The sequence below is a fragment of the Strongylocentrotus purpuratus genome, unplaced genomic scaffold (assembly GCF_000002235.5).
Source record: "Strongylocentrotus purpuratus isolate Spur 01 unplaced genomic scaffold, Spur_5.0 spur5_scaffold_14, whole genome shotgun sequence".
Lineage (NCBI taxonomy): Eukaryota > Metazoa > Echinodermata > Echinoidea > Camarodonta > Strongylocentrotidae > Strongylocentrotus > Strongylocentrotus purpuratus.
The window spans coordinates 19,406,514-19,478,602 of record NW_022145599.1 but is presented as its reverse complement, the minus strand read 5'-3'; the positions used below and the strand labels follow the sequence as shown (position 1 = coordinate 19,478,602).

Here is a 72,089-nt window from a genome sequence, read left to right as displayed (position 1 = left end):
GATGGCTTTACATACTTCTGTTTTGGAGTTCTATTTACATACCTTTTCCGTATTGCTCCCTACGCACATAAGCAACGTAATCTAAATTAGTTTCTGTCCAAGAAGAAAGCTTTTGTTTTTTCTTTGACTTGGGGAGGGGGGGGGGGCCTAAGGCGTCGGAGTTCAGGAGAGATGCGACTAACATGTGTATGTGTATCAGGAGATATCAGTTTGCATTCTTCAGGCCGACGGTCTTTGCGCCACATACAAACCCAAATATCTGAACCGATGATGGTTGGAACATCGCTTCAACCGCTGGGATATTTGGCATATATTTCCGTACCTTGCCTCTCAAGGCCACCCTCAGCTTCTTAGGGTCGTCATCCCACACCACTGTTGGGTCAACCACATAGCAGGGCTCTCCAGCTCTCGCACTGAAAACGATATCTGGTAAGTAATTCTTCCCATCTGTACCCACTAATCTGGGCTCTTCTGTGACTCTAAACCCTTTGGCTGTTGCGGCCTTGATCTGGGCCTTGCAGATGCGATTATGTCTGATCATACGGAGATCCAGGACCGTTTGGCAGTACCCAGCGATGTGTCCCATTGTTTCGATTGTCGTCTGGCAGTGTGGCATTCTACTTGATCCCTCCCTGTGCCTCTCCCCATGGTTTCCCTAGTAGGGATGAGGTTGGTTCTTAAGTTGATGGCCCAGATGTAGTCGTTTTTAGTGAGGAAATTCGAGTTACCTTTCCACATGTTGGCCAGCCTGAGCCTGTGCCGGTAGCAACTTACTCCCTTCCCCTGGGTGGGCTGAGACTTCCATTTCTTCTTATAGCAGATGGAATTCCATCATTTTCAAAACTTTTTTTTTTATTGCACAAATACTTTCTTACTTTTTAAATTATCCAAAGTACAGGTTACTATTGGTGATAAATTAGTAGGAGTATGATTAAAAAAAAAGGTACCTATTACAGTTTTATCTGTTGCACAATAAAGACAGCTTAATTTACCCGTCTTATTCTTCAAGTCCCGGTACTTGCGTGCCTTTGCTGCCATCTCATTCCACGTGAGGCGTAAGTCCTTTACAGTCCTCCCACGTTGAAATCCCTGGGCCTCGACGAACAGATATATTTGCTAAACTCACCAATTCTGTATTTCCTTTCCTAGATTGTAATTTGGACTTGCTTGCAATTTTCTGCAGGACACTGCGAGTGAGTAGCACCTTTTCCTGTATGGTTTCCTGATCATATGAATGTCTTTACATTTTGATTTTTTAATAGTCCACAATATTTCTTCATTGGTCTTGAACCTAAGGAAAACTCTTCACGATACTGTTCTCTAAGGGAGGCCAGACAATTTTCTTGCTTTTCTTTCATGTACGTCATGTTTTATATTACCTATAGACCGGACAGAGCAGGTGAATGATTCTGTCATTTGCAAAATGAATGAGCAAGTGCAATCAGTAAATTAACATGCCCCTTTGCAAGTGAATTATACTGTGGAAGGAGATATAAATGGGCTTACGGCTGTCGAACTGTGTGGCGTGGTGCGATATTGACGAAGGTACTTGTAGAGTTCCTGCTTCCAGTTCTTACCTTCTAGATGTGCAGCACATACAGCTGTGACAATTGGCTTGTTGAATGCTTCCGCTTGTGCCTTTACCCGAGGCCAATGCGGAGTGATACGGAGGTGTTCGAATCCACAATGTGAAGCGTAATCTGCGAATGCGCTTGCGTTAAATGGACTTCCCTTGTCACTCTTGATGAGTTTGGGGAAACCAAACAAAGATAAGACCTTATCCAAAATTGGATACACAAGTTGAGCTCACAATTTCAACAATGGGGTATCTAGAATACTCATCGATCAGCACCATTAAATATTCTCCTGTGTGCAATAGGCCACAAAAATCTATGCTCAAATTTTGCCAAGGACCAGCCGGCATTGCGGACATCCGAAATGGTTCCATGGGCGTGTCATTTCGTGGATGGTTTGGCATATTGCATTTTGCTTCTGTACATCCAAGATTGTCTTATTTGTACCGCTAATTTCTTGTTGTGCTAGTTGTTGCACCCTACCACCATTTTCGGGTTCGAGTTTTACCACAGATTTCTCTTCTTTTTCATCACTTTTGCCTTGGAACTACTAGAAGGGATTGAAACTTTCCCTTTGACAGTCTTTGTCTTCTTCCTTATACCCCCAGTTTGAAAGAATGAAGTTGTCTTTGGTGTTCTTTGTTTGTTATTCTTTTTTCTTGAATCCCTGAAATACCAAGTCCCGTTATTGCAATTATTTATTCCACAAAAGAAGGTTATGCCCTTCCCACTCCGTAATGTTGGAGGTATATATCTACACATGTGAAGTAATACCCTACTCTGCAAAGGTCGCAAAGTATATATTTTTTACTTTTATCATGGGGAGTTTTACACCTACAGTATAATATTTACACCTACAATACAATATTTACACCTACAATACATAATTTACACCTACAATACAACATTTACACATACTGTCACTGATCTTATGGTCAGTTGATTGCTTGGTCAGTGATGTGGACTGTAATTGAAGGGGGAATATGAGAAAGACATATAACGTCCTATTTTGACCAATGTACTTTGTGCTTCGGATTTAATACAATACATTTACACCTACAATACATTTACACCTACAATACAACATTTACACTTACAATACAACATTTACACCCACAATACAAGATTTACACCTAAAATACAACATTTACACCTAAAATACAACATTTACACTTACAATACAACATTTACACATACAATACAACATTTACACTTACAATACAACATTTACACCTACAATACAACATTTACACTTACAATACAACATTTACACCTAAAATACAACATTTACACTTACAATACAACATTTACACCTACAATACAACATTTATACTTACAATACAACATTTACACCTAAAATACAACATTTACACTTACAATACAACATTTTCTTTCTAGAGGACCTATGTTTTTGCCTTAATTTGTTTTGAGATGTACATGATTTCTGATTTTCTGCTACAAGGCCTTGGATATTGCCTAAACTTTTTGTCCAACACATTCTAAGAGTAAGTGCGAATGATTTCACTTTCCTTGCTAACATTTCATTTTTGGGGGCTAAACTTACCTAAATGTTATAAGTGTTGAGAATTGCTTCATCAAATTCATTTATTATTTTACTAGTCACGTCTAACAACATTTACACCTAGAATACAACATTTACACCTAGAATACAACATTTACACCTAGAATACAACATTTACACCTACAATACAACATGTACACCTACAATACAACATGTACACCTACAATACAACATGTACACCTGCAATACAACATTTACACTTACAATACAACATTTACACCTACAATACAACATTTACACCTACAATACAACATTTACACTTACAATACAACATTTACACCTACAATACAACATTTACACCTAGAATACAACATGTACACCTACAATACAACATTTACACCTACAATACAACATTTACACCTCCAATACAACATTTACACCTACAATACAACATTTTCTTTCTAGAGGACCTATGTTTTTGCCTCAATTTGTTTTGAGATGTACATGATTTCTGATTTTCTGCTACAAGGCCTTGGATGTTGCCTAAACTTTTTGTCCAACACATTCTAAGAGTAAGTGCGAATGATTTCACTTTCCTCGCTAACATTTCATTTCGGGGGGGGGGGGGGGGGGGGGCTAAACTTACCTAAATGTTATAAGTGTTGAGAATTGCTTCATCAAATTCATTTATTATTTTACTAGTCACGTCTAACAACATTTACACCTAGAATACAACATTTACACCTAGAATACAACATTTACACCTAGAATACAACATGTACACCTACAATACAACATTTACACTTACAATACAACATTTACACCTACAATACAACATTTACACCTACAATACAACATTTACACCTACAATACAACATTTACACCTTCAATACAATATTTACACCTACAATACAACATTTACACTTACAATACAACATTTACATATAAAATACAACATTTACACCTACATGTACAATACAACATTTTCTTTCTAGAGGACCTATGTTTTTGCCTCAATTTGTTTTGAGATGTACATGTACATGATTTCTGATTTTCTGCTACAAGGCCTTAGATGTTGCCTAAACTTTTTGTCCAACACATTCTAATAGTAAGTGCGAATGATTTCACTTTCCTTCGCTAACATTTCATTTTGGGGGCTAAACTTACTTAAATGTTATAAGTGTTGAGAATTGCTTCATCAAATTCATTTATTATTTTACTAGTCACGTCATCATAATTTACATGTTTATATTTTTTGCTTTCATCAAAATGTTTCATTCCACCCAATAACATCACTTTTCCATGAACTTGCTTCTTGCACACACCGTCTTCAGACTGTACTGTTGTTCCCTCTCTGGACTTGCCATTCCCCTGCATGAATGAAAGAAATGCAAGACATCATTCCAGGTTAAAAACAATGGATCTCCCAGATATGGATGCCATCTCGTGTTTTTCTTGTGTTTCAATGCTTTTATTTGTTTATCCCATAGAAGCCTTTCAGGGGTGTCCTTAGTCCAAATCTTGCTCTAAATTATGTACACATCGAAGCATCACCTGTGGCTGACTGTCTGAAAGTTCTATTGCCTTAGTTAACATCATCTTCTCGATTTCCTTCTTCAGAGCAATATTAGTTCGCGTCAACTGTTGCCTCTCTCCCTGCAAAGATTTGCATCGCTCTATCAGTTGTTCACGAGACAAGGAAGACATCTTGGAATGTGAGCTTGGTCTTGTCTTTTTTGATATGTCACTTTTTTTCAGCGACACGAGGTCTGCCCTGTAGATCTTACATGGCCCACACACTTCCTCTGAGACAATGTTTAGTAACTTACATAAATTGTGTCTCAAAGTTTGAGTGTACTGATTGCCGTCATATGTAAAGCGCCCTACACTTTCTACAAGAGCCGAATGGAGAACTTTTCCAGCGACAGTCTCAACCGTATCAGGGATTCCTTTGCATACAGAGCATTCCGTCGCAAAAGAAAATAAGGTTTTTGCATTTTCGAGAGTCAATGTCTGGCTTATCTCTACATCTGCATGGTTCACAACATGTCCGAAAACAGACGGCTTATTATGAATGTTTATAGTACCGTACCCAAGTGAAAATAAGCTCTTAACCCTAATCTGTCTGAAAAATGAACAAACCTGACTTCATTCAACTGCTGCATACTGCGTCCAATATTATAAGTAAACTTTTTCTAGCGATGCCTTAAAAGAGTATGCAGAAATTGCAATGATCGAGTGCGTATTTGGCTTCAATATCTGGCAGGTTGGGTTGATGCAATTATAGTAGCATATGATGGGATGGACTGTAACCTGTTCTTGTGTCCAATGTGCTGCCTGGATTTCGCCTTGTGCTTTCGCTGTGTAGTTGTCAGCACAGTCCAAAAGCATCACACAACAACCGTCTGGCAGTTTTGATAGAAGTAATTGTATTACAACTTTCCTTTTAATTTAAGTTACATGTAAAGTTTTAAAAAACATATGTTGAGAATAACCTAATTCTTACAAAACATCAGGGGACATGTAGATCTTTCCATTATGGGCGATGATGAAGTTTAGTTGGTGTCGTCGTTGTTGGGAGGTTCCTTCGTCTTCTTTCTTTTGTGGTGTTGATTGTGCGTTAGGTTGTGATTCAATTATATCATCTGTAGTGTTCATTACCTCGTTTAGCTGTGATTTGTTCAAGCTAGACTTCATCTCTTTCAGTTGCTGTCGCAAGCTGAAACCCTCTTTGGCAAGTGCAGCATTTTTAATTGGCATTTTTTTGTTGGCCTCTTTCAAGCTGGAATTTTCAGTTTTCATCTCCATAGCTGACTTCTCTATTTGCCTCTGTTAGGTTGATTATTTGCTGCCATGCGTCCTTCGTGAGAGTCGGTGCCTTTACTTGTAGCCTCGTCATTGTCCCTAGGATTTGTAGACTTGCTGCTTTGATGTTTTCCATGTTGCCTGTTTTAATGAAATGAAAGTTACATACATGTATGAGATTCTAATTGAAATAATCGGTATGATTTTCATTGGGGGGAAGAAAAAAAAAGCATGCATCCTCAAAGTTAAGGGACGCAAAACACATTTTTTTTAAATAAAAATAATGACCTTAAATAATGGGATAGATTATTGTGAAAATTTTCTTTTCATTTTAAGTTGTGCTATTGTCCTTAATTCTTTTGTTAACAGCGGTTCTTAGAGTTAATGATTAGTTGTGTTGATATCGATTCTAAATTTAACTAAGTTAGTCATTTGTTTTTTTAGTTTGCTTTGGTGGTGGTTTGCTCGTTACGGTAAATAGTTCAAAAATAAATATAGGATTCGAGTGGATTCGTTTTAGATTTTTAAGTTTAATTGTCTTAGCCTAAGTGATATCAACTGACATAATTTGTCACTCACCTACTAATGATGATTATCGCAAAATATTTATTCAGAAATTTCTTTTAGAACAAATATTATCTCCATAAGGAGGTTCCTTCGTCTTCTTTCTTTTGTGGTGTTGATTGTGAGTTTGGTTGCGAGTCAATTATATCATCTGTAGTGTTCATTACCTCGTTAAGTTCTTCCAATGCATTGCTGCATTTTAGTTGCGACTCGTTCAGGCTAGATTTCATGTCTTTTAGTTGTTGTCGGAAGCTGAAACTGTCTTTGGCAAGTGCAGCATTTTTGTAATTTTCAGCGCAGTCCAAAACCATCACACAACAACCATCTGGCAGATTTGATGGATTCTCAATACTGTAGGCCTGCACTGGCAATGTTAGAATCAAGATTCCTGTGAACACTGACATGTGAACGCGAGAGGCAGTTTTGTGGTGTCAAGCCGCAACAAACAGCTTCTATGTCCCTCATCATTGGCCTGCAGTTGCAGGGTGCTACAAGAATTTTTTTCACCACTTGCCCTGTCGGGCAAGTGGGTTTTCAATTTACTTGCCCAAACAATATTTCCACTTGCCCAAAACTTTAAAGCGAAAAAGGACTCGAGGTTAAAGCATTTATAGTAAGCTGTAGAAAACAGCCTCTTCGTTTGTTCCCTTTCCTCTTCTTGGAGGTGATGCACGCAAGCCGGGAGATTTTGCTGCTGCCTGTCCTTTCCACGGGCAATCCTCCTCGCCTCCACGCACCGCACATGCCCTCTGCTCGACTCGTGCGCCTGAATGCACTGTTTCCTCAAATTAGCCGTCCCCACGTACATTGCTGCCTTTCTATCGGCGATCGCAGGAAAATCCACACATATACCACATTTCATGGTATTTTCATCACTATTGAATTGTAGCCATGGAAATTCCGTCTTCCATTTCGGAACGAACCCTCGTTGTCTGTTGTGTTCGTAGTTCGCTTTCTTGGCTGGCGGTGCCTCCATGTTTACTAGCACAATCGAGAAAAAACAGCTGATCAACGCACGTGTGTGTCTGTGCAAGCCGCTGTCATTTGGAAACGTAGGCTAATTTTCAGCTGTTAATAATTTGGGTCAACTCTTCCATCAAGAAACGTCATGTAAATAATGGGTAATCAACTATTTTAAATAAAGTACGGACATTTTTATTTCATCATTCACTGCTATAAATATCATGCCAAAATTTGTAAATTCTTACTAAATAATAATATTGAAGATATTTTACGATAAATCTCGGATAAGTATGCGAAAACTAGACTAAACAACGTCGCTAAAACCATGAAAACAAAACAACAACGGCTTATATTCTGGGGGTCTCGATACTATTATCAAAATGACTCGCTCGGTCGGATCTTGAGACCGCAGTAATAAATTGAAAACGAGACAAAAACATTCATCTGATTTATATGAGCAGCGAGTTTTAAATAATATGTTCACAATCATTAACAGTCATTATGAATAAATATCAAACATTTGACTTTTTGTACTTACTAGAAAATCCCTGTTGTTTATTCCATTCCGATTCGCACGTGTTCATTTCCCTAGAATAATGACGTCATATTTGGCGTGATTCAACCAATCGGCAATCAGAGAATAGCAAAGGCCTGTCGGTGCGGCCTGCAGAGCTAGAGAGAGAGAGCGCGAATAAGCTCGCAGCTGGTACGATCGCGCTAGCTGTCTCTAGCTAGCTCACGGCCGGCCGTGCGTGGAGGCGGAGCGGCATTCATGGCTTGAAGTGTCACTGTTGCATGCGCGCTGAGCTAGCTGAGCTGGCTAGCTGTCTGTGAAGTTTTTTCGAAATCGGAACGATCGCTTTTTTGCTTCTGGATTTTGACGACGGGTAAGAAGTTGACGGGTGAATGGTAGAGTTCTTGGACACTAGGAAATTACTGTAAAAGTATCACTTGCCCGAATCGGGCAAGTGATAATTTGATTTACTTGCCCGACGGCTCAATTTGGTTGCCCCGGGACGTCGGGCAAGCGGGTTTGTCGCGCCCTGTTGCCACAAACACACCATCCTGGCTCGGTGGAAGATTTCAGTGTTTCTTTTGGTGGACAGTTTAGCAGATCTAATAACAGTCCACTCTCCCTCTCCATCAAGCTCAGTAAGACATCTCTAAGACAGGAGGGCGTTCAGCACTGATGACAAGATGTGAATGGGCGCTGCCAGCCTTATCACCAAATCAATTTTTTTAGATTGTGGAGGTGTTTGTCCGTCAACGATGGCCTGATTGATACTTTCTGTGTAGCTTTCGTTGATTTTCTCCAATTCGGCTTCACAATTGTCCGCGAAGGTGTATGATACCCCTGCCTCGTGTAGACTTTGTACAACCTGAAGAACATGTGTTATGGAAGATCTGTCTCGTGTGGCGCCGGGGGAAGGACGCAAACAATCTGGTACATGAACGATCAGGCGTTCTATGAACCCGTTGCTGACGTCTAGAGTGGTGAGGAGGTGAGCGGCTGGCCCTGGTTGGGTCGCTCCCAAAATAGAAAAAGCTTGTCCTTCATCGATCTCGCGCTTATTCTGTGTGGCATAAGTCGTCGACACCTTCTCTCCGCTGAAAATGTGACATAACGTAGCTATGTCACCGCTTGCATTCTCACCGTCGTTTTTAGACATCTTTAACATAACGTCATGGATCTCACTGTTAATCAACATCCCGTTCCCCTGAAAGAGTCTTTGGAACAGGCCAGCAGACGTCGACTTAAAAATTATAAGAGAATTGGCGTGATCGCGAGCGAGCGAGATAGCGTGTAGAGGTTCAGTTGCTCCCACTTGAATGGCCTGAGATTTCCCAGTAGATGGTGGTCCAACGAACAGTAAGTACACATTCGCTTTTGTCGTCATCCCATTGAACCTCACGTCCGACGTTTCTGAGATGACATAGGCTGTCGTCGCCAGGACGCTGTCCACCAGATACCCCTCGCATGTACTAATAGAAAGCGCTATGTCCTTAAAATAAGTCTGTACCTGCTGTGGGAAGAGACGACCGTAATCAAACAGTGATGATTGAAGTCTAGCGTGCAGGTTTGAAAAGTACTCACCTGAACGCAAATGTCTTTGAGCAATACATCAGGATGTAATTATTGATGGATTCAAGAGAGCCTGTGTGCCTGTACACAAACAAATATAAATGCACTGGTGACTTATATGAGAATAATGAATTCAATATCTTACATTATTAAAAAAAAATGTATTTCCAGCTTAAAATTATAAAAAAAAACTTTCCCCATTCATCTATACATATACAAATCAATGAAGCAATACAGTGTCACATTGTCTTTTAGTATTTCAAAACACATAATGCACCCCAAGCAAGTGAAAATAAAAGCTATTTTTGATAGTTCCTGAAACTTTAAACCATGCTTTGTTTCCAACCTGAAATTGACATAATATGGTACTTTCTTCAGAAGAGTTCTGTCTAAGGCTACTTCTGCAAGCTGCGAGCCTGCGAGCTCTTCTCCAGATATGTCTTGCCATCCTCGGGTAGCTCCAGTCTACCTGGTTCTGAACAGTAGCCTCATTCTCGCCACTGTCCCAACAGATGGATATGTTATCCCCTTCTCTCTTGTATCCATGGTCTTCTAATGTGGGGTGTATGACCAAACTGACTGGAGCTTGGGCCCAGAGCTTATACACCCAAAGGCATCTCAGCCAGTGGCGATACAGGGCGTCGTCGGACGATGGAAGGATGCCCTCTTCCGAGTCAGCTCGCGGCCAGGTAGCCTCTCGTTCAATGCCCAGGAATTTCTCATGATGAAAATGGTCATCGGTGTACTGGTCGCTCGATACGCTCTTATATACCTCAAAAGGTGTCTTCATCGGTTTGAATGAAGCAAAATTCTTTTTGAAGTAAACGGCACCAACCACCCTGTAAAAGGTGAGCAGTGCCTTGGAAATCCCCCATGTTGCCACTTCACTATCCTGTAGAGTGTAGAGATATAAAAGAAGAAGAAGAAGGTTCATAGACTTCATGGGCGCATCAAGACGATGACCATGATCTTTCAAGTAAATATAAAAAGTAAAAACAAATCTTAATATAGTTTTCTACGATGTGAATCCAAGCCCTTCCATGATCATTAAAAATAATAGGTAACCATTAAAAATAGCAATGCAATGCATTGTATTAACTGGTATAGTCATTTTAGTCCCATATGTACAAATCTATTACCAGTACGAAGATAAATTCATCTTCTTTAACACAGCTGAATAAGGATAATTTCATTTTTGCCAGCACCAACCAACAATGATATATTCATCTTCATTTAACAGCTAAATAAGGATAAATTCATCTTCATTAAAGGTGAAATTCAAAGAATATCACAAATATGTCAACTAATGTATCACTAGAAACTGGTAAGCTAACAGACGGCCATCGTACAAGTTTGAGGTCAACTACATATCGGGTGATTTATAAAAATACAAATACAACCACCTCCATAGCAGCTTGGATATACGAGAGATTCGCCGGAAAAATGACGATGTTTTAATGACGTCACTATATGGACCAACACTGCCCAAGCAGACGACATCCCATAGAAAATGAACATAATTGCAAAGCTATTATTTCTCAAATTATAATGAGTTTAGTGTATATAAATCCAATGTCATGTCAAACCATTCAAAAGGGAATATGACCCGATATGATAACTAAAATCTTTTGCTTGTAAATACACAGGATAGGGGTTAATTAATAATCAAAGAAACCAGACTTTCAAATTAAGAACCCCCGGAATGATGTTAAGGACGGCATTTGTTCCCTCTTGAAACGCCGAACATACCCCGGTGTGTGCAGCTGAATATACAATGGCGTCTTATTTTGTTTACAGGCGACAGATTCCTTTATTTTTGTATCGCTGCATTTGTCATCAAAATAAAAACATGCGCGGGGATTAGAGTGAGGTAATAGATTATACATTTAGCCTGACGGTAGTGAAGTAAGAGAAAGAACTCGAGTGAAGATGAAAACACAGGCACTGAAAATGTGTGAGATGTTATGAGACATCGTCTGCTTGTGCAAATCATGTCCATACTGTGATCTCACACATCTCAGCTGCGTTCGGAGAGCTCTTCAGGTGCTATGTCGGAGCTTTATTTAATCGTTTTGAAATTTATAATAATCATTACTTCGAATGTTTCCAAGCATTGAATTTTGATATCCTTGTCGAATTAAAGTTTCAACTTTGCAATAATGAAAATAAAGTTGGTTTTTAAAATCAATGAATATCTACTTTAACATGTTCAGTTTAATAAAGATAAATTCCTCACAAGGCCTAATTGCATAAGCCTTGTAGTCTTGATACTGACTTGAGGGGATGGAACCCCTTTCCTTCTTAGACACACCTCCCTCAGTCTTCTCAATTCCAATTGGCCTGTTAAAAGTTCAACATGGAATTTTCCTGGTAAATCTGAAGGCAAATCTCTTGGAACAATACATCAGGATGTGGTTGTTGATTGATTCCAGCTCTCCTGTCCAAGATAGGGCTTACATACAACTCTTGTACTTTCTTTTTCAAAACAATCAATCCAAAACAAATCAAGTGAGTATAAATATAAAACCATCTGGTGTGATACATGTCCGTTTCCGAGGTGTTCTCCTTCTTCTGGGCCACCATTTCTTCTTCCTCTCTCTCCTCTTATTGATGGAACAATCAATTTCTCTTTGTTCTTTCTTTTTAGGCTTTTCTGGCTTCAGTGTCCAAAGTATTTTTAGTTCTTTTGGTATCCAAGATCAAGGCGCACATGCAACTCTTGTACTTTCTTTTTCGAAACAATCAATCAAAAACAGATCCATAGAGAAAGAAAAAACAGCTTCCACAACCAAGTCTAGCACATAACTGTTCAAGTTGGATATTAAAATTAAGTGACTTGTCACAAAGTTCATCACTCAAAATACTAGCAGCACTCACACCTCACCATCAGCCCAATCGCTGGCCATTCCTTCAAACTCCTTTAAATTAATTTTATTGACGCAACCTGACAAACATGTATGCATGAAAACAACACATACACAGCACTAGTATCACCACTAGGCACATATACATAACAAAATATCCACTCCCGGGGAAAAAGACACCGAACAACTGGGCATTACTTTGTAGTTGAGATTGGGAAATCAACACAAATTTACGAGACAAAAATCTCATTAAAGCATTATAGTTTGTTCTAATTTTTTGAAGAAACTGCCCCAATTAGGGGGAACAGGAGTGTTATCAATATTTTCAAACGTCTCATTTTCTTGATCAGTTTAATCCCTACGTTTCCTTTCAATCCTCTTTGGAGATACCACTTGTGTTCCTGCTTGGTCAAACAAAATTCTAACTTCTTTGATCCCTTTTCTGAAGTATGGAGTTATACATCTAGACCCAAGTAAATAGGCATATTCAATGAAAACTTTTTGTCTTTGTGTCAACATGTAAATAATGTTCATAACCTCAATAATTACACATGTATCGGAAACAGATGAAGAAAATGTGTTGGTTATTATCTGAAATTGACTTGTGTATCTCTTTTGAAATAAATCATAAACAACTGCCTTTGAACCCCTTTGTGTGAGCCCATCGGGAGAGCAAATAGCTCTGGGCACAGGAACAAATTGTAGTAAACTGGATATTGGTTGTTTATGCTCTTCTGACATAGCTATTGTTCTTTTGTAACACAAAGTAATTAACTTCTTTTCGAGATCACTTACTCGTTGCTAACATACTTGTTCTTTGGCTCTTGTACAACTTCCCTTCGCTCTTCACCGACATGTATTATGGTAATTGCACTCCTGACAAGATGTCCATATCATTAGTGATACACGGGTAATTTAGATGGTGTTTAATCGTGCAGCTAGCCTACGGCAGTGCATATCGATTGCTGTTGTAGCATTTTCCCTGTTCCCCCTCTGCCACTCCATACATTCGATATGTTGTGGACACCACATATCTGAGGATGTCAGGAGGAATCATCCTCACCTCTAACCTGCCAGAGTGCTTGACTGCGCGCCCGCTGCAATTCGCTTTGGAAAGCTCCTGTGGCGTCATTTTTTGTTATTATGTATTTTGCAAAATTAGCCCGTGAACAAGATTTTGCCTTGCAAATGAACAATTCCTCCTCTAAACAGGGCTCATGGGAAGGGCAGGAGATACAGAAGGAATACTTGTTGTTGGACAAATCTGATTATTTCTCTTTCTGCTGGCTGTAGTTCATCCAACATTAGAGATTTCTGTCTAACATCATATTTGACTTGTCCCTTCATCTTAGTTTGTAGGTAGTTCTTATACCTCAGAAGCCGTGCTACTCCTCTCTTTAGTTTATTCCATGAGAAATACTGTCCCATTAAGTTGTCCAAGCCTGTATCTGACTTCAAAGAAGATAGTTTGATAAGGCTCATACTTTTATCTACACAACTAGTGGCTATCTCTACCAATTTGGTAGTGATATTTACTTATACCTCAGAAGCTGTGCTACTCTTCTCTTCCAGTAAGTTGTCCAAGCCTATATACGACTTCAGAGAAGATAGGTTGACTCGTGCAGTCTTCTTCAACTCTGGATCTTCGTAGGACACCTACTTTATGATATACATGTACTTCGATATGCTTACATAGATAATTAAGCTAAGACAACTAAAAACAACAAAACTGCACTCAGCTCAAAAAGAAGAAAATCATCAGCGTAATGCCACGCGAGACGCCAGGTTTTACTGGTGATTGGTGCACTTGAAAGGCACATTTGATGCCGTTTGTTTTGATCCTATTTTGATGTTCAGGTAGCAGGCATGTGCCCAGTAGTTGCAGGTTGGGCTATCACAGCCTAGCCAAGATGCCTGCTTCCCCTTTTTGTCTTTGAGACTCTTATCTCTCTTGCTCTCGTAGATGATTTTGCAAAACTGGCACTTATTTAGTGCAGTCCTCTCCAGTGCCTTTTTGCTCATGGTTTTTTTCTTTTTGCCCAGGAGCCCCTGAACATTAGAAAAACTGGACGGGATATGTGATGGGCCAGCCGTGTCCCCTGCTTTCCTCTTCCCAGAGTTTTTATGTATGTATACCAATCTGGACACATGCATGATTTTACGTTTAATTTGCTCTTTTGCTGTTTCTTGCCTCTCTTTCTCCTCTGCCCTGGTCAAGGATGTTATGTGATTAACTGAAACACATTCACTTACAGTTTTGTCATCATGATTTACATATCTAACTTTATATTTGAAGTTCTGGCGATTCACCCCTTACAAAAATATCGTGTGGTATTCCTGTGGTATACCACACAGTTGTACCACAGGAAATACCATAGAAAATACCACAGGAAAATACCACAGGAAAATACCACAGGAAAAATACCACAGGAAAATACCACAAAATAATCCTGTGGTTTTTTTGCCCATTACCACAGGACAATACCACACAGAAATTACCACACAGGAGTACCACACAGCAAAACCACACATCAATCAGTACCACACAAAATTACCACAGCAATACCACACATCAGTACCACACAGCAATACCACACATCATTACCACACAACAGTACCACATAGCAGCAATACCACACAGCATTACCACACAGCAATACCACAGCAATACCACACAGCAATACCACACAGCAATACCACAGCAATACCACACAGCAGTACCACAGCAATACCACACAGCAGTACCACAGCAGTACCACACAGCAATACCACAGCAATACCACACAGCAGTACCACAGCAATACCACACAGCAGTACCACAGCAATACCACACAGCAGTGGAGAATGGCATTGATGCCACGAAGCCGGCGTCTGACCCTCTGAAATGCCTTCTCGCTGTCTTGTTGTTTGGCCTCCTCTTCTGCATCAGCTTCTGGTGCATCCGCCTAAAGAAAAACACACACAAAACAGAGGGTTAAAGATGAAACCTAATCGTAACCTAACTAAATTTGGGGCAAAATTAAAAAAAACAACATACTAACCACATGCTCATTTTCAGACACGAGGGCCCGGATGCCCCGCAGCCTCACCAACCGGCCGCGCGGGACTCGGAGTTCGGCGGGTGGGTTGTCTTCCTCCTCGTTGTCCACATCGTCCTCCTCAGCCTCAGCCTCATCTGCTGGTGGAGGCACCTGGGCCTCATCTTCTTCTTGGGGATTGTGGCGTCTGAGCCAGTCTTGCACGCGGGCAGGGAAGTCATCCACTTGCCACAGGCCGAAGAAGGGGTAGGGGTTTGGGGGATCCAGGTTCGGTCGCGCTTCAATGACCCCTTCCCTCTGGAGGATGGTGAGGTAGTCGTGGATGGGGATGTCTCAAGGAAAAAAGAGGAAAACTTTGTAAAGAAATATGTCATCTTAAAATTTAACCCTAAAGACGAAATCTAAATACATTTCACTCACTGAGGGTATCTCGAAAGAACGTCCACTTGACCCACGGGTGCCAGTACTGGTTCAGGTTCCTCCTCCTTCTCTCTTCAGGTGCGGTCAGGCACAGCGTGACTAGGACGTCGAGATCGGCGAGGTTGGGTGTCATTTCGTGCTCCTCCACTATCCTCTCGGTCATTTTGAAGGCGGCGACGGCATCTTGGTTTTCGCTCGTGATCCGAATGAGGCTTGGCATGCTCCTGACGGACACAAATGTCCCCTTAATCTCAGCAGATTATATTCATTATTTCCACAGCAATAGCAAAATGACGGTAATTCTCACAGCAGAATCCTTTTTGCTGCGAAAAATATATCTAAATTATCTAAATTACTTGCACAGATGTTGTCCTTGTAGAAAATGTCGCAAAAATCGGCAGATTTAAATGCTCCGGGAAGCAAAGGCTTTGTAATAAAATCCTTCGGCCCAGCTAACTGCGCATCAAGACTGCAGAAGGATTTTATTGCTTTGATTTTAGATCCGCCGATATTTTACATTTTCTACAAGGACAATATCTGTGCAAGTAATTTAGATATATTTTCCATAGCAAAAAGGGTTCTGCTGAGAGAATTACTGTCATGAAATAATGGATATAATCTAAGATTTAGAGGACATTATTTTGTTCATGCAATGAAGGCATACAAATCACATCAGTCACACACACACAATGTTATGTGATGGTCCATGTCACTCAAATTCTCATACATGTTTTGCCATATTTGTCCGAGCCTCAGTTTTCTCTTAAATTTTAATTTCCAATTACTACTCCGTTACTGGGAAAACTAAATTGTATCATTACACATGTCTGGACTACTGTGATTGATAAAGGTTACCCCACTTGATTTTTTTTTTTTTTTTTAATATCGGTATCGGTTCCACTTTTAAACCTATATCGGCCGATACCGATATGATAAAAAAGTACCCGATATGCCGATATGATATTGAAACAACACTAAAATTTGTTCATCTTCTTTTGGGGAATATGCACTCTATAAATGAGGGATAAATAAGTAGCAAGTTTGTGCCGGCAAGTTCAGAGAATTAAGGCAAAGTTAACTGGCAAGATTTTCATTTTTCAAGTGTACGAGTCATTAACGCTTGAAGTTGATGGTATTCAGTGCTTTTAGTATATTACTTAAGGCATGAGATATTTATTATTGCTGTCGTTCCGATGCAGGATCCTGCAATACGCGCTGCAGAACGATCGACGCGATGATTAGTGACAGGAGTACAAATATTATACAACACTGCGCCAGAACGCGTCGGCGTGATAATCTTCCGACTGCAGTAGGATGAATTGATTTAATATATATACGCGCAGCGCTGGCAAGCGTTTAAGCCGGTACACTGTACATGCGCACGACACAAAATTATATATCGAGTGTCCCAACATTGACATTTCTATATTATAAACAAGTCGGAGTTAAAATAACTTCTACCACAGCTGTGCGTGTGTTTATAAACATGACATTTACAAATAATTTCTACGTACAATCGTGCGTTTGTTTATAAACATGACGGAGTTAAAATAATTTCTACTACAACTGTTTGGTTGTTTTAAAACATGACGGAGTTAAAATAATTTCTACTACAACTGTTTGGTTGTTTTTAAACATGACGGAGTCAGTTAAAATAATTTCTTCTAAGACCGTGTGTTTGTTTATATTACATGGCGGAGTTTAAATAACTTCTACTACAAATTATGTGCGTTTGTTTATGAGCATCACGGAGTTAATATAATTTCTACCACAATTGCATGTGAGTAATTTGTTTATAAACATGACATTTAATCATAATTTCTACTACAATCATGCGTTTGTTTATAAACATGATGGAGTTAAAATAATTTCTATTACAACTACCGGTATTTGGTCGTTAAACATGACGGAGTTTATAATTATTTCTTCTAAGACCGTGTGTTTGTTTATAAAAATGACAGAGTAAAATAATTTCCACTACAACTGTGCGTTGGTTACAAAATAATTTCTACTAAATCTACATCCGAACACACATGACGGAGTTATGATAGAATTTCTAGGTCATCACAACTGAACCCAACGCTATATCCACACACACACAAAAACAACCACGTGTTCAGCTCATGTCCAACACACTGGTTGGGCGTACCATGGGATCCCTGGGCTTACGTTGGTGGGCGGTGTTAATTGCAAGCCTGTGCCAATCGATAATCAGCTTTGAGACTAATTTCTTTAAAAGTTTATCCATTCAGAATGTTAAAGGAGTGCTACTGTATATCCAAATCATAATGAAACTGTCTTCGACTCGAAAAGGGTCTTCTCATTGGCTAAATAATAATTTGCAAGTTTATTTTTTGAAAGCAAATATTTGTTTCAGTTGTCATTTATTCTCCTGAGGTATTCCAAGTAGTATGAAGTCTGAATTGGCAGACTATACAAGCCCTTTCAGTTTCAGCTGGCTGGGGCGTGTCATATATCTTAGATAAGAACTGTCAAAACATGTCTGGGAAATGTAAAAAAAACTGTAACGTAACCCCTCTTACTTTTATGACAATGAGATTGCCTACAAGTATTAGGCTATGCTTGCTCTGTGCATGGAGTGGTATGCGACAAATTTCTTCCAGCAAAGAGCCATCCAGGGAAGGGGGGGGGGGGGGAGGCTGTATTTTGATGTGAAATATTTTCAATCAAAAGTCGCCACCACGTTCTACCTCATTTTCTTTTTCTTTCGCAATTTTTGGAATCCTTGCATATGAATATATATTTTAAGTAATGACCTTTTTATATAGGTATGCGAATTTTATATTTTTGACGTAACCTCAAAGGGCGAGTTAAAAGCACACAGCTATGATTACAATTTGGCAAATTGAAATTAATAATTACTATCATTTCGTCTACAACTAGTTCATCTAATAAACAAGGAATTACACCCCAAGAGTCTGTTGGCCATTCCGATAGGCCATGATTTCTTGTCGAATATAGAGACTTTTTTGCGATCGGGCGTGGGGGTGGGGGTTGGGGGGGGGGGAGGACTGGGGAACTGAATTCAGACAAGGATTAATAGTCGAGAACGGTACAACGAATCGTCTTCTTTCTCTTATAATTTATTGAAATGTCAAAGCTTCCGTGCGGGAGGGGGGGGGGGGTACTGAATTCAGACAAGGATTAAGAGTCTAAAATGTTACAACGAATCGTCGTCTTTCTCTAATAATTTAATGAAATGTCAAAGCTTCCGCGCGGGAGGGGGGGGGGGGCTGAATTCAGACAAGGATTAATAATCGAGAACGGTATACAACGAATCGTCTTCTTTCTCTAGTAATTTAATGAAATGTCAAAGCTTCCACGCTTCGCGCTGGAGGGGAGGGGGGACTGAATTTAGATAAGCATTATTAGTCGAGAACTGTACAACGAATTGTCTTCTTTCTCTAGTAATTTAATGAAATGTCAAAGCTTCCACGCTTTGCGTTTGAGGGGGGGGGGGCTGAATTTAGATAAGCATTAATAGTCGAGAACGGTATACAACGAATCGTCTTCTTTCTCTAGTAATTTAATGAAATGTCAAAGCTTCCGCACGGGACGGGGGGGGGGGGGACTAAATTCAGACAAGGATTAAGAGTCAAGAACGGTACTACGAATAGTCTTCTTTCTCTAATAATTTAATGAAATGTCAAAGCCTCCGCAAGGGACGGGGGGGGGGGGATTAAATTCAGACAAGGATTAAGAGTCAAGAACGGTACAACGAATAGACTTCTTTCTCTAATAATTTAATGAAAATGTCAAAGCTTCCACGCTTTGCCCTGGAGGGGGGGGGGGGGACTGAATTCAGACAAGGATTAATAATCGAGAACGGTACAACGAATAGACTTCTTTCTCTAATAATTTAATGAAAATGTCAAAGCTTCCACGCTTTGCCCTGGAGGGGGGGGGGGACTGAATTCAGACAAGGATTAATAATCGAGAACGGTACAACGAATCGTCTTCTTTCTCTAGTAATTTAATGAAATGTCAAAGCTTCCACGCTTCGCGCTGGAGGGGAGGGGGGGACTGAAATTAGATAAGCATTAATAGTCGAGAAATCGTCTTCTTTCTCTAATAATTGAAGGAAATGTCATATCTTCCGCGCGGGACGGGGGGGGGGGGGGGTGGACTGAATTCAGACAAGGATTAAGAGTCAAGATCGTCTTCTTTCTCTAATAATTTCATGAAATGTTAGAGCTTCCGCACGGGACTGGGGGGGGGGCTGAATTCAGACAAGGATTAATAATCGAGAACGGTACAACGAATCGAGTTCTTTCCCTAATAATTTAATGACATGTCAAAGCTTCCACGCTTCGCACTGGAGGGGGGGGGGGGGGACTGAAATCAGACAAGGATTAATAATCGAGAACAGTACAACGAATCGTCTTCTTTCTCTAGTAATTTAATGAAATGTCAAAGCTTCCACGCTGCGGCTGGAGGGGAGGGGGGGGGGACTGAATTTAGATAAGCATTAATAGTCGAGAAATCGTCTTCTTTCTCTAATAATTGAAGGAAATGTCATATCTTCCGCGAGGGACGGGGGGGGGGGGTGGACTGAATTCAGACAAGGATTAAGAGTCAAGATCGTCTTCTTTCTCTAATAATTTCATGAAAATGTCAAAGCTTCCGCACGGGACGGGGGGGGGGCTGAATTCAGACAAGGATTAATAATCGAGAACGGTACAACGAATCGAGTTCTTTCTCTGATAATTTAATGACATGTCAAAGCTTCCACGCTTCGCACTGGAGGGGGGGGGGAACTGAAATCAGACAATAATAGTCGAGAACGGCCCACGAATCGTCTTCTTTCTCTAGTAATTTAATGAAACGTCAAAGCTTCCGCACGGAACGGGGGGGGGGGGGGCTGAATTCAGACAAGGATTAATAATCGAGAACGGTACAACGAATCGAGTTCTTTCTCTAATAATTTAATGACATGTCAAAGCTTCCACGCTTCGCACTGGAGGGGGGGGGGGAACTGAAATCAGACAAGGATTAATAGTCGAGAACGGTACAACGAATCGTCTTCTTTCTCTAGTAATTTAATGAAACGTCAAAGCTTCCGCACGGAACGGGGGGGGGCTGAATTCAGACAAGGATTAAGAGTCAAGAACGGTACAACGAATCGTCTTCTTTCTCTAAAAATGTAATGAAATGTCAAAGCTTCCGCACGGGACGGGGGGGGGGGGGGACTAAATTCAGACAAGGATTAAGAGTCAAGAACGGTACAACGAATCGAGTTCTTTCTCTAATAATTTAATGACATGTCAAAGCTTCCACGCTTCGCACTGGAGGGGGGGGGGGAATTGAAATCAGACAATGATTAATAATCGAGAACGGTACAACGAATCGTCTTCTTTCTCTAGTAATTTAATGAAATGTCAAAGCTTCCACGCTGCGGCTGGAGGGGAGGGGGGGGGGGGGGACTGAATTCAGATAAGCATTAATAGTCGAGAACGGTACAACGAATCGTTTTCTTTGTCTAGTAATTTAATGAAATGTCAAAGCTTCCGCACGGGACGAGAGGGGGGGGGGGGGTGCTGAATTCAGATAAGCATTAATAGTCGAGAACGGTACAACGAATCGTTTTCTTTGTCTAGTAATTTATTGAAATGTCAAAGCTTCCGCACGGGACGAGAGGGGGGGGGGGCTGAATTCAGACAAGGATTAATAATCGAGAACGGTACAACGAATCGAGTTCTTTCTCTAATAATTGAATGACATGTCAAAGCTTCCACGCTTCGCACTGGAGGGGGGGGGGGAACTGAAATCAGCCAATAATATTCGAGAACGGCCCACGAATCGTCTTCTTTCTCTAGTAATTTAATGAAACGTCAAAGCTTCCGCACGGAACGGGGGGGGGGCTGAATTCAGACAAGGATTAATAATCGAGAACGGTACAACGAATCGAGTTCTTTCTCTAATAATTTAATGACATGTCAAAGCTTCCACGCTTCGCACTGGAGGGGGAGGGGGAACTGAAATCAGACAAGGATTAATAGTCGAGAACGGTACAACGAATCGTCTTCTTTCTCTAGTAATTTAATGAAACGTCAAAGCTTCCGCACGGAACGGGGGGGGGGGGCTGAATTCAGACAAGGATTAAGAGTCAAGAACGGTACAACGAATCGTCTTCTTTCTCTAAAAATGTAATGAAATGTCAAAGCTTCAGCACGGGACGGGGGGGGGGGGGGGACTAAATTCAGACAAGGATTAAGAGTCAAGAACGGTACAACGAATCGAGTTCTTTCTCTAATAATTTAATGACATGTCAAAGCTTCCACGCTTCGCACTGGAGGGAGGGGGGGGGGAAATTGAAATCAGACAAGGATTAATAATCGAGAACGGTACAACGAATCGTCTTCTTTCTCTAGTAATTTAATGAAATGTCAAAGCTTCCACGCTGCGGCTGGAGGGGAGGGGGGGGGGACTGAATTCAGATAAGCATTAATAGTCGAGAACGGTACAACGAATCGTTTTCTTTGTCTAATAATTTAATGAATATTTATTGTCACTAAACAGAGATCCATATTAATTTTGACTATTCATTAAAATACTGCAGAAAAGGGATTTAATTCTAAAATCACCACCGAGATATTATTCGCTATCATGAGTCATGACTGGTATCGTGATCTTAGCATTGCGAACTTAAGACTCCTCAATCATATCGATCATAACAATTTTTAATAAAATTGCTGAATTTTATAATCAAAATTTTGTATTGCTTCAATTTTCGAACAAAATAACCGACATGACATGACAAGTAGGGCCTAATTCAAACAGGCACATCACAACCACACAAACAAGCAACAAAATAGGCCTACACCGCGAATAGATCGAGGAGCTCGAAATGACTGTCTATATAATAGGAACACTAGACAAGATTTCGCATTATTACGATTAGACTTTTATAAAAAGAATCATGGGTATTAAATAAATAACTTGATACTTTATCGTCTTTATTAACAATTGATTTTCACATCTATCCCAATTTTGACTCTCGTAGACTTAATTTCCCCATCAATCTATTCTCTCGCTCTCTCCCTCCCTCCATCTTAGTGTACCCCTTCATCTCCCTCGCTCTTGTCTCCATCTTTCCTCATATTTGTTTATCAACACCCTAGGAATTGCGCGCAGGGCCTTTGTTCAAACAAAGTTCAAGGGTTCAAATGGGCGGCATTTTGTCTCCTCGCATTCAAATCTCAAAATAGAACTCCAGTTCAGAATTGCGCAATATACCTCTCAGCCAAACATAAACAAAAGGTTTAGATTTTAATGGGTCAAGATTTACGTGCCGATACGTCTTTTATACACGAGGTCGTGGACAGAATTCAGGTTAGATTTATCATGGAATGTGTTGATAAAACCCAAGCAATCTATATTTTCCATACTTAGATCTATAGCTTGAAATTAAATTGTGAGCAAATAAACTTCACTATTGTAAAACCCATCGATCTATAGCTTGTAATTAAAACTAATCAGGAATAATCTCAATCACACTAGCTCGCTCACTCCATTTGGCTTGCGCCTATACCATGCGCGGAGAGATAGCCAACGTGGCTAGCTAGGCTGCGAGTACGTAGCGGCCGCGCTGTGTCTTCAGCTAGCGCATCCTTTTATGATTGCTGTGCATGTGCGCACTGAAATTCGTCCTCCTGCGTCGCGATGATTTCAAACTAATAATTAAATTTGGAGACTGCAGTCAGGCAAAGTGCGCGTACCAAATTCGTCCTCTTGCGTCGCGACGATTTGAATTTGATAATTAATTTTGGAGACTGCAGTCAGGCAAAGTGCGCGTACCAAATCGGCGCCGATCGTTCCATGCAGGATCCTGCATCGGAACGACAGCAATAATAAATATCTCATGCCTAAGGAGGAAAACTATCTTCAGAAGAGTATGCAATAATAATTTTTTTTTTAAAGCTGCACCAGAACCCATGCGTACAACCTGGAGGGAGGGGGGGGGGATGTATTTCTCATGCATGGTATCAATATTCCCTGGAAATCTTTTCTTTCTCTTTTTGTATTTTATTGTTTTGTGAATTTCTTGTTTATTTCTGTTCATGAAATGCCAAAAAAGTGTGACATTTTCTCCAAGAAAATTCACTTTTTTTCCCTTTAGAAATTGACTTTCAGGATAAATTAAAAGTAAAACAAAAATTGTTTTAAGACAAAAGAAAAAAATGCATGTAAAAACTCCAAATGTGAGATACTTTTTAAAGTGCCTAGTTGGTTTAAGAGACATCCTAATTTGCAAACTGAAAGCCCTGATGTCGTTTTCTAAAAAAAATGCAATACAAATCTAACAAAGATATGTGGAAATATTGTGGGAAAGGGGGGGGGGGAGCCTCCCTCCCCAGGCTTGTGATGGGCATATTTACTTTGTAAGGGACTGCTTCTTGAGCAGCTTCCTCTCATTTGAAAGCTTGTTCCTTGCAGCTTCTTTCAAAGTCTTCATGTCTGTGTCTGGGTATTGTGCAGCCACGTTTTCTGTAGAACAAGAGAAGGGTGAAAACATGGACATATACACTTTGAAGGAAATGAAAGTTAGTCATGTTCAACAATTTTACAAGAACTGAAAGCACAATAGAAACCTTTGATAACGTCATTAAACCCATGTTTGTATACCTCTGTGGAAAGAACCATGAAATAACCCATTTATGAATTTACTGTACACAACATATGAGAGGAGCAGCTCACAATATCGTCACAAAATGAAAACTTTATAAACATCCGTAACATCGTCATTCTTTGACGGATTGTCCTCAAATTTATGTGTCTGTCATTATCCTGCTTCGATTAAAATTAATTTCATTTCAGGGTGGACTTCCCCTTTACAAATGTAAGCCCAATGCCATGAATTTGATTTAATAGAATGACATTTAGTCAATTTCCCATTTTCACATTTTCTACATGTCTTTTGGGTATGCTCAAAAAGGTAGGAAAAATTACACCCTATTCATTATGTTTAAGTAGACATGCAAAGAAAATTGCAACTATGCACAAATTATATATAATGTTTATGCTAGAAGCTTGGAAATGCCAAATGTGTAAGACTTTTGCTCATTACATATCGGGGAATGCAAAAAAAGCAAAGAGAAAATTCAAAAAATGACTGCAGTAATGCGAGCACTTTGGAGGAATTCGGGAAAATTTGGTGATGTTTTTATTGACGTCATGACATAGTCCAATCTAATGGTAGCAGACGACGTGTCATAGCTCAAGCAAAGATCATAAGTGCATTCATTGCTACTGAGGAACAGGTACATCAACTACTTCTGTACGAGAGGTCTGCTCAAAGGTTTCCCTCCTCGCCTAACGCTACCTTTCTGTCGCACTCAAAGAAACACCTTTTCCCCTATTCCATATGACGATTGAGGATTCAGGCTTACGTTCCTCGCAACTATCTGGGAAGAAATCACATTTGATTTCTTTCTTGCTTTATTTCGCTTCTCAGTAACATCGTCCAGGAATTGGTGTATGTTTTCTTCGACTGTAGCGGTGAATAATAAGTCATCCTAATGCATATGTCCCCTCCAAACACCTCCTCATCCGCCATAACTTCAACAAGGCCCTTGCACAAAAATTACACAAAATCCTGTGGCATCTAGTTTGGCTTAGCTGAACACATAATAAGTATTATTCGTCTGTAACCCCCACTGAGGGGCTAAGAACTCCAGCTTGTCGGTCGGGTAGTTCTTCTCACTCTTGGATAAGCCACGGCTGCCTTATTATTTCAACATTGTACAAGTTTGACACTGCTTTCAGTATGAGCTCGTGTGTCCATACCTCGTCTTTGCTCATCGCTATAAGGTAATTTTCCCAGTACTGGTTAGGAATCCATTCACTAATATGAGAGCCACATGCAGTATATTAATTTGTCTCCAGATATTCAACCACTTTGGTGAAGTACAGTTAAACCTGAATCTACCGACGCAACCGAAACAGAAACAGAAACTTGAGCCCTTAACTGTTCATGATTAATTTGAACATTCCTGGTCAATCCCAGTTGGTCTGCCAGAGCATGAAACTTACAGTTCTTATATCCCCTGGGGTTCTGGGTTCTCGATACTGTTGACCTGCACTGGCAATGTTAGAATCAAGATTCCTGTGAACACTGACCTGTGAACGTGAGAGGCAGTTTTGTGGTGTCAAGCCGCAACAAAGAGCTTCTATGTCCCTCATCATTGGCCTTCAGTTCCCACAAACACACCGTCCTGGTTCGGTGGAAGGTTTCAGTGCTTCTACTGGTGGGCAGTTCAGTAGGTCTAATAGTAGTCCACTCTCCTCTCCACCACACCCAGTAGGACGTCTCTGCATCTAGTGATATCCAACTCCTGTATGATATTCTGAAATGAAAAAAATCAAATGATCCATCCTATAAGGAATAGAATTGTTTCATGTGTCTATCTCCATTCAATAATCAACTCAACAAAAAATTACCCAAAATCCTGAACAGTAATTCCTACCATACTCAACAATCAATGAATAACAATTAGCATCTCAAATATATCCACACAGTCACACATAAGCTGTTGCTGCATTTGGTTATCCAATTTGTGATCTATCTTGTGCTGTAATAATGGTGTAGGTCATGAAAATGTCAGCGTTTTTAGGCGTTTCGTCTGTTCCTAATGTAGTATTTAACCTTTCCGCAATACCAGCTACTTTAAGGTTTTGCTCATTATTCATTAGGTAAACGATCTAACTGAACTATTTTGTTTACACTTGAAACATTTGCATAGGAAACATCCTTTCCAAGAAGGTTCCAAACACATTCGAACAAAGGGAAAGAACTCAATTTTGCCTTAATTGAGAAACAAAATCTTATCTCTTTTTGCGGTCAACTGAGCTATTTCTGTGTTCAAACTTACATTGGCTTAAAGTAAACTGTCCATTGTTTCATTCTGCTTTTCACAGTTTGGTGAAGCAAATGAATTTCCTTCTCCAGCTAGGTTGTATAGGTTTCCATCCATTGTTGAGGTTCCTCATCTGATCTGTCTTGGCCATTTTAAAAGACAGCTTGAAGTCACTTATCAGGGCTCTCTCGCTCTCTAACGATATAACTTTTCAACTCCTCCAAACCCCGCCTCATTCTCAGGATCTCCATAAATCTTTTTCATGTACTCGTCCATCCTCACTTTCTCACCAGTGACCATTCCAGAACCATCATCAATCTCAAAAATGATCAATCATCCCATTTTCCATCACTTATAACTATAAAACAACTGGAAAAAACAAACACACAAGGTCAGAATAATTCTTTTCAGTTTAACGCAAACAATGTATTAAACATTAAACCAACATAAATAACCAAAACAGAAAAATGACAAAATAAAATCATGAAAGAAATAAATCGGTACTGTGTATGGATAGGTAATATCAAACAAAGAGTCCAGAGGCATAGTGCCTAAGCCATGTTCACATTACTGCTTCGTCATCTTTGTTTTTATAAATTCCTGTATGTCGTTGTTTTCAAAGTCAAAGTGGAAGAATCCGACAGCCTCGGCCACGGCTTCGTCCATTTCATCGTCGAACATGATGGATATTTTGTAGACGGCCGGTAAAAAATCCAAAAATTCTTTTTCGTTGAGGCGGTTGATGGCCCCGATGAAGTGTTTGTCCACCTTCTCGTGCCATTCCTGATACAGGCATTCCAGGTGGGCTTCCTGCCCGGGCTGTTCGTCCTGACATCCACAGCATCCCTCGACAACCAGGGTATGAATCCTAGCTGATAACGCCTTCACAGCCATCAGGACTGGAGCCACGGGCAGTTGGTCGCTGATATCCCTCCTCCGAGAAGTCATGTCGATGAATCGAGCGCAGTGTTGTGTTTTAAGTCTCTGAGCACAGAGCACCACCCACATATTATATCTATGACCGCCCGGTGCCCAGCGGCATACTGCGCTCATGTCACTGCTCGCTCTGGGCAAAAAATTCTGCACTGGTCCGATGCATGCTATGGTTCCGCTCGGGTTTGGGAACGGGGAATTTGCTACATAGCGGCAAGAGAACAGGCAAAATTCCTTTGTAACCCTTGACAGCTGCTAGAGACCGATGAAATCGCTTACCATATATGCGTGTTATATGAGTAGAGGGTAAGATCTTTCTAAAAGACCTAATCTTCCATTGAGTTTCTACATGTCTTATGTCTCGATCAAAGCGACAGATCACCTCTTTCGTCTTCGTGAAGAATCCGATGTCTAGTTATAATTTAAACTCCTGTTCTTCTTATTTACAAACTTACATCTTTTGCGACGATTCCGGTTTCCGAGCTGACATCGGCAAACCCGTTGATGCATACGTCATTGAGTGCCTCCAACACCAACTCATATTTCATGTTTACTGGTGGTTTGGGACCTTCTTGATGAAGGGCGAAAGATATTGAAGAGCATACGTTGAAAATACTATGGACAACACCTAAAGACAATTCTTTGTTCCTTAGAAACTCCCTTTTAGATAGCGTAGCCTTGAGGCAGCTGTCTTCTGACTATCGGGAAGGAATGGAGGTCTATGACCCCAAGGTAGTCTTGATGTCATAGTGGCCATTTACGATCGTCAAACTCTCCTCCATCATCGTTCTTGCTCGTTTGTCTTCTGTTGATTCTCCAATCTTTTCCTCCATTCCATTCCATTTTCTGCCAAAATCAAACCAAAAGAAACCTTAAACTGCCTCTTCTGAATATTAAAACTATTATTTTCAACGTAAATAAATGTTACATTACCAGTTTGGTTGCGCCGATCATTGTATTTTCTGGCCCTATAGGCCATTTCGTTCCAAGCCAGCCGCAAATCCGCTCCCGTCCTGGAAGATGCCACCCCATGCCACCCCACGGCGGTTCGAGTCCCGCCGCTGCACTAATGTCCTTTGGCAAGACATTGATCTACATTTGCCACACTCCACCCAGGTGAAGTAAATGGGTACCTGGTTGGAATTTATTCCTTGAAACGCAGCGCGCGTAACAGCTGCACTGCTAAAGCCAGGGTAATTATGCTGCATTATTGTAGAGCGCTTAGAGACTTCTGACAAAGTAAGTGTTAGGCGCTATATAAGCACTGTAATTATTATTATGAGCTTTGAGGGCCTCCTCTAGAGATCGTGCTATGAACTGTGCTGGAGTCTACTCCCATTCCATATGCTATAGTAGCAATCAAGATTCTCAACTCGCCTGTCAGAGTTGACATCTCTCTTATGATTTTTTCTTGAACGTCCTTCTCCGTGTTGGTGTGGTACATGTTGACAAAAGCATGGTAGTCCTTAAGTAGCAGGGCCAGGCATGTAGCATATCACTGCTCACTTTACAGGACTGACGGTAAATGATGGTCCTGTCACATCTAGGTGGGTCCTTGACACTTAACTTCACTGATGAGGTGTCCAAAAATGTTGTCATAATCTCGTGATCCAGACTTCAGCCCAACATGCTTATGATTTTCTTGTTAGGTGACTCATTCACCCACACATAGTTCTGCCCCAGATACTGGACTTGTTGTACCGGTAAATGACACTTGCTAGGCTTGAGTCTGAGTCCGTGTTGCCCAAGTCTTGTGAAGACGCGTTCTAACCTGGTCAGATGTTGTTGAGCTGAATACAATGATGTCATCCAGATATACAAGTACTTCTGAGAGGTTCATATCTCCTAGGACTGTGTTCATGAGCCTCTGGAATGTTGCAGGTGCATTCATGAGTCCAAAGGGCATATGGATATACTCATATAGACCCATGGGGGTTTTCAAGGCTGTCTTTCGACGGTCATCCCAGGCCATTCCTAGTTGCAGGTATCCCGACATAAGATCTAAGCTGGAGAAGTACTTGGCTTCCCCAAGGGCATCCAATGATTCATCAATTCTCGGGATATGATATGTATCACGAACAGTCCTAGAGTTCAACTTGCGGAAATCTCCGAACATTCGGATAGTCCTATCCTTCTTGCGGATGATGACTATTGGTGATGCAAATAGGGATTTGCTTGGAGTGATAATCCCGCAGACTCCAGATCTTTAATGTGGTCCTTCACTTCCATAAAAATCCCCAGGTGGAATCATCTGTAAGGCATCCGGAACGGGTAGTGTCAACAAGGCACCTCCCCAAGTTTGCTATACGCACTTCTGGAGGACTTGGTGTCTCCTGATGAGCTGCCCCTGTAAACAAAAAACACAGGAAGTAAATTTAAATGAACAAAAAACTGATGTACATGTAACATCAAATGTCATCAAAAATAGCTAGTGTTCAATGGACAATGTCATAACGTTATTTAGATGAATTAACTAGTGCTGGGGCAATTTCTCTACAGAAAAATTGTTCACTGTGAAGAAGAAGTTCGTTCCATCTCTCATCATCTAACAGAACTCTTACAGAAACGTGTCCATGCCGTGTTAAATAGTCACACCATGTCTGCTGTATAACTCCCATCTGAAATTGTACTTGTGAAAAGTACTGGTGCGACTTCTTGAGACACAGAGCACCATCTTCTCTCATTTCAAGAAACCCTACATTCTTGTGAGAGGGAGTAGTATAACAGTAAATTATTCCAATCTGGACAAAAAAAGCATATTATGGACTGCCAATTTCACATATTTTCTTTATTTTTCCAATATAATTGATGCCTTATGTTTATCAAAAAGCTAAAGATAACTTGCAAAAAATGTGTAATTGTTAATATCAGGTGGAAAGAAAGGTTTACAAAAATAATGAATCAAGCTTCTTTTCATTAACACATGTCAACACTCTCTGCAAACTCTAACTTAGTCACTGTTTTCAGAGCATTAAATTGAACTGCATTACACAACTGATTCCAATTAAATAAAAACCAATGAATATTCATTGGTATCCTTTATTTGTCCATCAATATATGTTACATGTACATGTATACTGTATCAAAATTCAAATACATATATATTGATTAATTCAATGAATTAATGTAAGTTTATACATGACACTTGTTATCTGAATCGTATAAGTTTATACATGACACTTGTTCTCTAAAGCGTATAAGTTTATACATGACACTTGTTCTCTGAATCGTATAAATTTATACATGACACTTGTTCTCTAAAGCGTATAAGTTTATACATGACACTTGTTCTCTAAAGCGTATAAATTTATACATGACACTTGTTCTCTAAAGCGTATAAATTTATACATGACACTTGTTCTCTGAATCGTATAAATTTATACATGACACTTGTTCTCTAAAGCGTATAAATTTATTCATGACACTTGTTCTCTGAATCGTATAAATTTATACTTGACACTTGTTCTCTAAAGCGTATAAGTTTATACATGGCACTTCTCTCGAAAGTGTATAAGTTTATACCAGACACTTGTTCTCTGAATCGTATAAGTTTATACATGACACTTGTTCTCTGAATCGTATAAATTTATACATGACACTTGTTCTCTAAAGCGTATAAATTTATACATGACACTTGTTCTCTGAATCGTATAAATTTATACATGACACTTGTTCTCTAAAGCGTATAAGTTTATACATAACACTTGTTCTCTGAATCGTATAAATTTATACATGACACTTGTTCTCTAAAGCGTATAAGTTTATACATAACACTTGTTCTCTGAATCGTATAAATTTATACATGTCACTTGTTCTCTAAAGCGTATAAATTTATACATGACACTTGTTCTCTGAATCGTATAGATTTATACGAGACACTTGTTCTCTAAAGCGTATAAGTTTATTCATGACACTTATTCTCTGAATCGTATAAATTTATACATGACACTTGTTATCTGAATCGTATAAGTTTATACATGACACTTGTTCTCTAAAGCGTATAAGTTTATACAAGGCACTTCTTCTCTAAAGCGTATAAGTTTATACATGACACTTGTTCTCTAAAGCGTATAAGTTTATACATGGCACTTCTTCTCTAAATTGTATAAGTTTATACATGACACTTGTTCTCTGAATCGTATAAGTTTTTACCAGACAGGAGATGTACCACTGGTATGAATTTGGCGATCCTACTTCAAAGCTGTGGAAAGTTATTGTGTGTATACAGCTTTGTATGTTAAGTTCAATGACCTTTTAACCTTTGAACTTTGTTGAACACGAGTGACCCATATTCGAACTTGACCCGAGTCTACAAGAGATGTACCACTGGTGTGAATTTGGCAATCCTTGATCAAAACTATGGAAAGTTATTGTGTGTACTATGCTTTTAATAAAAAGTTCATAGACTTTTTGACAGTGCCGTAAAAACTGGAAAACAACAACAACAACTTTTGACCTTTCACCTTTGTCGGATATCGCCCATATTCAAACTTGATCTGAGTCTTCAAGAGATGTACCACTGGTATGAATTTCACGATTCTACTTCAAAGCTGTGGAGAGTTATTGTGTGTACAGCATAAGTACAGCTTTGTATATTAAGTTCATTGACCTTTTGACCTTTGAACTTTGTCGACCATGACCCATATTCGAACTTGACCTGAGTCTTCAAGAAATGTACCACTGGTAAGAATTTGGTGATCCTAGCTCGAAGATATAGAAAGTTATTGGGTGTACAACATAATTGTTGACGCCGACACCGCCGGTGTAAAAAGTGACGCCTATGCCTGGCTCCTGCTACGCAGGCGAGACAAAAAGGACATGAAACCATTTTAACGGATATCAACCGATGCCAAAAAACGACATCCGTTCCTCAAGTGTGACAGCCGCATGACGGATTAAACAAAAGTACCATCCGTTACTTGTACATTTTCTGATCCGGCCATGTCTGGCAGCGGAATAAGCTTGTAAGTTTTCAATTCAAAATATTACAGTAATATTAAAAAAGATAAAATTACATCTGTTTAAATCATATAGATTGTAAATCTCATGCAACTAAGATTTGTACTAAGGACCCTCTGGTGAAATTAAAAAGCTCCTCCACTTGTGCTTCACAGCCCCCACCCCCAAAAAATATTACTCCAATTTTATTGAAACCAATAGGCCTACTATTTTGCTCAATTATTTGATAGCTAAGGCAATTACAATGGCCCAATTAAGCTAGGATCTACAAAGCTACTGAAAATAGCTACTGTGCTTCTCTCTCAAACCATTCACTGTTTGAAGAGGAAGTTTTTCTCCAGCAGTCAGTGAGAAAGGAGGGAGAATCACAGAACTAGAATCAATAGTCTCAACCCAAAGCTGTTTCCTGCCCTTTTGTCCTTTGACTGGTACCTTTACCTCCTTCCACTTAGAAGTCAAGGTTCCTGTGTACCACTCGATCTGTAGGGACTTGTCTTCATGTACACTGCGAATGCAGCCAACTTGAGGCCAGTGTGTCGAGTACTCTGGGAGATATGTTGCCACCATGTCTCTCTCCCTAACTTCTGTCCTCTGTTCCTTTACTTTGGGTCCTATGTGAACCTAACAAAAAGAAAAAGAAAGTAAAATAAATAAAATAAGAAAGTGAATTGAAAACGAATAGTGTAGTGCCACTACATACATTATCAGTGATTCAAGACAATTCCTTATGTACACTTTATTTACAACATATAAACATATTATTATAGTAATTCTTTCTGAAACCTAATAAATAATTTTCTTTTATAAAATCAGAAAATATTGTTGAAACTTCTACTATTTTTGTATTTTTTGATTTTCAATTAACCCTAAAAGGGCTGTACGTTCACCGGGATATGTTTAAGGATATTTTTTTTTTGTGCCGGGAGCTTTCATGACTTTATAGCATAGAGTCTTGCGCATCTTTTGATGCCAAATATAAAAAGTTTTGACCATCGGGTAACGTGCAAATTGACGATTTTCCCATTGTCTGTGTATTGTAGCAATTCAATGCAGAAATGCAGATGTGCGATACCTACGATTACGTAAATGCAGATAACTACAATTTTTTGAGGTGCTCACATTGATGTTTAAGAAAAAAAAAAAACAAGAAACAACAAAAACAACAAAATTTGGGAAGACTTTTGCAACTAATGCACAAGCGTATAGCAATCACTAGTACCCAAAGCTAATCTTTACCTGACATGACCTGACCCCAAAATACTCGGCATGACTTGTAATTACTGTAATGACTGGAATTATGCAAGGGCTTACATGTATATATATTAGGGGCTAGATCTTGTGTGAAGACTATACAGAGTGTAAATTCTGTTAGGGAATAATGTTGCACTCAAGATGCAATTAAGCTGAGTGTGTTAGTCATGCAGCATTGTAGATGATTTACATTTTTTTTTTTTAGAAAGCAACTCAAGTTGTAAATAACGATTAAAATACATTTAATACTAAATATGGTTCACAATATCTTTGTCTTAATTAAGGGACATATTAATGAAACATGTACCTGTCTGAATGTTTCATCCTCTGTGTTGCAAGCATGCTCCTCAAGCTGTGGTCTGTCAGTTGGTTGTTTGGCCATTATCAGTAGATCGCATATAGGCCATCTCACTGTTGAATCTTCTGTTAAAACACACAAAGGAAATGTATTATAGCCCTGATGTAAGAAACAGTGTGCTAAAATATCAAAGTTTATGATCAGCCAGCTAGATAGGTTGTTATTACCTTCATCCAGTTATATAAACATATACCGTGTGTCTCAAAAAAAACGTAACACTTTTGAAATGGTTGCCAAATTGAGCATATATAATTTTATGAAAAAATGTCTATATGTATGGAAAGCTAAAGGACCAACCTTTCATATGATATGAAAAAATTAAAAAAAAAATCATGCTTCGATGGACAGTGTTCACTTAAGTTAGAGGTATGAAAATGGGCCTGCGCAGGATTTTTCCTTCCAATTTTGGACAGGTAAATTACTTGTAACTTACAAAATAAGGTCGATATGAGATATTCATGATCGATGGATCAAAAGGATATTTTGAATCAAAAGGATATTTTGAATACCTCGAATACCATTCCTTTTTCAGTGTTATTTATCAATCCCGAAACACCACCGCCACCCCCCCCCCCCCCACACACACACACACACACACACACACTTCCACCCACTCCCATCTCATTGTATCATTGATCTGGTAGATGTGAACGGGATTAAGGAAGAATGGGAATTGGCTAAATTGAAATATTCCAAATCATAATTGACATTACGCAACCCACTGTCCTCCCCCTCCCACACACACACACACACACACACACACACACACACACACACACAACCTTCTTCCCATCCTCTCACCTACTCCTTGCTTTTTTATCAGTTTTCTTCCGAAAGTTTGGTGGATCATTTTTTCCATTAATAATCAAATTAACCAGTCACTCATTTTGATCATTGAAATCAATCGATAAATCACTGAAACATTAATTCCATCAAGCAATTGCTCAAACCAATTATCACACGCACACAAACCACACACACACGCACGTACACACACACACATATACGCGCACACACATACACACACGTGCACACACACACACACACACATTAGGGCAGACATGACAAAAAACAAGTTAAATCTTTTTTTAAAAGATTTTCATGTTTCTTTTATCTTTCTTTCTTATTTAAAACTGCTTTGTTCATCTTAAAATGAAAGATCTGACAAAAGTAATCAGTTCAGTAGTCCACATGGCTATCTTTTCTTCTTGATTGAATATCAAGGCTTTCAAAGTACCGACTGAGTAAGGGTACCGGTAAAGATAAAAGTCTTTCACATTAATGATCGACGTGTCCACCTTCTCTCTCGATACACGATCTTGCCCGTTTCAGCATGTCCAGAACAGCTCTCCTGACTGTGGCTCTGTCTTGACGAAGGACATCAATCTCATGGGTGATTCTCTCCTTGATATCATCCAGCGTGTCGGGAGGTGTGGTGTAGACCTTGGCCTTGAGCCATCCCCACAAGAAGAAGTCGAGAGGCGTCATGTCAGGTGAACGTGGAGGCCATTCAACTTCGCGGTTGAGGGATATCACTCGATCACCGAAGAGCTGGGTGAGGCGCTCTGTGACATCCCTGGAGCGATGGCAAGGTGCCCCATCTTGCGCCCACCATACGCGTTGAAACCGTCCATTCCTGCCACGGCGATACCTTGCAACTCTATCGAGGGCAGGGACAACATGTCCATCTATCATCTGGAGATAGGCTTCACCGTTGACATTGTTGTCAAAGAAGATGGGCCCAATGATGTCCCCTCTGCCAGTGAGACCGGCCCACACCGTCACCTTGGACCGGTTGTACTTCCTTTGGTAGTCGAACTCTTCTGGAGGATGCCCTTTATCCCGGTATGCCACAAGATTGTGCGTGTTGACCTGGGCATTGAGAGCGAAACCGGACTCGTCCCCTATCAACAAGTCATCTAAGAATCGCGCCGGCCTTCGGAGTAGCCACTCACAAAATCTTGTGCGACGCTGACGATCTCCTGGGAGAAGCTCGTGTCTCTTGATCATCTGGTAAGGGTGGTAGTGAAGATCAAGTAGCGTGATCCTGTTGAAGGTGGCGTGGGGTAGATCTGTAGGGTTTCGCCGACAGCTGATGTCTCCATCCTGATGATCCTGAATGGCTTGACGAACCACTTCAATATTCTCTGCCGATCGTCCAGTCCTGAGGCGTCCTGATCTTCCTCGGTTCAGATTATGGCTCGTCCCCGTTCCCTCGTACTTGGCGACATTGCGGTACACGGTAAGACGCGAAGGGCAGCGTACATCCGGGTAGACTTGTCTGAACCTCTGACAGACTGCTGTAACATTGTTAGTTCGATGATACTCAGTTACCATGAAAGCACGCTGCTGATTTGTGAATTGGGGTCGTTCCATACTGACAACATGGCATAAGATGGACTGTTTGAAGGCTATGTAACAACTTAATGCAGTTATTTTTACTCTTAAACCTGTAATGTGTAATACCATGTTTTTGCCTCTTTGTTTTAGTATTAAACAGTGATTTTGGATAAAGAGGATTATGTAACAGTTTCTGGCTACTCAGTGTTCAGGCCAATGAAGAATAACAATGCAATGTCATACGGTATTCCATGGACAGGTGATAACAAGTTCAAATGTGGGGAAAGAGAAGGGGTCTGGTATTTTCAATGCATAATGAATGATGTACTTAGCTATTACATGTTTGGGTCATTCATAAAACCTGAATAAAATGTGATTGATGATCCACCAAACTTACGGAAGAAAACTGATAAAGAAAAGGCAAGGGGTAGGTGATGGGATGGGAAAAGGTTGTGGGGGGGAGGAGAGTGGGTTGCATAATGTCAATTATGATTTTGAATACGGTATTTCAATTTAACATTTTCCCATTCTTCCTTAATCCCGTTCACATCTACCAGATCAATGATACAATGAGATGGGAGTGGGTGGAAGTGTGTGTGTGTGTGTGTGTGTGTGGGGGGGGGGTGGGCGGTGGTGTTTCGGGATTGATAAATAACACTGAAAAAGGAATGGTATTCGAGGTATTCAAAATATCCTTTTGATTCAAAATATCCTTTTGATCCATCGATCATGAATATCTCATATCGACCTTATTTTGTAAGTAACAAGTAATTTACCTGTCCAAAATTGGAAGGAAAAATCCTGCGCAGGCCCATTTTCATACCTCTAACTTAAGTGAACACTGTCCATCGAAGCATGATTTTTTTTTAAATTTTTTCATATCATATGAAAGGTTGGTCCTTTAGCTTTCCATACATATCAACATTTTTTCATAAAATTATATATGCTCAATTTGGCAACCATTTCAAAAGTGTTACGTTTTTTTTGAGACACACGGTAGTGGCAAATTCTTGGAATAATAATCGTTTTATCTAATGATACTATGACCTAATCTCTTGAAAGGTCATATATATATTTTTTTAAAACCCTATATAGCCCGGGCTATGCAGTGTCAAAGGGGGGGGGGTGCTAATTTAGCCCCCCCCCCCCCCCCCCCCCCGAGATCTCGCCCCTCAACTGCCTGATCGTGATGAAATCGTCACCTGCAACATAATCTCCAAAATCGTATATTAATCTCTCTGAAAAATATTTTGTTTAATCGATTATGCTAATTATGCTAATTTAAGCATGAAATTAGACCTTTTTTGCTCTAAATCACTCAAAACAGCTCGAAATGTGCTGTTCTTTTGATCTAGACACTCTATGTATTATTCTTAACAAGCGTACTTTAAAAAAAAATCCAGTATCAAAATTAAGTTATGTATTTCATTGTTTTTTTAATTTCTCTGTTTTCGACCTTTTCATTTTTATTGTTTTTTCAATGAAATTTGTTGGCAACACTTATGCGATCATAACTAGCATAAACGAAATAGATTTCAATCTGTGAAAGCAGATATAATAATACATTTAAAAATATTAGCTAATACACAATTTGTATTGAAATTCTACAAGAAACCACGTTTTTGAGCTATTTTGGGTCCGATGTGCAAGTACATGTACAAAATTATGTGTAGCATAGGAACTGCATGCCCGGGCGTTGTTGCGCGAGATGTGAAGGAAAAAAGTCATGAAATTTCAGCGCAGAATGTCTTCGCTTTAAATAGTTATTGTGAAAAATGTTTTAAGGGGGGGCCAAATTAGTCCCCCTTCCCCCCCCCCCCCCACCCCCCACCCCCCCCCCCTCATCCAGGCTATAGGGTTAAATCTCGAAAAATAGCAATACCATAATATCTATCTCTAAAAAAAAATTTTTAAAGAATGAGTGGAGAAAAACTCAAAAATATCCTCTCAGGTTTATCTATGCTGCTGACTCAGCTGCTCCCTTGTGAGAGGCAATCAAATATCATAAATTGGCGCGTAATTTGCTGGCTCTCTGTAAAACAGCCATTCCTCTTTTTTCTATAGACCACCATCCATTTGATTTGTAGTCAATGGTTATATGCATTAGATAAACCAATATTTTTGTGTCCCACTAGCCTAGTTCGCTATTAAGATTTTTTTGTGAATTGTGCCATGAAGGGGTGTAACAGTCAAGACTTCAATACAAATTGTCAAAGTTTTGGGCCATAAAGCTTGAAGATGCTACATTGTATTTTTCAATGTTTCATAGGTGATGGAAAAAAATACCATAACACCATCAATTTTGGAAGTTTAAAAAATGACAGAAATGATACCTTCATTCTCCTCCTCTTCCAAGGTGAGTAGCTCATAGAGGGACCTCCATGCCTCAATGTCTACTTCTTCCAAGTATGGCTGGAGCTTGTCTGGTAGATGTATGATATTGATGTCCGCAAATGACTTCTCTACCAATGTTGGTTGTCCGTCTGGATGTGATGACAGGATGTGGTTGATGCCAGTGGTGTCTCTCCAATGTGGTGTAGTTGACCAGTCTTTTGTTTGTAGGGTGGCTTTTCCTTGGTGCAGTGCGAATTTGAATATGTGTGGTTTACTGTGATAGCACATGCTGTGTTGATGGGGAAGAAGCCATTTGCGAACATCAAAGAGGTGTAAGATGCGCTCCGCTGTTGTAGGGCAGTGAGCTTTGTGGAAAGCGGCGGGAATAGCTTGCAGAAGTTTTGGAAAAGATGGGGTGCTCCTTTTCTTCAAGTGAGTTGCAATCCTTGAAAAGAACTGGTCGATGTCCTCATGTGTGTGACCGACCATCAAGAAGCCAACTTTGATCTAAATGCAAACAATAAACGTTATAAGGTGAACAACAGTATGGAATAAATTGAATTTTAGGGACATTCCTCAATGATACAACCCAATAAGCATGAGGGATAATTTATTCAATTGAAATTTTTCTTCATTTATCAGAACATTTATCTAACAAAAAACATATTTATCAAAGCTTGTTTTTGTTTACGCTTTACAAATCATATGTACACTGATGACAAAGATGACAACTTTATATTGCCCATGGTTTCTAATGTGCACTACCTCTTTCCCGTTCATAGGGTTCAATCTTTCCGAGAATAATAGGCTACGACCAACAACAAAAAACCCAAAACACTATTTACCATTGGTATACATGTATCTGTGTAAAGTAAATAATTCTAAGTCACAATATCTTTTTTTAACCCTATGATGCCTACACATATCAGACATTTTGGGCAGTAAATGTATTTGATAGATTAAAACAGAGGATCAACTGAAGATATGCAACAATACAATAGTGCAAAATCCCCCATCATAAAAAGTGAGTCAGAAATAATGATTCACCTTGGAAATTTGCCATGGTGAAAATAATTTGTAATCATGAATATTTTCTCTTTTTTTTCACACTCTTTCTGCATCGTTGTTCTCTCCTGCTCACACTACAACTTCGAGAGAGTGGGTTTGACCCACTTTCAAACGCTGTTTCATGAATAGATGCCCAACAGCAATGGTACTGCATGCAGCGGGAAAGTGTACTCTACCAGTACATGTCAAACATTTTTATATTTACATATCCCTTCACAAAATATCATGTACTTTTAAACCCAAGGTTTTGGTGCAATTGGGTTTTTACCAAGTTACTTTAATTTACTGTCAACTGTGAATAGTTTTCTGACAAAAGTGAATATTTATAATGTTTATTCTCAAACAATGGGCAATTTCCGAGGTATATCATTATTTCTGACTCGTCCTTTACATGATTCTGAAAAGAACCTCCAAGACAAAGGCATTCTCTTATCCATCCAATACAAGTTCAAATAAACAAAATTTCCTTTTCATTTTGCGATTAAATAAAGCATCATTACAGACTGAATACTTATATTGACAATTAATTACTAAAAAGAACATGTATTAAACATTACCTTCTTGAAGATATTGAGTTCAAGGAGCAGGGACAGAAAAGAAAAGAGATGTCGATTCTTATTCTCCCTAGAAGTGTTGTCCAGCTGTAGGTAGAGGACTGGTGGAAGAGAGTCGGCATAACGGACCAGGATGTTGAGCAGGATATTAATGGTTAGGTTGCTGTCATGTGGGTACTCGTTAAAATCGATGTAGGCGTGTTGACCTCTTCCATGAACAAGTGCACCGGTGATGTGAGTGTGCAGTTGATCATTGTAGCTCAGAGCTTTAGGTGTTGGATGGAGTTGCGGTATTGATGTGCAGTGCTGATCCATCCCATCGATGATTACACTCATGTATTTCTCTGGCTGTGACTTCGCTTTGCGGATGTGTTTGTAATATTTTTGTCTCTCACTGCTGCTGAAAAGAAGGTAAAGAGCAATGAGGAGTCATGCTATGCTTAGAAGTTTTGATCACAAAACCAATACTAATGCCTTAAATACACGAGTAAATTGTAATTTGAATGTGTTATCTGAGACTTGGCTAGGTTTACGTCTATATCAATGATACTTAATTGTGACCAATATACTTTTTTAAAGTAATGAACTTGTGCCTACATTTCTTCTCCTGTTTTCCCTACTATTGTATTTTTCTTCTACTATAGGCTTTTCACGTCAAATATCCACTGATTAGAACCAAACATCCGTATAGGCAGTTCAAATGCCAATATTTTATTGTGGTCACCTATTCAAATATATTAACATTGTTGTTGTTTTTTTCCATTAAGAATTTCATTACTCTCTTATTGCTAATATTTGTTGTCCAATTTTTTAATTTGTTCTGTTATTTTTCTCCAATTTTGCCGCTTCTATTTAAAGCAACTTATCTTGGAGCCTGAGTATTCCTCTAAGCTTTCTCGGTTTTTGTCTCCTTCAAAATCTTTGTTGAAATATTCACTTCTATGAGGAAAGCATATAATGACATAGCTCTAGTTGTATATTGTAGCTACATGTAAAATACATCCATGGTTGTCATTTGTTGCACTTAAAATACTGGATCACAGATCACCTCATTCTAAATGCTTAAAAGAAAAAAAAGTACATCAAAATCAATTACAACATTAACTTCAAGCTTTAATCAAAGTTTGCTGTACCTTTGTTTCTCTACATGTTTTTGATGTTGTGCAATCAATTGTCTTCGAACATCTTTGTCGTTTGTCTTGCCAAGCTTCATTTTCAGCTCTGTGCACACATCGCACTTAGAGAAGCGGTTCACCTATAAAGAAAAAAAGAAAAATATCAAAGAGAAGGATTGTTAATTACAAAATTAATGTTATGGATGTGTTTTCTTGATGCATATAAATGTAGATGTTATAAGACTAATATAATAATATATTGACACAAAGATACAAGAGGCCTCAGGAATTTAACAGATTTCGTCTGGCTAAGAATCATAAATTCATCTATGTCTAACCCTAACTGTACCGGGGGTATAATTTGCATAAATTAGCATTATTGATAAAATAAGCAAATTTCCGCGAAACTAATGGCAAAATCTCTGCATAATTTTGTGGCGATTGGCCCATTTGGAGTGCATTAAAACTGCAATATGTTTTGTACAAAAAAAACTGACCTGAAATCATGATGGGTCATATGACACTATAAAAGAATTGTCTGTTTTTGCAAAAACTTACGGTAGTGTAGTGTCAAAATAAAAAGTAATGAAGTGGCATTGCTGAAAACATGGCGGTTTTGATTATGGTATGCAACAACCTATGTTTAGAGCTTTTGAGCGTCCCGCCCCACTCACTCCCATCCAGTACAGTTTAGGGTCAATGGAATTTACAATACCTTGGGGATTGTGATGTGCTGCTCTTCCTTTCTCCAAATCCTTTTGAAGTGAGTCTCAGAACAAACCTCAGCATTATCTTGTCGTATTCTTCTATACACCTCTCGCTTTGTGAACCCATGTGGAAGGTTTACAGACTCTCTGTCAGGCATTCGGTCTCCATAGGAACGAGCAAATGCATTAAGTTCTGTCTTCGCGTTTAGGGTTTTGTTAATCTTGTGTCCTTTCCTCAAGCAGTTAGCAGGCAATGGGTATAGCAGTCCATCTATTCACAACAAATTAAATGCATGCATGGAAATAACTAGAAATATCGAAAAAACAAAACTCGGCATGCGCCTCAGATATTGCGCAAAGGAAGAGACCTTACCTATATTTTTGGCTGAAAATTGCTTACTTTGTCATTTATGCAAATTCTATTCATGAATATGTTTTTTATTATGAATTACATAAATAAATAATAATAATACCAGTCTCTTATAAAGCGCTTTACGAGTTAAGACCAAAGCGCTCACAGCATATTATTGCCCCAGTCATTGGATTCAATTACAAAAAAAAAACAGCATTTACAGTGCACAATCTCCTCTCCCTGGGGAGCATTCCAGCTGGTCACCTATTAGGCGCACACAATGCCAATTCAACTGCATTGCGTTCGCATCCTACAGGGTACCCATTTTAACACCTGGGTAAGGTGGAGCAATGTAGACAAAGTGCCTTGCTCAAGGAACATAAATGCTGTGCTGCTTTTACAGAGTTTATTTTTTGGCAAAAAGTTTCTTAAAGACCTTGACCGGAGCAGAGCATTATATAGACAAATTATATACCTACGGACTCGTGAATATTTACTGAATATGAAAATGCAAACTTCTCGAGATTCCACGGCCTCTGAAAGAAGTATTTAGCATCCGAACCCCAGGATTCACGGATTTGAGAGGGGCACCCCGGAGATTTAGTTTCGGCTGCGCTAGCCGGTGGCCGTTTCTACCCGTTTCTGATGACGTCATATCGTGTAGGTTATTTGGCCACTCGGTATTGCAGCTGGTTCTTCGCATGGTGGTCGGTATGTGAAGTTTTCTTCTCTCTTTTTTTGTTGTTGTAAATATCAATGTCGAAGCTGTATTTGGACATTTTACGATTAGAATGTTGACATTTTATATCTGTATTAATTTCACGCTACGTAATATGGAATATCAACCCCAAATTTCCACTAAATTAGATTGAAACGAATCATTTGCCCGCGCTGCTGGCTGCCTGCCTCGGTCTGCGATTGCACAACTTTCAGCAATCTATCGCTGAGCCTCGCGAGAGCACTCGGGCCGCGGCCGGCCCGGCCTGACTTGCCGCGCCGTGTCATGCTGGTGGTCGTGGAATATTTCTCGAACAAAACTAAGTTTCGCTCGCTTTTATCAAAGAATTATTTAGATCTACGTTGTTTTATTGTCTAGAATATAGTCTGTAAACAATGAAAAATAAGAAGAAGATGAAATGGAGATTTTGAAGAAGAATTGGGCCTAAAAAAGAAGAAAAAGAAAACTAGGTAGTTGGTAGAATCTAGGCCTTGGACTTGAATTGATGTCAGAAATCACATGGGTGCCTCTTCTTGATACTTTCTCGTGATGAAAACACTGTTTTTATTCAAATCAAAATGGTCTAGAGTCTAGATCTAGTGTTGTTGCCAGGGATGATTATTAAAACAAAATCATTGGTCATTTGTTGTTGACTTTGCTTCTTTTTTTTTATCCGACTAGATCTACAGATTAACTTTGCTTTTTTTTTTCTATGAAACTAGCCTCAAGTTGTTCTTTTTGTTTGGATGTGGGTAAAATCCTTATTTATATGCATACGGTGTAATAATACTTTGAAGATGTTTGTCAAAATGCGAGCAAAATATTTACATTTATTTTAATAATGTACATTCAAGTTTAATTTAGACTAGTTCAATTTTGATCATGACATTCATATTTTTTTTTTGCAATTTTCTAAATGATTAATATTCATTGTGGAATGAAAAAATAGTTTTGGCGAAGGGATGAGATGCTTGGAAATGCCGAGATCATGATTGCTAACTATTTAAATGAACTCTCCTTCACCTTTACCGCATATATTATATTCCCAATCTTATTACAGGTACAAAGGTGTACGACAAGCTTCGAGAGGAATGGCTGAGGACCAGACTGATGAACGACATTGGGATGATGTCCCCACATGCCCAAACCAGCAAGGTTGAATCATTCCACAACATCCTCCTTCACTTTTGCCCCAAGTTGCTTGTATACTCATATCAAGGGATGAAGTGCAGGTAAATTAGGCAATTAATTCATCAACATTATGCTCCCCTAATATAAATTTAACAAGAACGTCACAGAGGGCAGTGTTGTTTCTTCTTCTTCTTCTTTTGAATTTGATTTTATTGGTTTTATGTTTTAAAGTTATTATTTTCTTTTTGTTATAGCCAGGTTCTTTCTATTTCATATTTTGTTGGTTTTTTTGTTTGTTTTTTTATTTATTATTTGTAACACATGCTTTTTACACTAACTCTTGCCTTCACTTATTGGAGAGTAGGTAACGAGTTTATGATGATAGACATTACATTACCAAAAAGATAAAATCAACTGTCACAAGTATGTTATTCATGTGACCTTTATTTTTAACTTCACTCTTTTCAGATTATATTTGGCTGTCCTACATTGGAACGAAAATTGTGATAGAGCCCAGGCTGTTGATGCCGAAGGGAACCCAGTGTACAGGTTGAAGTATCCACGCTCGAAGGAAGGAGGCCACACAGTGGAGAGAGTGCTGACAGCTGGCACATGTGGTAAGTAGCCACATGTCTAGTGAATGATATCAATATTCAACAAAAGAGCTCAATTATATATAGAAATGTTTTATTACTTCATGATCAATAGAATTCAAATTAGTAGATTCTTGTGGCCTATATGCCCTTAATTTAATCTGTTGATTAAATTGATAATTATAAACATGTATTGGGTTACTTTCTGCAAATGTGTAATATTGAATAGCAAGCAGAAACAGGCATATATGTCAGTCCCCAAGTCAGTGAACTACCTATTCAGCAAAGAACATGTGCATGCCATTGGTATTTGATTGGTCATCCACCTACAAATAGTGTGTAAAATTAGGTAATTCAATATTTGTGAGAAAAAGAGTTTTCTCTTCTTATGTTCTTATTTTTCTCTTTTCCTTTTTTCCTCTTATCAAAATGTATTTTTTTAACACCGTATAGATGAATTTTCAAGGTATAGTTTTGGATTTTATCTTGTAGGTTATGTGAAAGCCCTGATGAGAGTTGTCGTAGAACTGGTGGAAAACAGGGAGCAGCTCAGAGACAACATGGAGGAGCTACAGCCTCAACCAGCACGGAGTGCCTCTCATCATCACCCCGACAATGGAGAAGCCGTGCAAGCTTTTGAACAACATCATCGCTTTGGCGATAGAAACTAGTTCTTTTGGTGATAGAAACTATGATGAATGTGTCAGCTACCTGAACATTAACCACTGATTGTTTTATTTCAGTACAAGACATGTTTTTCATAGACCCTAAATTATGTTTATGCCAGTATAATTATGGAGAGTAACATGCAAGTGAGTAGTGGATTCCGATTCTATGTGAGTGTAAAGCACTAGAAACTTGTCTGTAAGCTTGTACATACTTACACAAGCCAAAGTCCATGGTACACATCAATAGTCATTGGTTTTAATAGGTAAAATACTTATTAAATTTGTAAAACTTACATTTTTAGTTCAATTAAAAACAATTTCTGAAGCATATTCACTAGATTTTCATAAACACTAAGTAAATCACTGTTGATCATGAATTTGGCACCAAATATAATCTGATTTTTCTCACAGTCCTTCATCTTGGCCAATGCTTTTTGCTTCTTATTTGCAAAAAATAAAAAATTTAAAAATGCATTTTTTTTTTCCATCTAAACTGTTCTTATTCAAGAACCATTTGATGTATTGCACCAGATATGACTTTATTTTTTGTTTTTGATTTTTTCCCTTTTCTGCCGAGGTGAATTGTGTTATTCATTTTCAAAGTTAGTAGTTTTAAAGATCATGCTATATTATCACAGAAGAGGAAACATTGTGATGATACTTCATCGCATCCATACTTTTTTTCCTAACAGCGGTTTCCTGTTTGTCCTAAAACCTGGTTATAAAAGATTGAAAAATAATCATCCTTGCAGATATAATAAAAATAGTCATCTATCCTGTAAACTTTACATAAAATAAGGATGAATGTAATGTACATGTTGCATCAAAGTTTTTGTTCCAATGGTGCATCATTTTGAAATATATTGCACAAACAGAGAAGAAAATGATTGGAGGGAAAAACCGTCAATGGGATGTTCTGAGAATATTTTGAGCAAAGGTAAACAAAAATTCATCTAAAGGAACACAAATCTTGTTTGTTTATTTCTATTATAGGTGTCTTGTAGGAAGCTTCATAATTTAAAGATGGAAATTGCTGTGAAAATGAGAGTGAGATAGAGAATGTGAAGGAAGAAGAGGGATAAAGATAGATACCAATAGGGATAGAGTGAGAGATGTGAATGTGATGGATGGAAGAGGAGAAAGAGAGATTGTGAAAGAGTGAGAGATGGGAATGTGATGGATGGAAGAGGAGAAAGAGAGATGGGAATGTGGAGGGTGGAGGAGGAAAAGAGAGGCAGAGTGAGAGATGGGAATGTGGAGGAAGAGGAGAAGGAGGGACAGAGTGAGAGATGGGAATGTGGAGGGTGGAAGAGGAGGAGGGACAGAGTGAGAGATAGGAATGTGGAGGGTGGAAGAGGAGAAGGAGGGACAGAGTGAGAGATGGGAATGTGGAGGAGGAGAAAGAGAGGAGGGACAGAGTGAGAGATGGAAATATGGAATAGGAAACAGAGAGAGGAAGTGGGATAGAGAGATGGGAATGTGGAGGGTGGAAGAGGAGAAAGAGAGAGGAAGAGGGACAGAGTGGGAGATAGGGTTAAGGTTTATCCTTTTTGGGAGGATAGATTTGATGCAAAATAAAGGATTTCCTGGATTTATTACGATGCTTACCATTTATCACACATTTGAAATTTCGTCAACCGCAATTCCCTTCTCTTACTCTCATTATTCCTCTGTCTATCTTTGTTGTGTCCATGCTGTTATTTCTCTTTCTCTCAATTTCGTTTTCTCTTTCAATTTCATTTTCTCTTTCTCTCCCCTTTTCTGACTCGGCAGGTTGACTGTATATGAAATGCTCAAATTATTAAAACAAATTACATTGCAGGGTGTATAACAAAAGAGAAGGAACAAGGCATGTTGTGTTTTTTTGTTTTTTTTTTTGTTGCTTGTTTATATAGATTTCAACATTCTTCCTCATAAGAAATCGTTGCTTGATCACAGTTTTGCAAAAGTTCGAATATCAGCTCTTGGAAATTAGAATCAAATGTCGAGATCAAAGTTCATAGCAACCATACCATCATGAGAAGTTCAAACAATAGTATTTGTGATGAATATGAAGATGAAAGCCGATGATCACAAATAACGTACAGAAGATGGCTGACAATCACATAGAAGATGACAGTCATTCAAAGTTCGCAAGACAATAGTTGATGTTACATCCTCATCTCAACCGACGCAGGATGGTCCCTTTGTACTGACCACGTCCATCAGGATACGCTTCCATTATTGAGGCATGGACACATGCTGGCAGTTGCACCCTGATGTCCTTCCCGAGCCAGCCCCAACACCATCTCACGACTTTCCTGTAGGCCACATACCTGTATTTTCTGTAAAATAAAAAGCAATAAAAAAATTTCATTATTTTTCTTAGGATAGATGTTTTGATGTCAAAATATTAATTCTTTATTAATTAATTCAGGAAAATAAAAATGATTAAAAAAAACTAAAATGACCAAGGGTTAGTCATTGTTTGTCGGGCGGTGGGGGGCAACATTCAAAATCGCATATAAAGTTTGTGTTTCATAACTACAGATTATTGGGGGGGGGGGGGGGTAACATGCTAAAACTCACAAACCGGTGGTCATTCTTGCCTATTTGTATACATTTCCTGAAAAAGTGCCCCGAAGCACCTGCAGATAAGGCAGCTAGTACACCAGTGGTCACCAGGCAAGAATTTTGGTCAAAACTAGTAATTCATCTTGCGGTGACTCAATTCGTTTTGAAAAGTTTCACCCAATAAACTTTCAAAATCAATCCATTTATTTTTTTGCCCTTGCCAAAATGATGAAAAGGAGAAACATAACTTACTCATTGTTCCTGTCCCCAAATGCTTTGGCTGCTCAGCGCCACCTATCTGTGTACTCCATCCATCCGATGTACAATGTTGTCGCATTTAGGATGGCCGGCTCAAACTCCTCAGAATCCACCAGACAACTTGAACCCTGTCGATCAGCCTCTGCCTTGACCTCTGCAATTTCCTGACAACAGACACAATCACCTTCATTGAAAGATGGAGGCACACGACATCTTCCACATGTACACCTTGAAATACAGAAAGATTCAAACAAAAATCAATACACCTACTATAATTTTATAAATATTTTATTACAGCTTCCTGATAAATATAAAAATGACATCGTTCTCGTAGTCGTAGTATGGTAAGAGTGCCCAAGGCAGTGCCTATGTCTGCGCACCCACGTAAATGCGCGATATTTATAGAACAAAACATCAAACTGACACCAATTTTCAATCTTAACCTCAACAATTCATTTAGATACCAAAATTTGTGAAAATAATTGGGAAGATTAAAAATGAGTTTTAGCAAGTTTCATTTGCCACCCTGAAAATTTCAATCATTGTCAAAAAAGAAAAGTCTGAACAGGGGGTTGTCCCTGGTATGAAACTTCACTGTGCTTGATTGAATTGCGTGCAAAATAGTGAGTGCGCAGACATGGGCACTTTTCAGTTTTGCTACACAAAATGACGAGCCCGTCTGAAATTCATTAAAAAAAATTGTTCTTGTGAATAATTTGTCGAGTTTTTTTGTTTCAGTAATCATTAGAATATGAAGAACGGAATAACAATGATGATTCTAAAAATAATATCTTACTGTGTAATGAAATCGAGGTCGAATTTTAGGTGCGCAGACATAGATCTAGAGAATCATTTTAACAAGTTAACTTTAGAATTAGACATGCCATTTATGACCGAGTCTAGAGATCTACGGTATTTGATTTCAATTTTGGGGGGGAATAAATATTTAGAATGCACAACAAATTCAATAAGCTTATAAGTCTTAATTACCAATCCTCGACATTTTCATGAAGCCGATTTGCGTTGTTGGCCCTTCCAGCATCGCCAACATTTTGCCCAGGTTCACCACGAGGTAAAGGCTCATACTCCCACTCGACGATACGCCCGTGTTCTCCGGCGTCTGCATCACTTGCATCGCTGTCGGTATCACTGCTGCTGCCAGTACTGTCCGGACTGTCACTACTACCACTGACACTGTCATTTTCACCGCTTTCCCCGCAACTGCCATCCTCCTCACACTCAAATTCCATAACTAAATCATCTTGTGCATCTGCCCTGACGACTGGGGTAGCCATTCTCTTTAGAAAGACTTCTCAAAACTTCTCAAACTTCAATCGATAAAAAGCAGAAAGGATTCACGGTATGCCTACGCAAAATCAATGTAGATCTCGAACATCGCGCGGCGAAGAATTATAGCAAACAATTCGAGTCTACACGAAATGACGTCACCCAAGTCCGTGCGGCGCGGGGGCTCTTGACCGAGGCGAATTTGGGAGGGGGCGGCAGTTGTACTGTAATTTTCATTTTTCTCAGTAATGAAAGGGTATTTAATTTTTTCTTTCTTGTATTTGTATTTTGTGTTTCATTAGCCGTCTGTGGATGTATGGTTGTTTACGCTCCGGTCAAGGTCTTTAAAAGCCTATTTGACATTATCATATAATTGAATTGTCCATATACTTGTTTTATAATAATAATAATATAATAACGGCCATTTGTACTGCGCCATGTCTGTCAGATTTGACACTGGGCGCCCCATTATGAATTTCTAATGTATTTTACTGTTTTTCAATTCTTATGTATTTTATTGTTTTAGGACTTCTTATACTTAAGATCATTATCTGGATCAATTTACAGTTTGAGTAAATGATAAATCTAGTCTAAAGAATGAAACATTACTGATTCATAGACCCAAACAAGAAACTTCACTTTGCCATTTGTTTGGTAGACAAGATGACAAAAATTTCAATTTTCGGCTTGACCTTTGGTCACAAAAGGTCAGGTAACTCTCTAGCATTCGCATCCTACTGATTTCCAAAAACAGCAAATAGCGGTTACAGCACAATCCCCGAAAATGCAGGGGTGGGCTGATGCCCCCCACCCCCCAGTACAGTAAGTGTTAAAGCTACATAAGAGTAATGAAAGATAATGCAGCTGTCGTACACGAAAACCCCTCACAAAAAGTTCTGCAATTCAAGTTTGAGAAAGGGTATCTCTCGTTGTATTAAATGATTAAATGATACTTCAGTTTGGCACCATTGGAAAGCCTGTTCATTCCCCTAGACAATGATGCCCAATTTTTATAATGTAATCATGGAATATGCAGGACACCTGAATATCTGACCAAGTAGAAAGTCAAATCTTGCAAAATGCATTTTTGTCAACAGTGAATTCTTCATTTGTTTAGAGATAAGATTGTGTTTAATTGATATCAATTCTGATTGAATGCCAATGCAGTATTCTCATATTCTTCTGAAGATGAACTTATTTCAAATGATTTTGAGATATCAAAACAAGAAATTTTACCTATAATTTTGTGAGAGGTTTATATCATACAAATGAGCCAGGAAAAAAGAGTTTTAGCCAAACCAATAAGAATGACCAACAGTCACTCTGTATTTCAAGTTTAACTACCTGCAAGCTTTCTATAAACAAAAAAGGACAATAATACGTTGGATGAATATGGGAGATTCTTTTAGGGTTTATGTACATTTTTTGCCCAGTACATTATGTACAAAGGCCATGAATTTTCAAAGAAACTGTTTTGAAATATGAACCTCACCTCTGAACTGCTTCTGCCAGTAGTAGAATCTTGACCTCACAATTCCAACGACTTGATGCCAGGCTGTGGCACACACCTGCTCCAAACCGATGTTGTAGGAGAATTGGAGACTTTCATTTTCAGACCGAGAAGAGTGGGTTCTGAAGTACTCCATCAGCCATGTCCTCTGATCACCCAGCGACTTTTCCTTAAAAGCGATCCGAGCTGCAGCTGCATCTGCTCGTGTGACTCTTGCCAGACAATCTGTTGAACAACATCTTCCGGCAAGGACAGTTATAAATGTCTGATGACCAGTTCTAACTGCAAAAGGGGAAGTAAAAAACAAAGCAGTTACGTCTCCATTGTTGTAAACAGGCATGAAAGCCTACAAGAATAACCAAATCTTTGTGCGGCATAGCCAGCTTATGTACATGTATGAATGGAATGAAGTAAAATTCTCAAAATTTATTCAAGTTGCAACTTCTGAAGGACTTTACTTGCTTTGAAGTACAATATAATTTGGATCGCCATGCAAAATTGAAATATCCCGTTGTCAAATCCACTTGTTACCATTTACCTACAGAAGTCTTTGGCGATTGCCATGGTAACATTTTCTAAATAATATCATACATGTACTTACATGGTTCATTAAAAAACTGCCGTCTACTATAATAAAGGGCCGTTCTCATAAGAGCAGGTAAACCTCCTCAACATTTGCCCCCGCGGTAAATGAGAAAACGATGCAGTAATAAACCTATCAGACTGTTCACATACGAAGAAGCATCTCCTCCAATCAAAACCTAAGCAATTTTTATTTTGGTTCCTGGAGGCAAAAATATTTGACCAATCACATGCCAGGAAAATGGGATGTTGCATTGTTGCGATGCGTATTGCTCATCTTGATTGCCCGGTTTACACGCCATTTTGGGGGGTCAATGTGCAAACTTATTTACCGCAGGGGCAAATGTTGGAAAGACCCTTAAGAATTACTTTGTTATATCAGATTGTTTGAGTAAGTACCTCTTTTTTTCTGCTCTTGATCACTGCATGATGATTCCAGTTGAAATGTCACATGTCTTCTCTTTTTTCCTGTGCAATGATATAAAAAATGAAGAATGACTTAACTATATCTTGTATAATCATTATCATTATGTTGCAGTATAAATGGATACAAAAATCTTAATTGACTCAACTTAGCTTTTTGCTAAGGGGGGGGGGGGGGGGTTGCAGGCGCAGGATTTTGGTAGACCCCGATTAACAAAAAAAATTCAAACCAACACACATAAAAACATGCTTTGTCCAATGGGGGGTAGGGGGGGGGGGTAGGGGGGTACGGACGGACAACCCGAAAACATGAGGCAGAGGTGGAGGCATAACAAGTCTTATCTAAAATGTTTGTGGTGAGAAAAAGTGAGCCAAAAATATGAACCGTTTTGGCCAAGATTAACATCAATTTTTGCTAAAATGTGAAGTTTTTTCAAAGAAATTTAGCCTAATTTAGCCCTAATGACATGCCAGTTGGATGAAAGAACAGGGTAAGCTCATTTTTTTAATACCAGATTGGTAACACAAATATTTTTGAAGATATAATATAGATATATTGACTGCTTTGAGATGTGTGTACTAGCTTTTTTTAGGCTAGCAAAAATATCATCAAATATTGACTACTAGCTAAAAAACAACTGGTCAATACTGATCAAATTACAGTCTTTCTACATCATGCCTTGGTTATTATGCTGATTACTCAACAAATACTCTTTTTCTAACAGAATCATTTAAATTGTTCAATGTCTAGCACATACATGTATGGTATTGACACCCATCCCAGGTCATTTCCTGCCCTCAAATAAAATAAAAGGCCCAGTCACAATATGGATAACAATTGACTTGAAATAAGCTCATGGTTCAAAATTTGGTTCATATCCACTTGGTCTACTACCAGTTGGTCTAATTCCCACATCATCTAACACTAACATGGCTAAACCCATTTGGTCTACTATCACTTTGGTCTAATTGCCGTTTGGTCCAATCATCACTTGGACTAATTCCCACTAAGGCTGATTGTCATTTTGTCTAATTATCAAATGGTCTAACTACCATTTTGTCTATAATACTTTTCCCCATTTTGCCAAAAGATCATCTGGTCTATTACCAGTTCATCTAATCAGATAGACTAAGTGGTGTTAGACCAAGAGGGTATTAGACGAAATGGGATAGCCTAACTGGGAATTAGAAGAAATAGGAAATGGATTAAGTGGCAATTAGACCAAATGGTTATTAGACCAACTGGTTATAGACAAAATGGGATATTAGACAATGTGGGATGAGACCAAACGGGCATTAGACAAAGTGAGAGTAGACCAAGTGTCAATTCACCCAAAATTTCATACAGCTTTATTGAACACCAATTACTCATAAGTGATGTTACACTAACCCCTTTTCCTTGGAATATGGCAAGCATCCTCATCTGCATCACTCTCAAGTTCAGTGATAAAGATACCAGGAGTCCAGGGACCTGTAGGAATTCAAATGAAAAGATGTACATGTACATGTATACCACATACGCTTAACATAATACAATGTAGGTAAGGGCATAATACTTGTCTTTTACAGATACATTAAGCCCTGCCATGCTAATTGCTAACCATGCATGGTGTTATTTTTTTCAAAGACAGCAGACAGTCAGCTGTACTTGTGCTGTCCAATACGGATATATAGCAAATGAAGGGGAAAAAAGAATAGACCAGGCAAGCTATGTGACATGCTCACAGGAAACTTTAATGTTAATGTGAATGGAAAGTTGCAATATTTATTATTGACATGCAAATACATGTACGTGTATGATATCTTGTCAGATTTCACCTTTTTTTTTGTAGTTCAAATTGTCTTGGTGTTGTAAAAACATACACATTCCTGAATTAGATAGAATTGAATACTTTTTTAATTATCTTTTTTGTGTAGCAAATAAGAATTTTAGTGAAAATTGTAAGTACAAAATTTTAATCATAGTGTAAACTGTAAAAAATTAGTGGGCCACCTATTCTACACTGACAACAGTAAGGCAGATATATATATATATATATGTACAATCAGATGCAATAGGAAAATGGTATTCACTTTCATGACCCAATTAAGGCATTGACCAGCACACTTAATCTTGTCTATTGTACTATGTATACTACATGTATGAGCTGAATAGCTACTCATCATAGGGGACATTGCTTTTGTTTTCATTGTTTGGCACTCTTCTTTAGTTTACGGAAAAGTCATTTAAAGGAAGCTTAAATACCAGAACGCAGAATATAAACATGCACACGCAAAGCAAAAGCTCAAATTCTGTCAAATTACAAAATGAAGACAAATCTATAGAACTGTTTTATTCAAATTTGGGGTTTTACTTCAATATAAACGCAGGAATAAAGTCTTTTCTCTTCAATGATACTTTAAGTCATGTTTAAGTTTTTGAGTTTTTCTTCATTCTTTAAAGTTTGTTCTGCTTTTCCCCAAAACATTGTATGGAATTTTCCCAGAACATACCTGTCTCACAATGTAGATCCTCATCAGCTTCACTCTCAAGCTCTGTCTGGAGACCTAAGTACATTCATAAATATGATATTGCTTAAATGGTTTACATTGTTTGGCACTCTTCTTTTATTTTATATGGAAAGGTCAATGAAAGGATTTAGCTATTCCTAGAAATGAGGGATACATTGTACATGTAGACAACATGACAGACTGTGTAAAAGCTCAATTTCTGTCCATGTTGCACAACATCAAAACAAATCTGTTTACAATTTTGGGAAAAACAAGCTCTGAAAAAACTAGGAATTGTAATCGTCCAAAACATTACAGCATACATGTATTATGTAACACCACTATGATAATAAATAATAGTATTGTTGTTAATATTATAAATTCAATTCAATTCAATATGCTGTGAATTTAAAATACACTGAACAATAGCTATGAAAGCTGAAGATATTTACACAATTATCACAATGATCTTTGAAAATTCACAGTACATGTAGGCCTACTACTACTGGGTGTTTCCATAACCCGACACCCTAATCCTAAACCTAATCCTAACCCTAGGGTTTAGGGTTAGGGTGTCAGGTTATGGAAAGACCCACTACTACTAGTTCTCATCTATGTCCATTTTGCAAACTTTCGCTGTGCTACATTTGTTTCTGCATTCACTTACAGCACATTATTTAAGAATTCTTTCCCATAATTTACTTACCTGTCATCTGTGTGTTTGGAAGAGCATCATCAGGCTCAGCTGCACTCTCCAACTCTGTCAGTGGATCCAAAACAGCCATGTTTCTTCAGCATGAAGCACTAGATCTTGAACAGCTAGAATACATAAAATAAACCCCAAAGAACTTTATCCGATACTCTATGGGTTACTGGTTAAGGAGTTAGAAGAACTTAACGGGTCTACCCTCGACGCGCGGCACCCAACTCGACTTGGGTGCTAAGTGCGTTTATTCATGTGCGCGCACTCAGTTCCTGCGTATGTACATGTAACTCTATGTTAGCAACCCAATGCACATGCACGTGGTAGACGCAGGCCCAGGTGTTTGGTATATATCTATGGGCAAATGTAAACTGTTTAGTTCTTCTAATTCTTTAACAAGTAACCCATAGAGTGTCCTTAAACTTAAAGATAAACTTTAGTACTGGTAATGCGCTTGCATTGTGAAAGTAGAGGTGTGAAAGGATCAGAAACAGTTGATCATGTAGCATGTAAGTATTGGTGTGCACTGCAAGGTTCTGGAGTCATCAAAATCATAATAAATTTGACCGAGTCTTGGTAAAGTAACAAACACTCACATAGAAAGCTATATATGGGACAACACACATGGTGTCGGGGATGGTACTACCTTGGTTTCCTTGTCTTTCTATGCTCATTACTCAGCCAGTATACATTTTCTTCCAAAATTGTTTGGCACATGTCATTTATTTGTAATCTTGAACATTCAGTGTAAGTTTCGTTTGATTCTGTGAGAATTAATTTTTTTTTTTTACCAGTACTGGAGTTTATCTTTAAATGTATGATCAGAGGGAATAAATCAAAGTTTTACATTTAAACATGAATTAAAAACTCAATTTTTAATAAAAAACATATAAGGCACTACCTGCATAGATCTAGACTAGTCTAGGCTAGACCGAAATATCAGTGTTTATGTTGGCATTGGATGCCCTGAGATTGGATTTTCTTTAAAGTCACAAGAGTTATCTGGTGGGGGGTGGGGGGTCGGTGCATTTTGGCAATTTCCTTTTATATGGTGTAGTAGTTCAAGTACTGTTGTTGTTTATCATCCATTGTTAGACCCCTTTGCAACTGACTTATCCTGACACTTTTTGTGTCTTTGCACGGTTTGGTGAGCATAATTTTAGGGGACAAATTGCAATGTTCAAGCCTCCTAAATTGGAAAAAAATTACAAAATCCCTTCAGTTTATTGAAAAAATTCACATCAGATCTTGTTACCAAAATGTATCATCAATTGTTCTGTAAACACAAGAGGTAAGTGTCAGTGTCTTTTTGATAAAAAGTTACGCCATTTAGATTAAGGGGGGACATACATATGATGTGTATAGGTCAAGATCTATATACATCTAGCCTACTTGATGTAGTATTATAACTAGATCAACATGTATGTCTAATTTAGTCTTATTACTCTGAAGTATTCTTCTACTAAAAGTTTAAGATTTATAGATCTATTCCACTCATCCACTGTATAAGGTTATAACCTAGACATGTATCTGAAGATACTTCGTCTAGTTATAACCTTGTACTCTTTTACTAATATGGGTATGGTAAGGCGTAAAGTTATAGATCTAACCACTCATCCACTATATGAGGTTATAACCTAGACATGTATCTGAAGACAGATACCTCGGTCTAGTTATAACCTTGTACTCTTTTGCCAATATGGGTATGGTAAGGCAGGCCTGTAAATGGGATTTTTCAGGGGGGGGGGGTGCGTAAGTTGATAAAACGGACCTTTGATACAAAATAACTGTTTGCAGAGGCAGATCCAACATTAACCATTTTTTCTTCAGAGTGACCTGAAAGCAAGGCATTTTAAGTGCCTCCTTTTAATCCTCATGAACAGGGAATGTATCTCCTTAAACAAATAATGCGAGTGCAAATCGTGAGTGGAAATTTTCATAAAGTGACCTGAAGTCAAGTAGGCTAATCATTGCACTTTTTGAGTTTAAATTTTCCATGAACATACATGTATAATACCCCTCCCTTCTCTTAATCAATCATGCGAGCGCAAAACACGAGGTCATTTTTTTATATTTAAAGCAACCTGAACACAGGGAATTTTAGGCTCATGCACTCCTCTAAATCCTGATGAGCAGGATATGTATTTCCTATAAAAAGGGGCCAAAAGCCAAAACGCAAAGGCATACTGTGTGCAAAAAGAAGCATTTTCACATTTCATATGATCCCTGAATCACCTCTTTAAATATTTCCATACATGTAAAGGTGTAAACCAAATATTACGCTAGCATTCAAAGCCATTTTGGTATGCCCTGGGCGGCACCATGATGATTCCATTCCCCCCAATTTTTGACGTACATGTATTTATGGACAAACCCTTACTGGTCTTTCACAATCATAAACGAACTGTTTGTGTAGTATATTAAATTAAAAGAAATGTGCAGTGTTAGAAACCTCTTGCATTGCATTTATATATTTAATATGTAAAATCCCTTTCAAAATAAAATTCTAGCAACGGTTCATCCCGAAAACTGCATGAAAATCATGACATTAACTGTTTAATCAGAACGAGGATGTTAGCAAGCTTTGTAGATCTTAATTTATCCACATACATGTAATTGTTGAAGAACTTTTTTTTCACAGTACTCCCGTTGTGTTAGATCAGCTGTACGATCTGCATAATGAATGAAAAAGAAGTCTAGTCATTCATATGCTGGTATGCAGCCAATCTTACACAATGGGAGTTACAAGCTTCCTAACAATATAACTGTTATTCTATCGCAATGTTTAAACCTAAAATTTGAGTAAAACAAATAATGTTTCTATCATTATATTATTTTTATGTATTTGTATAGCGTATTTTATATCAAAATTGTATCTAGATCTAATTAATTTTAAAGGTAATATGGAATGTTATCAAAGTCCAAATATACGTCACAGACTTGCATGTAGGGGGTCTCACTACAGATCATAAACATGCCAGCACCCTTGATAGCAGACGACATCGCAAATGCCTATTTTTCAAAATATTTGCCAGTTTGATGTGGGGTACTCAGTGGGCGTTTTTTGGTGATCTATGTATCAAAGGAAGGCTTGTGGTAAAAATTATATATTATAATTGATGAAATTCTAGTTTTGGTTTCATTTAAACAAATAATGCGAGCGGAAATTTTTTCATATAGATCTAGTTACCTGAAAACAGGGCATTTTAAGCGCTTTTTATAATCCTCATTAACAGGATCCTGTTAATCCTCCCCTGATAAATGGTCCACATTAATTACAATAGGTTCTTTTAAAAAAAGTGGGCCTTTCAGATACTTTTTTTTTTTGGGGGGGGGGGGTGCATGCCAATACTCTACAATGTAAACAGATCTAGATCTAGATGTAATATGTAGGTCTAGACCTAACTTTGTTAGATCTATAAAAAGTATAATTCTATTCTCATCTAGAAATTTAAACAAGTCAAAAAAGTGAAGAAAAAAAATCACAAATTTCGAAAGTCTAACACACAGTTAGCAGCAAGAAAGTGTTGCCATAAAAAATGCCTGAAAAAATATTTGTGGTTTATACAACATTCTTCAAGACTTCATAAACAACTGTATTATTAGTATGGTAGAGGTACCTTAATCCATGCAGTACATTAATCCACGCATCCCTCAATACGCGCGATGCGACGCGTTATATGCGCTCATTTTTTTTGGATAGACAATAAAACAACAAGCCTATCGCGATATCACAACAATTTTGAGGGAAAATCATTGGTTTCTTGTATTTTTATGATTTCATGAAATCATCAAGAATACACTTCATTGAGACAGAAAACGAAAATATACATTCATTTCCTGTATTAAAACTGTGGTGCGTGGATTAATGTACCGCTTGATTTTGTCAAAGAAAAATTGAAGCGGTCACGTAATCGACACGAGAGTTAACATTCACCAAATATTCCTGTCAAAGTTTTCTCTATAAATGATCCTCAGAATATTTAGTATTTAATGAGGAAAAAACGTTGATAAAAAATGTTAAATTATTTGACTTTTTAGCCTTTCAAAACAAAGTGCGTGGATTAAAAGTACCTCCATCATACAGTTGTAGATCTAAACTATGAGTAGACTAGATCTATGACCATCAAATTTTAAAAAGATCACTTTAACTTCGGCCAGGGCCTAACTGTTAGGCCTATACTTTGTATTGACATCGTGTTATGAGTGGCCTATACTTTGTATTGACATCGTGTTATGAGTGGCCTATACTTTGTATTGACATCGTGTATGAGTGGCCTAGCCCAGTCAACATATTTGTAAAGTGACATTGTATTCCTTCTTACTTAAAGGTACTATGTCCCATTTGCAGGCCAAAAAAATGAAAAAGTTAAATTCCAACTGCATTTGAAAGATAATACTAATTTAGAACTTCCCTAAACAAAGTGGGGCTTAAAAATGTCTTCAAGTGGGAAAATAACGACTAGATCTATTAGTTGTCAAATCGACTTTAGGGCTATAGGCCTAGAGCCCAAAAGTAATAGTCTTGATTTTCAGACAACTGTACCGAATGGTCATAGAGGTCTACGTTTTATGCTGCGCAAAGATTCAATCAGTTTAATCTTGGCCATCACAAGAAGTGGGTTATTGATGTAGATCTAGACAAATGCTCATGTACCCTTTACAACTCTTTTCATGTATTTTATGACCAAAGAAGAAAAAAAAGCCAGTCAGTCACTCAGTAGTGTCTGACAGTGAAGTCTAGCAAGTAAACGGGTTTCCTTGCATAATTTGAATATGAGGACACTGCTAACATTTAAATTTCACAGATAGGACATAGGTCTAGGCCTACATGACATAGGCTAGACCCTATTCATAATTCCTGCAAAGTTCTACAGAATTTGAGGTTGGCTGCAAAAGGGACATAGTACCTTTAAGTTCTAGATCTACTAGATCTAGTTTTACTAATACTAGACATAAAGTTAGATCTAGATCCAACATAAAATAGACTTCCAAATTGCCAGAGTCTATAGCTACTGTGGATTAGTACAGCAACGTTAGTCCAATAACTGTTTAACACCGTAACTTAGCTCCGTCTCGCCCAGTACACTACAGTGCACAACGTGTGAATCTAAGTAACAAAACACTGTGGTAGTACTAGTAGCTGTAACACTTTGTAAATTGTAACACATTAACTGTTATCTAATTAAGTTAACGTTACTGTAAAACTTGAAAGAAAAAGCATTGTAAAATTACCTCTCGCTTTCCAACGCAACGCCAGTACTCTGAAGGTACCGTAGATAATCAAGTCTTGACTCTTCTCCTCGGACAGCTGTCAACGTAGCTTTTTGGGTGCAACAAATTCAAGATTCAAGATTCGGCACGTGCTGTCGATGGGAAATCTATTGTTTACAAAACACCCAAACATGGGGATTATAGAAGTATAGTACACACGTAGGTAGACATGTCCGCCGCGCTCCGTGGGAATTTCTTAGAAACTAGCTCGACACATCGCCCGTGCGGGATTATTAACTTCTTAGAAATCGGTTCAACGCATAGTCTTACTCCCAGTCTGTGATGGACGCGGGACGCGCATTTAAAGATTCGTTGTACGGGATGGGGGGAGGGGGAGGGGGCAGGGTGAGGGTGGGGGTAAAGACATTTAATTGCTGTACTGTTGGGACAACCTCAAAATTAGAACTTTACAAGATCGAGTTCGATCCATCGACCTCAAGTCTCCAGCTTTTATTTTATTGTTGTTTTTGTTTACGCCACTCCCGCTAGTCTGAGTCTATATAATTCTATACAGTACAACGTAGGCCGAGGTGCCTCTGCCCTCGACTCCAACGTCGAACAAGTGAGATGCCAACTAAAGGGTGTAATAAGAAACTAAATCATTAATTTGTTGGGTTTTTTGCATTTCGAAAATTATATGAGCCTCGATCTGCAGGACCACTTTTCGTTAAAAAAAAAAAAAAAAAAAAAAAAATTGTAAAGTGCACAGGCTTCACACACTTCAAATGGGTGTTTCCACATGTTACCTGCATGTATACACCCCCTGTCATCCTAGCTGACATGGGTAGGGTTAGGGTTATGTTTAAGATTATGCTTAGAGTTAGGGGTGTAAGGTGAGGTCAACAAATGGAAACACCCCCATTTGAAGTGTGTAACGTAGGCTATGCATCTTTACGATTTGCATTATTTTTACGAAACTTGGCCCTATATACAGCCCTCTCCCCTCCCAATACATTTTAACACAGGTCACATTTCAGCTAGGTCTCTATCGAGAAAAAAAAAATCAGCTCGCGTGCACTTCAGTTTGAAAATTTGCTCATACGAAGAACAAAGGCGGATTTGGGGCTAATGGCCCTATCTTGGAGAGGGGTGTGTGCGGATGGGGGGGGGGGGCTCAGACAATGAACAACCACCAAATTTTTGGGTGGGGTACATTTATCACTAAGCCACTTATAATTTTGGTGTGGATCAAATATTATAGAGCCCTTACCCCATTGTTTTTTGTTTTTTTTGGGGGGGGGGGCTCAGATATCATTGTGTCTACCATATTTTTGTTGGGAATCGACTATCATTGAGCTCCTCTCTCCTCCGAAGATATTTTAACAAAAGTCAAATTTCAATTCTCTTTCAAGGAAAAAATTTCCATCCGCGTTATGAGTTCCCACAAAATATTGGGGGGGGGGGGGCTCAGAAATAATTTCTTATCCAAATTTTAAAAAAATCATCTCGCATGACTTCATTTTTTTTTCTTTCTTTCTTTGTGGGTGGAGTTCAGATATCATTGAGCCCATCATATTTTGGGTGGGGCTCGGATTGAGCCCCCCCCCCCCCCCTCCTCCTAATTTATTTTAACACAGGTCAAATTTCGGGTCTTTATCGGGCAAAAAAAAAATCGTGCCCATGTTATGCATTCTAATATATCAGGGGCAGGGTTTTTTTTTAGTAGGAACAAACTAAGACGGATTTGGGGTTAAGCCTGCCCCTTCTATCTTTCAGAGGGGTGTGTGCGGAGGGGGGGGGGGGGGGGTGGCTCAGACATTAATTGAACTAGAGAATTATTCTGTTATGTGATGGTCCATGTCACTCAAATTCTCATACATGTTTTGCCATATTTGTCCGAGCCTCAGTTTTCTCTTAAATTTTAACTTCCAATTACTACTCAATTACTGGGAAAACTAAATTGTATCATTACACATGTCTGGACTACTGTGATTGATAAAGGTTACCCCACTTGATTTTTTTTTTTTTTTAATATCGGTATCGGTTCCACTTTTAAACCTATATCGGCCGATACCGATATGATAAAAAAAGTACCCGATATGCCGATATGATATTAAAACAACACTAAAATTTGTTCATCTTCTTTTGGGGGAATATGCACTCTATAAATGAGGGATAAATAAGTAGCAAGTTTGTGCCGGCAAGTTCAGAGAATTAAGGCAAAGTTAACTGGCAAGATTTTCATTTTTCAAGTGTACGAGTCATTAACGCTTGAAGTTGATGGTATTCAGTGCTTTTAGTATATTACTTAAGGAGGAAAACTATCTTCAGAAGAGTATGCAATAATAATTTTTTTTTTTAAAGCTGCACCAGAACCCATGCGTACAACCTGGAGGGAGGGGGGGGGGTGTATTTCTCATGCATGGTATCAATATTCCCTGGAAATCTTTTCTTTCTCTTTTTGTATTTTATTGTTTTGTGAATTTCTTGTTTATTTCTGTTCATGAAATGCCAAAAAAGTGTGACATTTTCTCCAAGAAAATTCACTTTTTTTCCCTTTAGAAATTGACTTTCAGGATAAATTAAAAGTAAAACAAAAATTGTTTTAAGACAAAAGAAAAAAATGCATGTAAAAACTCCAAATGTGAGATACTTTTTAAAGTGCCTAGTTGGTTTAAGAGACATCCTAATTTGCAAACTGAAAGCCCTGATGTTGTTTTCTAAAAAAAATGCAATACAAATCTAACAAAGATATGTGGAAATATTGTGGGAAAGGGGGGAGCCTCCCTCCCCAGGCTTGTGATGGGCATATTTACTTTGTAAGGGACTGCTTCTTGAGCAGCTCCCTCTCATTTGAAAGCTTGTTCCTTGCAGCTTCTTTCAAAGTCTTCATGTCTGTGTCTGGGTATTGTGCAGCCACGTTTTCTGTAGAACAAGAGAAGGGTGAAAACATGGACATATACACTTAGAAGGAAATGAAAGTTAGTCATGTTCAACAATTTTACAAGAACTGAAAGCACAATAGAAACCTTTGATAACGTCATTAAACCCATGTTTGTATACCTCTGTGGAAAGAACCATGAAATAACCCATTTATGAATTTACTGTACACAACATATGAGAGGAGCAGCTCACAATATCGTCACAAAATGAAAACTTTATAAACATCCGTAACATCGTCATTCTTTGACGGATTGTCCTCAAATTTATGTGTCTGTCATTATCCTGCTTCGATTAAAATTAATTTCATTTCAGGGTGGACTTCCCCTTTACAAATGTAAGCCCAATGCCATGAATTTGATTTAATAGAATGACATTTAGTCAATTTCCCATTTTCCCATTTTCTACATGTCTTTTGGGTATGCTCAAAAAGGTAGGAAAATTTACACCCTATTCATTATGTTTAAGTAGACATGCAAAGAAAATTGCAACTATGCACAAATTATATATAATGTTTATGCTAGAAGCTTGGAAATGCCAAATGTGTAAGACTTTTGCTCATTACATATCGGGGAATGCAAAAAAAGCAAAGAGAAAATTCAAAAAATGACTGCAGTAATGCGAGCACTTTGGAGGAATTCGGGAAAATTTGGTGATGTTTTTATTGACGTCATGACATAGTCCAATCTAATGGTAGCAGACGACGTGTCATAGCTCAAGCAAAGATCATAAGTGCATTCATTGCTACTGAGGAACAGGTTTAATGTACTTCAAATTTGGCTAATTGTGATAATGTTGGAGGAAAAGGTGGCACTGAACCCTGCTATACCAATGCCCAGCATAGAAACATTCACTGGAAGGGCATATTTTAGTTTTTGGAAGGCAAGTGTCGTCGTATTTTTGAGTTTGAAAAGCCCACCTAACAATCGTGAATAGCGGTGGGGCTGCATGCATAACTGAAATGGTAGCAAAGCATAGCTAATGCTGAAAATGATTTTGGCTGAACTGTTTGTGGCGGGCAATTGCATGAGAGACATGGAATTTCACCTTTTATTTTATAGATTGTCTTTACTGTGGATGTTTTTAAAGCAGATCATTCAAATAACGGGGGAACATGTTACATTCTCTTCGCATTGGTATGACATATATCCTGCTAAATATCAATAAAACTCTCACTTTGGCAAACAAGTACACCAGAGAATCTGTACATTGTCTATAGGATGTAGTCTGCTATTGCTAGCTGTGTCTGTAGAGTGACGTCACAAATATCAGCCGTGTTCGGCGAGTTTCGGAAGGTTTTTCCAATGGGAAGGGGGGTGGCATTTATTCCAATTTTTCTCGATTTGTGTTTTACAAATCTTTTCCGTGAGGTCGGAAATAGTAATACTGGGGTTGGCATAATCTCTTTTTGCAATTTCATGAAAAATTATTCATGTTCAGTTTCTTTGCATGGGAACTTTAATTTCTTCTGAGTGATGAATAATATGAGGCCTGATTTCACAAAAAAATAATTATTTTGAAGCAAGGTACAAATCAAATCTATTAATAAACTTACTGAACAGCTCTTCCATTTTTTGTTTATTTATTTGTGGACGTGCCTCCTGCCCTGCGTTGGCATTCGATGCCCCCCCTGTAAGGGAATGGCTTGCCATTTCCTGCCTCGTAAATGTTCTGGTCATTAAGTCCTGCAAGTATTTTGAGGCGTTGTTGGTGGCACTTTTTCTTGCTTTTTTGGAGTCATACTTCGGAGAGACGGGATCCTGCAATAAATTTAAAAAAAATCAAAGGGGTATTCATTAGTGCTGGTCGATATTTGATTTGAAGGTTAACCGATTATCGTCAGTAAAATATCGTCGATAACACGATATATCGTGGAGCCGGAAAACGGCTTCACGTTCACGTGCGTGCATATGTGTATGCATGTGTTTGTGTGTGTATACTGACTACTGAATGTATTATATGGCAAGTGCGGTGTGAGTGTATACTATACACTCACACTGCACTTGCCATAATACAGTCAGTACACACACAAACACACAAGTCCCGCCGCTCAATGAATAACACGTGTCTGGACTCTGGAACTCATGCATAATATCAACGATATTTGGGTCATATCGTGTCTCCGCGATATATCGAAATAATCATGAGATCATAATCGCGTATTCGATATTATTTTCATATCGCCTAATTTAGATAATATCGAAATACCGCCCAGCACTATAGTATTCATTTTAATACTGCACTTAGACCAATTGCAAATAGACAATTAGATGTATAAAAAAAAAAAATTTTAAAATCAATTGGCCCACCCATGAGAACTCTGCAGTTGACCGCGCAACCGCAGCAAAAAAAAAAATTTAAAAATCCCAGAATGGTGTAAATGGATCATATCTTGTCACCTCCTTTCCTCTTCCCAGAGTTTTTATGTATGTATACCAATCTGGACACATGCATGATTTTACGTTTAATTTGCTCTTTTGCTGTTTCTTGCCTCTCTTTCTCCTCTGCCCTGGTCAAGGATGTTATGTGATTAACTGAAACACATTCACTTACAGTTTTGTCATCATGATTTACATATCTAACTGTATATTTGAAGTTCTGGCGATTCACATCAACTACTTCTGTACGAGAGGTCTGCTCAAAGGTTTCCCTCCTCGCCTAACGCTGCCTTTCTGTCGCACTCGAAGAAACACCTTTTCCCCTATTCCATGTGACGATTAAGGATTCAGGCTTACGTTTCTCGCAACAATCTAGGAAGAAGAAGTCACATTTGATTTCTTTCTTGCTCTGTTTGGCTTCTCAGTAACATCGTCCAGGAATGTATGCTTTCTTCGACTGCAGCAGTGAATAATAAGTCCCTTCCTCTCCTTGTTCAACAAGGCCTGCAGCTCACTATTGCAGCTCACTGCAATGTCTTCAATGTCAAGTTCATCATCACTGTCCTCAACTACCTGCTTCCCATCCTAAAGAAGAAAAAAAAAAAAAAAGAAACATAATTTATATGTAAACAGGGAACTATTTAAGTAGCCTCAGTATTTTAACTATCTGGGATAAAATCAAATTTGACTTCTTTCTTGCTCTGTTTCGCTTCTCAGTAACATCGTCAAGGAATTGGTGTATGTTTTCTTCGACTGTAGCGGTGAATAATAAGTCATCCTAATGCATATGTCCTATCCAAACACCTCCTCATCCGCCGTAATGTCAACAAGGCCCTTGCATAAAAAAATTACACAAAATCCTGTGGCATCTAGTTCAGCTGAGCTGAACACATAGTAAGTATTATCCATCTGTAACCGCCCACCAAGGAGCTAAGAAATCCAGCTTGTCGGTCGGGTAGTTCTTCTCACTATTGGATAAGCCACATCTTTATTATTTCAACATTATACAAGTTTGATACTGCTGGCAGTACGAGCTCGTGTGTCCATACCTCGTCTTTGCTCATCTCTGTAAGGTAATTTTCCCAGTCTTGGCTGGGAATCCATTCACTAATATGAGAGCTATCTGTAGTGTATTGATTTGCCTCCAACCACTTGAGCCCTTAATTTTTCATGATTAATTTGAACATTCCCGGTCAATCCCAATTGGTCTGCCAGAGCATGAAACTTACAGTTCTTATATCCCCTGGGGTTCTGGGTTCTCGATACTGTAGGCCTGCACTGGCAATGTTAGAATCGAGATTCCTGTGAACGTGAGAGGCAGTTTTGTGGTGTCCAGCCGCAACAAAGAGCTTCTATGTCCCTCATCATTGGCCTTCAGTTCCCACAAACACACCGTCCTGGTTCGGTGGAAGGTTCCAGTGCTTCTACTGGTGGGCAGTTCAGTAGGTCTAATAGTAGTCCACTCTCCCTCTCCACCACACCCAGTAGGACGTCTCTGCATCTAGTGATGTCCAACTCCAGTATGATATTCTGAAATGAAAAAAATTAAATGTAGTATTTACCTTTTCCGCAATACCAGCTACTTAAAGGTGTTGCTCATTATTTATATTAGGTTAACGGTCGTAACTGAACTTAAGCGTTTCCAGAACTATTTTGCTTACACTTAAAACATTTGCATAGGAAACATGCTTTCCAAGAAGGTTCCAAACACATTTTCGAACAAAGGGAAAGAACTCAATTTTGCCTTAATTGAGAAACAAAATCTTATCTCTTTTTGCGGTCAACTGAGCTATTTCTGTGTTCAAACTTACATTGGCATAAAGTAAAGCGTCCATTGTTTCATTCTGCTTTTTCACAGTTTGGTGAAGCTAATGAATTTCCTTCTCCAGCGAGGTTGTATAGGTTTCCGTCCATTGTTGAGGTTCCTCATCTGATCTGTCTTGGCCATTTTAAAAGACAGCTTGAAGTCACTTATCAGGGCTCTCTCGCTCTCTAACGATATAACTTTTCAACTCCTCCAAACCCCGCCTCGTTCTCAGGATCTCCATAAATCTTTTTCATGTACTCGTCCATCCTCACTTTCTCACCAGTGACCATTCCAGAACCATCATCAATCTCTAAAATGATCAATCATCCCATTTTCCATCACTTATAACTATAAAACAACTGGAAAAAACAAACACACAAGGTCAGAATAATTCTTTTCAGTTTAACGCAAACAATGTATTAAACATTAAACCAACATAAATAACCAAAACAGAAAAATGACAAAATAAAATCATGAAAGAAATAAATCGGTACTGTGTATGGATAGGTAATATCAAACAAAGAGTCCAGAGGCATAGTGCCTAAGCCATGTTCACATTACTGCTTCGTCATCTTTGTTTTTATAAATTCCTGTATGTCGTTGTTTTCAAAGTCAAAGTGGAAGAATCCGACAGCCTTGGCCACGGCTTCGTCCATTTCATCGTCGAACATGATGGATATTTTGTAGACGGCCGGTAAAAAATCCAAAAATTCTTTTTCGTTGAGGCGGTTGATGGCCCCGATGAAGTGTTTGTCCACCTTCTCGTGCCATTCCTGATACAGGCATTCCAGGTGGGCTTCCTGCCCGGGCTGTTCGTCCTGACATCCACAGCATCCCTCGACAACCAGGGTATGAATCCTAGCTGATAACGCCTTCACAGCCATCAGGACTGGAGCCACGGGCAGTTGGTCGCTGATATCCCTCCTCCGAGAAGTCATGTCGATGAATCGAGCGCAGTGTTGTGTTTTAAGTCTCTGAGCACAGAGCCATGTTCACATTACTGCTTCGTCATCTTTGTTTTTATAAATTCCTGTATGTCGTTGTTTTCAAAGTCAAAGTGGAAGAATCCGACAGCCTCGGCCACGGCTTCGTCCATTTCATCGTCGAACATGATGGATATTTTGTAGACGGCCGGTAAAAAATCCAAAAATTCTTTTTCGTTGAGGCGGTTGATGGCCCCGATGAAGTGTTTGTCCACCTTCTCGTGCCATTCCTGATACAGGCATTCCAGGTGGGCTTCCTGCCCGGGCTGTTCGTCCTGACATCCACAGCATCCCTCGACAACCAGGGTATGAATCCTAGCTGATAAAGCCTTCACAGCCATCAGGACTGGAGCCACGGGCAGTTGGTCGCTGATATCCCTCCTCCGAGAAGTCATGTCGATGAATCGAGCGCAGTGTTGTGTTTTAAGTCTCTGAGCACAGAGCCATGTTCACATTACTGCTTCGTCATCTTTGTTTTTATAAATTCCTGTATGTCGTTGTTTTCAAAGTCAAAGTGGAAGAATCCGACAGCCTCGGCCACGGCTTCGTCCATTTCATCGTCGAACATGATGGATATTTTGTAGACGGCCGGTAAAAAATCCAAAAATTCTTTTTCGTTGAGGCGGTTGATGGCCCCGATGAAGTGTTTGTCCACCTTCTCGTGCCATTCCTGATACAGGCATTCCAGGTGGGCTTCCTGCCCGGGCTGTTCGTCCTGACATCCACAGCATCCCTCGACAACCAGGGTATGAATCCTAGCTGATAACGCCTTCACAGCCATCAGGACTGGAGCCACGGGCAGTTGGTCGCTGATATCCCTCCTCCGAGAAGTCATGTCGATGAATCGAGCGCCGTGTTGTGTTTTAAGTCTCTGAGCACAGAGCACCACCCACATATTATATCTATGACCGCCCGGTGCCCAGCGGCATACTGCGCTCATGTCACTGCTCGCTCTGGGCAAAAAATTCTGCACTGGTCCGATGCATGCTATGGTTCCGCTCGGGTTTGGGAACGGGGAATTTGCTACATAGCGGCAAGAGAACGGGCAAAATTCCTTTGTAACACTTGACAGCTGCTAGAGACCCGATGAAATCGCTTACCATATATGCGTGTTATATGAGTAGAGGGTAAGATCTTTCTAAAAGACCTAATCTTCCATTGAGTTTCTACATGTCTTATGTCTCGATCAAAGCGACAGATCACCTCTTTCGTCTTCGTGAAGAATCCGATGTCTAGTTATAATTTAAACTCCTGTTCTTCTTATTTACAAACTTACATCTTTTGCGACGATTCCGGTTTCCGAGCTGACATCGGCAAACCCGTTGATGCATACGTCATTGAGTGCCTCCAACACCAACTCATATTTCATGTTTACTGGTGGTTTGGGACCTTCTTGATGAAGGGCGAAAGATATTGAAGAGCATACGTTGAAAATACTATGGACAACACCTAAAGACAATTCTTTGTTCCTTAGAAACTCCCCTTTTAGATAGCGTAGCCTTGAGGCAGCTGTCTTCTGACTATCGGGAAGGAATGGAGGTCTATGACCCCAAGGTAGTCTGATGTCATAGTGGCCATTTACGATCGTCAAACTCTCCTCCATCATCGTTCTTGCTCGTTTGTCTTCTGTTGATTCTCCAATCTTTTCCTCCATCGTGTAGCTGCCAAAATCAAACCAAAAGAAACCTTAAATTGCCTCTTCTGAATATTAAAACTATTATTTTCAACGTAAATAAATGTTACATTACCAGTTTGGTTGCGCCGATCATTGTATTTTCTGGCCCTATAGGCCATTTCGTTCCAAGCCAGCCGCAAATCCGCTCCCGTCCTGGAAGATGCCACCCCATGAGCTTTGAGGGCCTCCTCTAGAGATCGTGCTATGAACTGTGCTGGAGTCTACTCCCATTCCATATGCTATAGTAGCAATCAAGATTCTCAACTCGCCTGTCAGAGTTGACATCTCTCTTATGATTTTTTCTTGAACGTCCTTCTCCGTGTTGGTGTGGTACATGTTGACAAAAGCATGGTAGTCCTTAAGTAGCAGGGCCAGGCATGTAGCATATCACTGCTCACTTTACAGGACTGACGGTAAATGATGGTCCTGTCACATCTAGGTGGGTCCTTGACACTTAACTTCACTGATGAGGTGTCCAAAAATGTTGTCATAATCTCGTGATCCAGACTTCAGCCCAACATGCTTATGATTTTCTTGTTAGGTGACTCATTCACCCACACATAGTTCTGCCCCAGATACTGGACTTGTTGTACCGGTAAATGACACTTGCTAGGCTTGAGTCTGAGTCTGTGTTGCCCAAGTCTTGTGAAGACGCGTTCTAACCTGGTCAGATGTTGTTGAGCTGAATACAATGATGTCATCCAGATATACAAGTACTTCTGAGAGGTTCATATCTCCTAGGACTGTGTTCATGAGCCTCTGGAATGTTGCAGGTGCATTCATGAGTCCAAAGGGCATATGGATATACTCATATAGACCCATGGGGGTTTTCAAGGCTGTCTTTCGACGGTCATCCCAGGCCATTCCTAGTTGCAGGTATCCCGACATAAGATCTAAGCTGGAGAAGTACTTGGCTTCCCCAAGGGCATCCAATGATTCAATAATTCTCGGGATATGATATGTATCACGAACAGTCCTAGAGTTCAACTTGCGGAAATCTCCGAACATTCGGATAGTCCTATCCTTCTTGCGGATAATGACTATTGGTGATGCAAATAGGGATTTGCTTGGAGTGATAATCCCGCAGACTCCAGATCTTTAATGTGGTCCTTCACTTCCATAAAAATCCCCAGGTGGAATCGTCTGTAAGGCATCCGGAACGGGTAGTGTCAACAAGGCACCTCCCCAAGTTTGCTATTTGCACTTCTGGAGGACTTGGTGTCTCCTGATGAGCTGCCCCTGTAAACAAAAAACACAGGAAGTAAATTTAAATGAACAAAAAACTGATGTACATGTAACATCAAATGTCATCAAAAATAGCTAGTGTTCAATGGACAATGTCATAACGTTATTTAGATGAATTAACTAGTGCTGGGGCAATTTCTCTACAGAAAAATTGTTCACTGTGAAGAAGAAGTTCGTTCCATCTCTCATCATCTAACAGAACTCTTACAGAAACGTGTCCATGCCGTGTTAAATAGTCACACCATGTCTG

General features: G+C 39.0%; 3 protein-coding genes across 3 annotated transcripts; 1 reads left to right on the top strand and 2 right to left on the bottom strand.

Moving 5' to 3' along the window:
• Positions 1-32,065: 32,065 nt before the first annotated feature.
• Positions 32,066-62,082, bottom strand: LOC115923520. Its single transcript, XM_030984394.1, has 12 exons — positions 60,833-62,082; positions 55,601-55,713; positions 54,898-54,951; positions 53,795-53,875; positions 52,381-52,449; positions 51,382-51,681; positions 42,338-42,600; positions 41,641-41,762; positions 40,511-40,904; positions 38,885-39,392; positions 34,161-34,276; positions 32,066-33,223 (listed from the first exon to the last, which is right to left on the bottom strand). Exons 2-12 carry the CDS (start codon positions 55,677-55,679, stop codon positions 32,876-32,878), a joined length of 2,334 nt encoding a protein of 777 aa, XP_030840254.1. The 5' UTR covers positions 55,680-55,713; positions 60,833-62,082; the 3' UTR covers positions 32,066-32,875.
• Positions 43,147-46,246, top strand: LOC115923521. The gene is made up of 4 exons (XM_030984395.1): positions 43,147-43,392; positions 44,460-44,631; positions 44,999-45,147; positions 45,616-46,246. The coding sequence occupies exons 1-4, from the start codon at positions 43,383-43,385 to the stop codon at positions 45,792-45,794; spliced, it is 510 nt and encodes a 169-aa protein (XP_030840255.1). The 5' UTR covers positions 43,147-43,382; the 3' UTR covers positions 45,795-46,246.
• LOC115923522 lies at positions 47,659-50,231 on the bottom strand. The gene is made up of 3 exons (XM_030984396.1): positions 49,593-50,231; positions 48,597-48,830; positions 47,659-48,115 (listed from the first exon to the last, which is right to left on the bottom strand). Exons 1-2 carry the CDS (start codon positions 49,895-49,897, stop codon positions 48,629-48,631), a joined length of 507 nt encoding a protein of 168 aa, XP_030840256.1. The 5' UTR covers positions 49,898-50,231; the 3' UTR covers positions 47,659-48,115; positions 48,597-48,628.
• Positions 62,083-72,089: the final 10,007 nt, after the last annotated feature.

Excerpts from the sequence above, each read along its gene's own strand:
- LOC115923520 (XM_030984394.1), bottom strand. The coding sequence starts at position 55,679 with ATGGCTGTTTTGGATCCACTGACAGAGTTGGAGAGTGCAGCTGAGCCT. Across the intron at positions 53,876-54,897 it reads GGATCTACATTGTGAGACAG|GTCCCTGGACTCCTGGTATC; the intron begins GTATGTTCTGGG and ends GAATTCCTACAG. Across the intron at positions 34,277-38,884 it reads GGAAGAGGAGGAGAATGAAG|AAGATTCAACAGTGAGATGG; the intron begins GTATCATTTCTG and ends GTGTTTTAACAG.
- LOC115923522 (XM_030984396.1), bottom strand. The coding sequence starts at position 49,897 with ATGGCTACCCCAGTCGTCAGGGCAGATGCACAAGATGATTTAGTTATG. Across the intron at positions 48,831-49,592 it reads CATGAAAATGTCGAGGATTG|GTGTACATGTGGAAGATGTC; the intron begins GTAATTAAGACT and ends CTGTATTTCAAG.
- LOC115923521 (XM_030984395.1), top strand. Across the intron at positions 44,632-44,998 it reads TATCAAGGGATGAAGTGCAG|ATTATATTTGGCTGTCCTAC; the intron begins GTAAATTAGGCA and ends CACTCTTTTCAG. Across the intron at positions 45,148-45,615 it reads GCTGACAGCTGGCACATGTG|GTTATGTGAAAGCCCTGATG; the intron begins GTAAGTAGCCAC and ends TTTATCTTGTAG.